This window comes from Pleurodeles waltl, chromosome 6 (genome assembly GCF_031143425.1).
Source record: "Pleurodeles waltl isolate 20211129_DDA chromosome 6, aPleWal1.hap1.20221129, whole genome shotgun sequence".
Lineage (NCBI taxonomy): Eukaryota > Metazoa > Chordata > Amphibia > Caudata > Salamandridae > Pleurodeles > Pleurodeles waltl.
This window is the reverse complement of record NC_090445.1, coordinates 496522393-496594481: the sequence shown is the minus strand read 5'-3', so window position 1 is coordinate 496594481 and position 72089 is coordinate 496522393. Positions and strand designations below refer to the sequence as shown.

General features: G+C 45.5%; 1 long non-coding RNA gene across 1 annotated transcript; it reads left to right on the top strand.

Moving 5' to 3' along the window:
• Positions 1-13156: 13156 nt before the first annotated feature.
• LOC138301982 (uncharacterized) lies at positions 13157-48504 on the top strand. The gene is made up of 3 exons (XR_011205202.1): positions 13157-13293; positions 46354-46412; positions 47854-48504. It is a non-coding gene; the product is annotated as an uncharacterized lncRNA (long non-coding RNA).
• The last annotated feature ends 23585 nt before the right edge of the window (positions 48505-72089 follow it).

Here is a 72089-nt window from a genome sequence, read left to right as displayed (position 1 = left end):
AGCGCAAACTGGCCCAAATAGCCAAAAAAAGTCCTGGCACCTGAGAGGGAAAAGGCCTGGCAGCGAAGGGGTTAAACAAGCCTCAGAAACATAATTTGATCAACTAACTAAACATTAGCAATTTTTGTGAACCAACTCTTATGGACATAACACTCCTTCACTAAATCACCACGCACCCGAAATAACGCTAAGAAAATTATTTCAAAGGTTGTCACATTTCAGAATACCAGTAGGATGCTGGGATTTCTAGGTGAATGGCATCTTTCACGTCTGCCTAATTAATGCTAGAACAAAGGGCAGTTTTGCTTGTGTTTTAAAAAGCTGATGTTATCGCCGGTGAACAATCACTTTCTCCTTTTCTACTATTGCCTTTTGGGCTGTTTCTGTACTCCCTAGCCTCAGCAAGCATAAAGGTGATTTAGAGGTGCTTTGACCCTCCTGTCACTCCTGACATCTGTTTCCTGGTTGCGACCTCTGGGCTATCGTCTTTCACCTACCTTATCTATTTCCCTTTCCACTTTTTTGTCTGTCACTATTTTTCTTTGGGTCTGGCCTAGCCACACCTGGTCCCGATGCAGTGCGTGTAATATTCTATTTATTACCAGTGATGAGTGTGGGAGCGACCATGACTCAGGAGAGGCAGCTGCCATGTTGAGTCAGCAGTTGTGGGTTGTATTAAGGTCTCACTTACAGACTGTTTTAAGCTTTCACCTACTGTGGGTCATACTAAAACTTGATTGGGTTCCTACCAGCCCAATCCTCACCACTGTTTGGCTTTATTATCAACCTCACTTGCTTCTTAATGGATACCTTTCCGTCTACTTCTTGTATTTGTCCCTCCTGTGGAGCACAGCATCTTCACATCCTTCTGACTGGCCAAATTGTATCCTTCCATGGTTTAGACGCAGGGAGCCACTTTTTCCTTTTGCTTTTAGTAATCCATGTGTGTGCTTGTGTGTTACTTTCTCCATCTTCACTGTGTGCTGCTTTCCCTTTCCCACCACCGCTATCCATCCCCCAGCTGATCAACTGCTTCCCCATTGCTTAGGGGTGCTCTTTTTCAAAAGTGCACTTTGGCACAAATTGTGTTAGGTCTGGCTTGTCACTGCAGCTGTCTGGTCGACCTATTGTTAACAATTCTTTAATATACACAGAGTTGGCAAAGTTGGCTCTTCCCCCAAAGAACTATCTTTTGCTCACTTCATTCTTTTGGCTGTTACGAATATTATTTCACCTTCTAGATCACACATCCAGTTCTTTCAGGTGCAGTCATTTTACACGTAAAGCAATCCTTTTCTGTTATTTTTTCACTGCAGCTGGTATTTCCTAATGCTTAGAGCCAACACATCACAATCTCATCTGCTGCTATTTGGTTCACTTAAACAGCTACCTTTCTCTTAAATGCACACTCTAGATTTACAGCAGGATTTGAGATAAAGTTGAGATTTTTAATGTGCACAACAACTTCTCAGCCAGGCACATATTCAATCCGATGGGAACATGTTGTTTCCCTTTGCATGACCTCATCACAGTGAACTTGCAAACAATTCCTTCTAGTTTTCCCAATGTTCACTCGGTTCCATGTGTTTTACTATTTAATTGGCTCTGCAGAGATATGCAGCTGGCTCTGAAGGTTAGACTTGGCATGTATTGTTTCTCTTTCAAAATACATTCTCACAGCTTTTGGTAAAACCTGGTGACAGTGATTTCCCTTTCAAGTTCATTTTATTATCCTAGGGATATGCAGCCTGAAAGCAAGGCTGCTGAACCATGTTTTATTACAGAACCAGTTAAGATGTGCTGCAATAAAACACTGACCTTCTGTAACGAGCAAGGGTCAACAAGCATACCAAATGTATTGATTCTAAACTCATGATGGACTTAGGTCCTTTAAAAGAGTTCCTGAGTGCACAATCATTTTCATGGAATAATAAATGCCATCCTGGTCTTTGCTTCAGTTTCTGTTTGAGTTGTTCGTAAGTCAGAAAATGTCAACACAGTTTGTGTATGTTCCACTTTTGAATAACCACACTCAGGTGATAGTTTGTGTGATGTAAATTAGCTCTAAGTGTAAATCACTGTTTTCTCCCTTTAATGTGACAGCCCAGGTGGAAAGAAATATTTCCATTCACAATGGCAGTTCTCTAGAGGCCTCTCCTGCCACATCGAAACATTTGACTCTTACAAAAACAGAAGCACAAGCTGTGGATACTCCACTGCGTTCCTTTAAATGTTCTATACAAAATCGTCAAAGAATATAATTTTCATATTCTCTTAGAAAATAATCCCGGCCTTGCTGCCCTCTGTAGTCAGAATGTTTTTTTACAGAAGCCGCATGCTAGTGTTGTTTTGGCGTTTTTTCCCACCGATGTTCTTGTCCTCTACTTCCACCTTGACCCCTCTATGACCACCTTGCCGTCTGTCCTTTTGTTGCCTTTACTTCACCACAGTCACGAGGGAGGAGTGAAAATCATTCCTGAAAGAGGTCTGCCATTTACTATGCTAACCATAACCTAGTCGCCTTGTCCTGGCTCACAGAGTGGGCTTTGGCTCTTCCCCAGAAAAGTATCTCTCTCTCTCAATGCATGTTTTTGGCTGTTTGGTGTGTCATTCCACTTCCTCCCCATCACAAATTCAGTTTATTTTGATACGTTCATTGTATACGTAAAGAAGTCGTTTTTTCTTATGTTTTTTTCATTGCCTTACATTTTGTGTAATGTTTCAAATTTACAGCAAGATTTGAGATACAGTGGAGAGTCACTGTGCACAAACAACCTTTCAGCAAACATGTACATCTTCAGTATGTGCTGAACATTTTATACCAGATTTAGAAAAGTGTTACCTGCCGCAGCTCAGCAGGCAAAAATGCTTGCACTGCATTGCTTAACAGGAGAGAGCATGAGAGCGCCATATCTACAGAGGTATGGCAATATCTTCCCCTATCCTAAGCAAAGGTTCACAATTTTGATGCCAAGCACCACGCACACAGCTTTGTGCCATATTGCGGTGTGTGCATAAGTATAGCATAGGATTTGTATTGGAAGACTTCCCTTTCAGCACAAAATACAATGTCTAGGCAACTTTTCCTACGTTGTATATGTGCTGTATAGTGCAGCACACGTGCAAAGTCTGAAAAGAAAGGAGAAATTAAAAATGTCTTCTTTTAATGCCTGCTTTCATGGGGTGTTAGTTTTGATGGAAAAACGTGTTTACTATTGTTAGTAGATAAGGTTTTGCATAAAAAAATCATAGGTGGTTGTTTGAGAACACCCATCTACCACCCATGGGACGCCCCCTTGATGCTAAGGAACCCATATCCTGGTCCTTCTAGTCTTCCAGGGTAAACCTGGCTTCCTGCTCCATCAGAAGACACAAAATTACCCTCTGTTGTACACCATGTCAATTAACTGGGTTTCTTTCATGAAGTAAATTACACAGGGCGGATCTAGCCGTGCTGGCAAGATGGCCGCTTATTAGAACAACTCCTGCTGGCGTACTATGATCCTACATTACTCTGCACTGTAAACAAATGAAAATGAGTAAAAAGAACCAGACATCGGTGTGGTATCTCCAACAGATGCCCTGCCGGCAGCGATGACTTGCGGGGAGCAGCCACGCTGTGTCGATCGTGCAGCGATATGATCCTGGGCCTGGCGGAGAGGTGCCCCACGGTGAGGCCACGCTTGGAAGTGGCCCGAATGGTGGGCCTGGTGCTGACTGGGTCCCATGGCTAAACATGCTGAGGCCAGCGGGAGAGGCGAGGCCCGAGCAGACAGTAATGGGCTGAGCGGCTGACTGGACTGCTGTGAAAGGAGCTAGGGTGACCGATAGAGGTTGGTGAGCGCCCCTGGGGTCAGAGCGGGACCACCCTGTCCGGTGAGAGCCACAAGTGCCCTGACTGGAGAAGAGGCTGCTGTGGTGAAAGGCAACTGTAATGTGGAGCGGTAGGAGCGCAGGTGATTGCGGCCCTGCAGATCAAGATTACACACTGCCTTGGAGATGACCAGATGCCTGAGGAAGGCCTGCGGCGGTAGGTAGAAGGTGCGAGACCTGGAAGGGAGTCCCCGGTGAGTTCAGCGGTGCCTGGTGGTCCCGCCGCAGGACAAGAACCTACGCGCGTTGTGGTGGGGGGGTTCCAGTCTTGCAGGGTCACCACAGAGAGGACTGGAGAGGTGAAAGAGAAGATGGCTGGGCTGTTCTTCCTGATGCAGATCGTAGTAATCGCTCATAGTACGACCACAACACATCTGCTGTACTTGGAGGAGGGATGGCAGTGCTACAAGCCCGCGCTGGGGGAAATGGGTAAGCCAGATAAATCGCAACAGAAACTTGAGTTTGATCAAAAGAGGACACCAAAGGCCCAGAATGAGGGCGCTGTGCCACCAGAGGACAGATGTGATGTGGATATGGACCCAGAGTCAGATCTCAAACAAATACTGAAGACAATGCAGCAAAGTCTCACCAAAATTTATAGTAAAATTGATGCACTAACGTTCCGCATGGATAGGATGTTGGATCGTTTAAATAAGCATGCAGACTACCTGGGTCAAGCTGAACGCCGGCTGCCGGAGGCAAAGGCTGAACAGGTCACACTGGCAGTGGAAGAGATATGGGTAAACAAACTGTGAGAGGCCCTCCAAGCCAAAACAGAAGATTTGGAAGCAAGGTCCAGGTTGAACAATTTGCACATAGCGGGGGTGGCAGAGAGCACCAACATCAACAATATGGAGAGATTTGTAGAGCAGCTCCTCATCCACCTCATGGAGCACAAAACTTTCTCTGAGATGTTCGTGGTGGAAAAGGCGCATCGCTCCTTGGCTGTGTACGTTCAATGTATGTTCAATTGTACACTCTGCCCAGTGAGTGATCATTCTAAGGGCCAGGTGCATGGCACATCGGCTGCAGCAAGGACAAAAATGGACATAGCTGATCAGACTGGCCTTGGAGATGTGTGGAGAAGTCTGTTCCCAGGAGACACTGGGTATACGCACTATTCCACAGTTCACGACGTACATATGCGAACTGGCTATTGGCTTGTGGCGAAGGAACTCATGCCTTGGGTTCGGGACTGTAGCATTCTCCCTCGTACTTATTCGGACCATTCACCGATCATAGTGGAACTAGCCAATCCAGCGCTGCATGGGGTACCATTCACGTGGCAATTTCTTCCATGCTCTCTGTTGGTCTCAGCATTCAGGGAAGAATTAGCACAGGACATTAAGGAGTTTTTTCACATTCATATGGGGTCTGTTAATAAATCTGCCACAGTTTGGGAAAACTTTAAGGTTTATATCAGGGGCATCACACTGGCCAAGCACGCAGGGGGTTCTCCGTTCAATCCATAGCCGGTTAGCTGGACTTGAGGGGCAGCGCGCATAAGCAGAGAAACAGCATAGCAATACTGGCGATCAGACATTATTAGCCACAATTAATGCCAAGTTAGATGAATACCATCACCTGGCCCATAGTGAAGTCAATCCCTTAGGTAAAGATACAGCGGCCTTAGTGTACTGGGAGGGTAAGCGACGGGGGCTAGTCTAGCTGCACTGTTATGACCCAGATGGGAAGAAGACATGATACTGGAGGTACTAAACAAACAGGGAGATACGGTACAAGATACTGTGGCGGTTTTGGAGAGCTTCAGGCAATATTGCAATGATCTATACAAAGCACAGACAATACGAGATGAAGGCTCTATGGAAGACTACTTGGCGCACAAAGCCATGAAGTGGCTTACTAATGAGCATAGAGAAAGACTGATGGCCCCGCTGCAGCCTGGCAAAATCTGTGTAGCGCTACAAGAGATGCCATCCGCAAAGGCTCCTGGTACAGATGGACTAACGGTAGCCTTTTATAGAGCATACCAAGACCTTTTGATTCCGCAGTTGGTCACCTTGTTTGAGGAAGTGGCAGAGAATGGGTAGATTCCCCCTTCTCTGAGGGAGGCGCTCCTGATAACATTATTAAAGTGGGGTAAGGCTGCCTGTAAATGTTTGTCTTACCGGCCATTGCCTCTACTTAATGTGGACACCAAGTTGTATGGTAAGGTGTTAGCGAACCATCTGCCACCGCTGCTCCCTTTCCTGGTGGGGCCCGAGCAGTTAGGGTTTTTACCTGGCTGTAGTTTATCATATAATCTCCTGACTTTTTTTGGTGCAGTGCAGTGCAGTGCTTGGAGCCATCTACACAGGTGGTTGTGCTATTTATGTATGCCAAAAAAAAAACGTTTGATTCAGTGGATTGGAGGTTCATGAGGGCGGTATTAAAATGTATAGGGGTAAGTGAGGTCTTTTTGCAACTAGTCAATGTACTATATAACCCTTCGGCACGCATAAGAATTAATGGTATGATCTCGGAGCCAGTTGACTAATGTCAGGGCACGAGGCAGGGGTGCCTCTTGTCACCCTTCTTGTACGTCATAATGGCGGAACCACTTGCATACCACGCATTTCGGGGCCTCCAATTCCCTGGATATAGACTCGTAGTCTCACCAGTATTGTGAGAAGTAACCCAATAAGGTAGTTTTTCAGGCTCTGTATAAACTGGAGCAAGACAGTTAACAGCAGCTACAACTCCAACAGATACTGAGTGATCCATCACAATGGGCAACGGATCTCATGTATTGTATTGTATTGTAATCGTATTTATATAGCGCTTACTACCCCTGACGAGGCGTCGAAGCGCTTTTCGATGAGTAGCACGCTACTCCGGTACCCAACAAGAATTAGTGATGATTAGTATAATTTAATAAGGAGTACAGTTTTAGTATTATTATGATTTAATTTGAGTTGCAGATATAAGAGTTTGTTAGTTAGATTGAGTGGAGTAATGGAGGGGTGGAGGAGGAAAGAAATCCAGAAGTGTTAATTGGGAGTTTATCCTTCATTTACTCAATCCAAAGGCTTGAGATGAATAATAGGGGAGCGGAGGGGAAAGAGGATGTGGAAGGGTTAGGGAGAGCATAGAAGTAGGGTGAGATGAATGCAGGAGAATTTAGTAGGGTTGTGTGGGAGGTCACAGAGGTAGAGTGAGGTTTGGTGAGTTAGATGTGGAGGTGGAGGGGAAGAGCTTAGGCAGAGATATTTAGGAGATGAAAGTGGTCGGAGGGATTTGGGATGAGTCCGAGTGAGAATGGAGGATAGTTTGATAGAGACATGACATAAGAGTGATGGGTAGATAAGTTTGATAAAAAGAGAGCAGAAATTCATAGATATCAGGAGCCATGCAATGATCCACAAACATGCCAGGCACAGAAACAACACATACACATACATACACATATATATATATATATTTATACACACACACACATGAATAAACACACATATGCACATACAATACATAATTAGAATCATGGGTAAAAAATACTTAGTCAGACAGGTTTAAAAGAGTGTGTGTGTATTTTATTGTTATTGGTTTAGTTTCTGTAAAAAGAGCATTGTGGCCTACCCAACCGGAGTATTTTCTACGAGTATGTCAGTAAGCGTTACCTAGCATGTTTTATACGCCCCGTTTATATTGTACAGTAAGAGTACGTGATGGGCCACGGGGTAAAAACGTCTCCAGCAACCTTGTGTGCCTTTGGCAATGTGATTGTTACTAGTGCGTCTTTGTGGATATGTCCTCGTGCTTCTGAGCATCAACAACGCACCACCGGAATCGGCGGTAAACGCAGTGGGGTCGTTTGGAAAGCTGTCCATCATCGTGGTAAAAAGGCGGGGAATTCCTTTACCTACTTCGAGGGTGGGCGGGGCGTGGCTCAGCTGTTATTCTTGGGGTTCAGGTCCCTCTTGATTCTGAGGTGGTACTTAGAGAAAACTACGGGAGGAAAATTCAGAAGCTCACAGAAGCTGTGGATCGCTGGATTAAGCTACCGTTGTCCTTGGCAGGTCGGGTAGCAATCATGAATTTGGTGATACTTCCTTCCTTCTTGTTTTTGTTTCTGACCATTCTGATCTTACTGCCCAAATCTATTTGGGAGACACTACGGGCACATATGGTCCGCTTGGCAGGAGGGGGAAGCAATGACAGGGATGTGGGCAATGTACCTAGGAGGCTTGTGGCCAAAGGCTTACTATTAGCAAGGCGCAAAATCGCAATGAGGTGGGAACATGGACCAGTCCTCACAATTAAAGAAAGGCACGCAGACATGGCGTACTGTAGCACGCATCTGACACTTACAGAGAGCTTCAGCCTATGGTCTACCGACCTAAGGACATATGGGGATTATATTGGTCCTATTTGCAGGGCCTTGGGGGAGGGACAGTGGGGGGATGGGTAGACACAGGGATGTAAGTGATAATGATTTTGATTCAATGCCCTGGGTGTATGCCACATAAGTGTCTGTGTCCATGGGAGGTTTAAGGGTCTGCTAGTTGTGATCACACTGTCAAGGTTACAAATAATCGTAAATTGATTGTCAACTGTAAGATATTATTGCTAAATTAGCTGGTATATTGAGTGACAGGGTTGCCGCAATACTGTTTAACAAGCCCAGCTTGATGGAAAGAGTGACTCCATTGTACCCAAGAGCATGGGAGATGATTGTATAGATGTGCTTCGACCAGTACTTAATTGTTAAGAATTATTCGTTGCTGTCATAAGTAAACTTAAAACTTTAAATAAAGTCACACAAAAAAGTAAAGTACACATAAAATACACTGTAGAGGTAACACAATTCCAGCTTTTCTATTGCAAAAAATAAGATATATACATATACACCCTGAAAGTGGGATCTACACAGTTGTCCAGGCACTAGTCCTTTCCAGGTTGGAGTGCAGTACATCTGCACATCAATGGGGCCTTCCAAAAAACAGATTTGCACTCATTCACCATGCTGTGTCATTGTTAGTATTTGGCACACGTTATCGGTTTTGATCAACTCACAACAGTTCACGTTTGTCACATTAGTGACTTTCATTACAAGCAAGATCTGTGTTTATAACCACTTTCCCTACGAACAAAATGTGCATCACACCACACCACGATATCTGTCAGTGAAGTTAACAGTCTCGGGCACGACCTGTTCTCTGAGCAGAAATGACCTTCTCCTCCTGGAGACTCCAAAAACAACATACTCTAAATCTTCCCTACTGACACCCCAGTACCGCTAACTCTCTTTTTCCGGAGGTGGGATTGCCCCAGTAGCTCCCTATCAAGAAGAAATTGAGAACATTGGTTCTCATGGATTATTTTACCTGCTGAATTGTTATCTAGTTTGACCATTTATTCTAATCCCGGATTCATTTTCTTCCTATTTATGAACTTTTTACCTGGTAAACGTACACATCTACCAGGCTGTTGACAAATTATCATAGTAGGAGTGAGCATGAGACCAATTTAGGTTGTGCCTAAACTGCATCAGTTTTCTTATAGCTACCAATGGAGCTAGGGGCAAAGAGGAGTAACATTAATTAAGAAGAGGAGTTTAGGACGTGGGCAAAAAGTGACAAGATGCTTATTGAATAAAAGCGAATGATTCAGGTACCTTACCATAAATAAATTGTCATAATATCATCATCATAAATGTGAGAATTTCGGTAGGTCATCTTTGTTACTTTAAAACACACGCAATAGTTAAGGTTCAAAATTATTTATCATTGCATAATCTTTATACACGTTTGGGAATCTCTGCACACTTCCTGGCCTCAAAGTTTTAACTCCTTTACTCAGGCAGTCAAGTGATATTGTGAGAAATGCTTGTGAAGCAAAGCTTTTACTGTGATTAATTCCAAGTGGCTTCTATTTGATTCTGTCACAGCATATGGGGCTTTTGACACTAGACTGGATATATTCAGTTGAACTTTGAGTAGTATTAAAAATATCAGCGAATACACAGGCCCCTCTGTTTCAAGACAGACACTGAATGGATTACACACGTTGGTACATCATATGTTAATACCAAGCTCCAAGAAACACAGCAGTTTATTAGACTTCCAAAATCCCATTTACCATCACTGTATGGTCCGATTCAAACCAACTGTAGCTGGTAAACTGAAAGTCCCAGAAGGGTAGTTTTAAATATCTTTTAACCCTTGGGGCCTTATTTATACTTTTTGGTGCAAAACTGCACTAAGGCAGTTTTGCCCCAAAAAGTTTTGCACCGGCTTGCACCATTTTTTAGCACCAGCAGGGCACCATATTTATGGAATGGTGCAAGCCGGTGCAAAGGGTAGGCTAGTTTAAAAAGAAATCACGTTAGGCAATTATTGAGTCAAAATAAATGATTCTGACCAGATTAGCATCATTTTTTGACGCTAAGGGGCATATTTATACTCTGTTTGCACTGAATTAACGTAATTTTTTTTTTACTCTAATTCAGTGCAAAACTAACTCCATATTTATACTTTGGTGCTAGACCCGTCTAGCACCAAATTTATGGAGTTAAAGTCAGTTTTTGGAAGTGGAAACCTACCTTGCCTTAATGAGATGCAAGGTAGGCGTTCCCGTGCAAAAAAATGACTCTATGGCCTTAACACCATATTTATACTCCCATGTAAAAATGGTGCAAGGGAGGGAGGAGGGGTCAAAAAATGGGGCAAAGCTTGCTTTGCCCCATTTTTTAAGACCAGGGTCAGGGCAGGCGTTAGGGGACCTGTGGCCCTATTTCCATGGTGGAACACCATGGAATAAGCCCAGGGGTGCCCTCCCTAGGCCCTAGGGGCACCCCCACCCACACTAGAGGGACTGCGAGGATGGGGGACCCCATCCCAGGTAAGTACAGGTAAGTGCATTTTATTTTTGAAAGTGCCATAGGGGGCCATGAAATGGGCCCCCATACATGGCACAGGGTGCAAAGGCCATGCCCAGGGGACCCCTGTCCTCTGTGCTGGCCACTGGGGTGGTAGGCTTGACTCCTGCCTTTTCTAAGGCAGGAGTCATGTGGCATGGTAGGTTTAGCACCATAAAATGACGCTAATCTGGTTAGAGTCATTTTTTTAAACTCTAGCCTACCCTTTGCACCGGCTTGCACCATTCCATAAATATGGTGCCCGGCTGGTGCACAGAAATGGTGCAAGCCGGTGCTAATCTTTTTGGTGCAAAACTGAGTTAGTGCAGTTTTGCAGCAAAAAGTATAAATAAGGGCCAATATTTTGTAAGTTTGCGCCACTTTTGCATCATAAAATGACGTTAATGCGGTGCAAAAAAAGTTTAAATCAGGGCCTTGGTGCTAGATGGGTCTAGCACCAAAGTATAAATATGGAGTTAGTTTTGCACCGAATTAGAGTAAAAAAAAAATGACACTAATTCGGTGCAAACAGAGTATAAATATGCTGCAGAGTATAAATATGCCCCTAAATATGGCGTTAAGGCCATAGAGTCATTTTTTGCATGGGAACGCCTACCTTGCATCTCATTAAGGCAAAGTAGGTCTCCACTTTCAAAAAATGACTTTAACTCCATAAATTTGGTGCTAGAGGGGTCTAGCACCAAAGTATAAATATGGAGTTAGTTTTGCACCGAATTAGAGTAAAAAAAAATGACACTAATTCGGTGCAAACAGAGTATAAATATGCCCCTTAGTGTCATTTCATGTCACAGTGATGGTGTGAAGACCTCCGACGTGCATTCAGTTTGCTAATATTTGACACAATGCAGTGCAGCAACCAAAGATGATGTGCTACCTTGCTCAAAGGGAGGAAGAAAAAATATGTAATATCTGCAAAGATACGATGCATTTTTTTTTCTCCCCTCCAGTGCAGGTCCACTTTTGGCTGCCATGTGCCAATGCACACACCTTTGCGCCATAGTGTAAAAGTGTGTGCATTCTCCAAAGCATAGGTTTTCCACTAGAAAAGGACCCTTTGACTACAAAACATATCATTTAATGCTTCTCTCAATTTTTATCTGTACTGTTCACTGCATCACATGTGCAAAGTTGGAAAAATAAGGAGAAAACAAATATTTTCTCATTGTTACAACTGCCTTGAGAAGGTGTAAAATTTGGGCACATATCCCTGTCTATGAATGTTAGCAGATGTGTGGTTGCATGGGACACCGATGTACCACCCGATGTACCACCAGTGGAATGACCTTTGATGCAAAGTAGCACATAGTGCAACTTTATGTCAATTTGGAGAACTTTCCAACCCATATACTGGTGTGCGTTGTATAGCAAATCCCACCCAAACACTTGCGCCGGCTTTGCGTCACTTTTGTGACGAACATCCGGTAAAAAGCATTGGTAAATCGGAGCCATGGCTTTCAATTTCAGTCTCCCAGTAGCGTGGGCTGCAGGTCTCACATTAGATCGATCCTCACAGCAGCACCCTGGAGCAGTGAGACATAAAACGCATCCCCCGCCCCACCTCCTCGTGTATTCTTAGCACACAGCAGTGTGTAATCATGGGTGATGGAGCGTGGGATGCAGCGCAACACAGCTTCACGATATTTCATTAAGAAAGCAGTGAGTCACGAGCATAACATGTCAAATGCTTCTGTTTTGTGGTTTGAGTCATCAAAGCCTCATGATTTCACCCGATAAACAGATGCCCTTGCAGCCTTCACAACCTGTCTGTTTTTTATGGGTCAGCTCCAATGGTTGATGCTGTATTTGCTCTGAGGTAAGGAAGCGATCGACGTCGTCCTCTAACCAGAGCAATAATCAAATATATGAATATTTTACTTATATACGGGTAACCAAAAGCATATACAACACGAGAAGAGCGGGTAAGCTGCGTTTGTTTTAAGATGGGGAAGTAGAACAACAAAGCGTGGAAGGGTGGAAGCTGGCATGATCCTTCTGCACAAAATGTCCGCAGATATGATCGTACCGAATGAAGGAAAACACAATAAACACGAAACCCTGGTTGTTGAATGTGAAGTCGTTTATTGAAGTCACCCCATCTACTAAAAAGAGTGAGGTTTCTCTCGAATCACCTGAGAACCGTTAAATGCTAACTGGCATGACACCTGAATCAGTGCCCACCATGCCCCATTTAGGTTCTACACAGGGAGCAGCGAGCCCCACTATCGTCCATTTTTATTTTTGAGTAACAGACTCCAGGTCAAATGAGACTCAGGGGCAGCACCTCTGTTACGACGGAGGAATGTTGGCCCCCACCAGCAGCTGCAAAACCTCTAAAAGCAGTGAGGAGGAGTATGCACTTCCCCTCAGAGCGCAAGTGTGTTTGGCTGACCATCTCGGGCCGGCCAAAAACACATGCACAATAGGCTCCCTCCAGCCCGGCGCTGGAGAGAACCTGCTCTGAGAAGCAGCAGGGCAGGATGGGAGCCTGTGCATGCAGTCGGCTGCAGCAGAGGAGACTGAGGAGCAGTGTGGCCTGCGTGCAGGTAAGTTTATTTTTAATTTGTAAAATTTTATTAATATACCCCGCCCCTCCCCCTGCGCGCCACCCTGCTCCCTATAACACCCGCAAGCTGCGACTGATGAGTCTAGCGTATCAAAATAACCGAAATAGAACATCTTCACCACACCTCGGTTGCTGTAATTATAAATTGTAATGTAAACCCACATTGCAGAACACAGCCACCTTTTCTCATCTACTCTTCCAAAACACCAGATACTTAGCCAGGAACAGAAAATAAAAAAAAAATCCTAGTTAAATAAGCATGAAAGCACACATTGAAAAAGGAGCAGCAATTGGCAGCTGCCAGGTCCTGGTTCTCAGAACAAAATAATAAATGGCTGTGACAGTGAGCTTCAGTGAATCAAGGGAGGAGTTGGTGGGTTGTCGGTGAAGGAAGTTAATGCTGTGAATAGCTGGACGAATAAAAGAGATGCAGGGATGGAACATGGGATTACTAATGATCCAGTTCTGTGCCCTAATTCTGAAGTCTGGGGTCCTATGAAGTTTTCTTCTCTGTTCCAAAGGGTGAGATGACAATGCATCAAAGTTTCTAAACTGATTTCAGTGCAACTCAATAGTCACACTTCAATCTCAGAAACCAAATTATAGTTCAAAGGTCTTTATTTAGACTCAAACTCAAATTACAAATGTGAGTTGTTGGGTCTGTTCTATCGAGTCTCATGTTTATTGTGGAACCTTGGGGGGGCACAAGACCCGACAGAATACGAGCGGGTAGGAGGACGGTTGGGAGAGTCGGTGGAGGTGGATGCGGAGTTGTATTGTCCTGTTATTGGAAATAAAAATAAACTTACCTTGTTAACCACCTACCTTGAATCTAGACACTTGACGGCTTTTATTACGCCTGAAAGGTTGTTCCAATTTAAACGCATGCCATTTGGTTTGGCATCGGCTTCTGCTGTATTCCAAAGAGTTGTGCATAGTTTATTCAAGGATATGGAAGGAGTCATTGCTTTCCAGGACGATATTTTGATTTTTGGGAAGGATTAAGTGCAGCATGATGAAAGGATGAAACAAGTGTTGTCTGTGCTAAGTGACAGAGGAATCACTCTCAGAGCGAAGAAATGTAAATTCAGTATACATGCACTGATTACTTAGGTTATAAGATATCAGAACGAGGGGTGGAACCGAAAGAGAGTTTGATTAAAGCCATTGAGGATTTTCAGTCACCATGTAACAAGGATCAAATTAGATCTTTTATGGGTCTGATTGAGTTTTACGCCAGATTTACTCCCAATTGTGCTAACAAAACTCATAACATTAGGAGTCTTTTGAATTTTTTAAAAAATGTAAATGGTGCCCGGAATGTGAGCAGGAGTTTTTAGTTATAAAAAAAGAAGTTGCACAAGCCATTCCATTGAAGGCATTTGATACTAAGGATGAGATTATAATTATGACTGATGCCAGCCAACTAGGGTTGGGAGCTGTATTGCTGCAACAGAGGCGTGATAAGGATGAAGTGATTGCTTTTGCATCACAGAGTCTGAGAGGTGCTGAAGCTACTTATTCAACTATAGAAAGAGAAGCTCTTGCATGTTGGTGGGAATTATGCACTTCAAATCTGATCTTTGGGGTGAACATTTTACGGTCATTGCAATTGTTTTCTACCACTGGCACTCAATGTGTTACTCCAAGGATTGCCAAATGGCAATATAGGTTGCAGATGTATGATTACCATGTGGAATATGTGCCTGGTGCTAGAAATTTGCTTGCTGATTGTCTTTCTCATCTTCCTAGTAGAATTGTGCATGATGAAAAGGTACAGATGAGGATGATGTTTTGGTATGTTCCTTAGAATGTCATCTGGATGGTGCAGTGACGGAAGTTGAGTGGAAGGAAGCTTGTGCAAAGGATGAACAAATAAAAGAGGTTTTGGAGGGCATTCTACAAGGGTAGTCTACATGCAAATCTGATCGATGTCAGGCTTACAAGCAAGTCTTTGAAGAATTGTCTGTAGTGAACAACATTTTAATGCGTGCTGGTGTTCTGGTTGTGCCGCAAGGCATGAGGAACAAGATATTAACATTGGGGCATGAAGGTCACATTGTAATGCGGGCCATGAAGAGAAGGATTCTGGAGAATTTTTGGTGGCCTGGTTTGGAAAAGGGAGCGGAACACTTTGTGAGAGATTGCTTGGTGTGTGCGATAATTGACAAGTCTCACGTCACTCTACTTTCTCATGTTGAAGCAATTGAGGTGCCCAATAAAGCATGGAGTAAGATTGCTGTGGACTTGATTGGTCCTGTTAGCTTGTCGGCAGGTGTGGAAGAATATGGTATAGTATTAATTGACCTTTACAGCCGTTGGCCTGAGCTTAAGTTGGTTAAGGTGCCTAATTCACAAAGGGTCATTGAGTTTTTAAAATCTGTTTTTGACAGGGAAGGTATTCCTGATGAGATACTCACAGACAATGGGTGTCAGTTCACGTCTGCTCAGTTTTCTAGTTTCTTGGCGCACATGGGTATTAAGCATGTTAAAACTTCACCATATCATCCTAGGAGTAATGGACTTGTTGAACAGTTTATTAGGGTGATTAAGGAGAATGTACAACTGGCTAAGGCCAGTGGTTTGAATTGCAAGGTGGAGTTGAGGAAGTTGTTGTGTGCAGTGCTTACCACTCCCAATGCAGATACAGGTGTGTCCCCTTTTGTGTTATTGAAAGGTAGGGTTCCTGCAACCAAGTTGACAAGACAATGGATGGGTGAATTTGCAGTTAATGAAGGCTTGATTGAGAAGGTGACTGAAAAAAGGATGTCTGCTCAAAATAAATATAAGGGGGGACCGAGAAAAACAATTTGTGTTAAGGTGGGGGATTATGTGAAGATTAAAAGTGCTCATATTGTCCAGAAAGGAGAATCTAAGTTCTTGAGCCCTAAAAGGGTTGTCAAAATTTGCAAAAATGCAGTCAAGTTAAATGATGGTAATTGGTGGAATAAGGAGAAGTTGTCCTTGGCTCGTGAGGTGGAACTGTTGGATAAAGGAATGAATGGATCTACCATGGTGAAGCACGAAACAAAGAACATAATATGAAGGGCTTCGCCTAGGAACAAGATTCTTCCCAGCAAATACTGTGATTATGTACTTTTTGCATGAATGTAGGATAATTATTTTCCTGCTCGTGTTCCGGTGTTTATGATTTTATCTGTTAATAATTAAATCTTAAATGAGACTCTGTAAAACGTTATTATTTTGAACAGTTTCCGCCTTGACTCTTCCAGACATTTCTTAATATTTACACTAACTATCCCCTGATTCCACGTCTGCTCTTTTTCTTTTCTGATCTCTCTGGATCTTTCTTCTTTGTAATATTGTATATCCAACCAACAAGACTATTCCCACTATTGAAATAATCCACAATGGTCTCAACACAAAACATACAATTCCACTTCCTCAATTCCCAAACCACCTGCCTATAGTAGAATTGGCTCCCATGCACCAGCCCCTTCCAGCTCCTTCAAATCTTTTGTGAACCCTGAAATGTTCCGGAATTACCTTTACAAATCCCTACTTTCATCCGGAGTAAAGGTACAACATCGTTAAACCTTCAACATCCGGCAGACTCTGCCCTCTTTTGCAAACAAGTTTAGAGCAAGTCGAATTGGTAAAACCATTGATCTTATCACCACCAACTCACTATTTACCAACAACAACGAGTTTGCTATGTTAGAGCCCGCTTATTCGGGGGGGTGTGGCCAAGTATTGAACGGAGTAGGCAGCAGAACGCGGGAGCTCCGGGACCCGCAGCCGCCTTGCGATCACCATAGACAATCCTGTTAACAGGAACAAATTAGGGGGGACCTGCGCTGATTCCCGAGCCATTTGGGAATCCAGCAGATGATGAAGCCGGCCGTTGTAGCCCCCTGGACCAGCTTTCGGTGGAGCTGAGCGCGTTCACCGAAAATGGCCACCGTCACTGTGTGAGGAGGACAGGGAGACCCAAACGGAGTATGGCTGCCGGGGAGGTGAGCGTGGCCTGGAGCCTCACCGCTGGCGGAGAGCTGAGTTGGTAGAGCACCAGGTGACCAGTGAGGTGAGCACTGGGGTGGACGCCGGGGCCAGAGCTAAAGGAATATCAGTCGAGCTCTGGGATTCTGCCTCAGAGGAAGCGAGGAGGAGGAGGGGCCCCAGGGACGCGGTGAAAAGAGTGCTCATGGAAGCGTGGGAAGACCCTGGCTTCTGAGGCCTTGCCGGTGAGGAAGGGGAGTGTCGGTGGGGCCCTGGGAGGTCGGGGCCGGACCTTATCTGGTGAGCCACAACGTGAACGGCCGGGGGATCATCCCTTAGCTACGGGGGCTGTATTGGAGGACTGCAGAGTTTGGCACTCAGCCACCACTGCTGTGCCGCACCGGGCGGGGGGCGTACAGACCCCAGTGGAAGGTGAGAGCAGCCAGAACAGCCTGGGCGGCCCTAACAATCAGGAGAGGCAACAAGAGCCATGGGATGCACATTGATGGTAGTATCATAAAAGCTCACTGACAGAACTAGCCGATGGTCGTACCTCTGACACAGTGAAGGGTGCGGAGAAATAAAGTAAGCTCCACATTTTCTAACTGCGGTGACGCTAACCAATGTAGCTGACAGCAGCCCCTCATGAAAGGAAGGGAGAGAACTGGCGCAGAGTAGAAGACACTGGACAACCCCTGCAGCACCGTGGGAAGGAACACACCCACATAACAACGTAGGAGTGGGGCTAAAAATCTAACAGAAGGAAACACAGCTAATGAAGCATATCCACAACTTGTGCGACACAGAGCTCTGAGAACGCCACGGGGGCACCAGACCATCGGAGCAGACAGCCCACTGCGGGATAGTGCGGATTGCCGCAGCCCAACCCCAGAATACGAACCAGGTCCCAAAAACCTACCCCAGCAAGACGGACACATCTGAGGGGGAAGGTACCAAATGAGGAAAGCCCTTAAAAAAAGAGACTGTGACATGGGTGGTCCACTACGGCCCAGACCGCTTACAGATGTTGCAGACCCAGCCGTATTCCCAACGGCGGAGAAGCCGCCTACTACATCGACAGTTCAGGATGTCCTCCAGGGTATCACGGCTTTCCGAATGACGCTAGAAGTCAAGATAGATACACTGAGTATTGACCTGGGCCTCCTCTGAGACGACCACAAGCGACTAGCAGAGAGAGTCACTACGACGGAATGGAATTTGGCAGAAGCGGTCCCTGCCTTGGCCCTAACTGACAGCTGTTTTAACACCATGGAAAACCACCTCAAAGCACTAGAAAATAGAGCAGAAGATGTTGAAAACAGAGCGAGCAGTAATAACATCAGAATGATAGGCCTTCCCGAAAAAATTGAAGGATCTGACATGGTGCGGTATTTGGAAGACTGGCTCCAAACGGTGGTAGCCCCAGAGGGGCTTTTGCCCTTTTTCGCACTAGAAAGAGCCCATAGAGTACCTACTAAAACACCACTTTCAGGGGCTCCTCCAAGATCGGTGATGGCAAGACTTCTTCATTTCAATGACAGAGACCACATACTGTGCCAAGCTCGGCTACAGGATGAGATGAAAATTGCCATCAGTAAAATGTCCATATTCCCAGACTTCTCCCGAGAAGTCCAACGACAAACGGCGGCATATACTTCTGCGAAGCGAACGCTCAGAGAACTAAAGATCCCGTACTCTATGGTGTTCCCGGCTCAGCTCCGAGTGTTCACCCAGACAGGGGTGGAATTCTTCACTACTCCAGAAGAGGCACAGAACTGGCTAGAGTCGAGGCCCGACTTTGGCCCAAGTACCAAGTCACAATACAGTAACAGACAACGCCGACCCCAATCGAGGAGGAGATGACCCTCCTCCCGGATTGACCCACCTACCCCTGAAGAAGCACAGGAAGAAAGACAGAGGGTGGTGGCTGCAGTCAAATATGGGCGAGATATCAAGCGATACCTTGCCTTCAAACCAACAGGGGAGAGCTGAGCAGACGGACTCTGATAGCGAGACAGCGAACTCAACCCAGTCGAGCGTGGTCCTGCCCATGGTCACCCCAGCCACAGCTGACGAACTTATATAAAACATGACCGGACTATCAAGCTGGAACCCATGTAGAAACAATGTCTACCAATCTAAAATTGAGCCCTAGATGAACGAAAAGAAGAGAGGCGCACACCCCCTTCTCACTATTGACACTGATACCTCTTTCATATACTTTAGACTCCTCGAAACTATTATCCACAGAGACGAAGGGAAAGAGATGGGCCGGGGGAATCCCGGAGCACCCGGCCACAGAGTAATAACGCCACCACCCCAACACACATTGTGACTCACACAGTGGTGATCATGAACATTCTTGAAGTTTTGTTGTTTTACAATTTGGGCGAGGACATTATGGCCCTCATTATAACCCTGGCAGTCGGTGATAAAGCGGCGGTAATACTGCCAACAAGCTGGTGGGGAACAAAATTGAATTATGACCACAGCGTAAACCGCCAACACAGACAGCCACATCAACACACCAACTGCCACGGCGGTAGCAACAAGCACCATGGCGGTAACTGCCAACAGCCAGACAGAAGACAATGTACCGCCCACTCTATTATGACAGGCCTATCTGCCACCTTTTCCGGGGCGGTACCAACGACATCAAAAGCACAGCGGAAACAGAACACAAAAGTCAAAGGACTCACCTCTGGAGACTCAGGGAACAACCACGACGCCATGGAGCCCGAACTCCAGATCTTCCCCATGCTGGTCTACGTCCTCCTACACCAGGAATACCAACGTCGGCGAGGACGACCACGGTGAGTACTGCTGCCTAGCACACCGGGGAGGGGGGAGGAAAAAGAGAGTGACACACATATGCAACATGCAACACCCCCACCCCCAACACCATACACACAAACAAATGCAGTAACATTACATATTCACCCTTTGCCCCTCAGGGATAATGCAAGGACAAAAGGAATTGATGAAGGTGAGTGTAATAAGATAAAAATCCAGAAAAACATCCTCAAAATTCAAAACAGTATATTCAGATATACAAATGGAGGGACACTGCCAAGTCCATAATATCCGTGGGCCACAGGGCCACATCACATAGGCCAAGGCCCCACTTGACTCCTGCATCAACACGGAGAGAACACTGCTGGGGCTCAGGTTGAAAATACACAGGCACCTCAGGGGGACGGGGAATGGGGGGGGCACATCAGCTGGAAGATGGTACAACGCCACTTGTTCTGGAGGGGGCAACATGCCCTGTGCAATGTCCTGGGGAGTGCAAAGCCACAGTCTCTCTAGTGGGTTGTTTGCCCGCTGCTTGGTCCTGGGGAGTGCAAGGCCACAGTCTCTCAAGTGGGTGGTTTGCCCGCTGCTTGGTCCTGGGGAATGCAAGGCCACAGTCTCTCAAGTGGATGGTTTGCCCACTGGTTCTGGAGGGGGCCTTGTGCCCTGTGTGCTTCATCCTGGCAAGGATGCGGTGAGTGGATGCCTTCTTCCACTGGTTCTGGAGGGGGCCTTGTGCCCAGTGTGCTTCATCCTGGCAAGGATGCGGTGAGTGGATGCCTTCTTCCACTGGTTCTGGAGGGGGCCTTGTGCCCTGTGTGCTTCATCCTGAAAAGGATGCGGTAAGTGGATGCCTTCTTCCACTGGTTCTGGAGGGGACATTGTACCCAGTGTGCTTCATCCAGGCAAGGATGCGGTGAGTGGATGCCTTCTTCCACTGGTTCTGGAGGGGACATTGTGCCTTGTGTGCTTCATCCTGGCAAGGATGCGCTGAGTGGATGCCTTCTTCCACTGGTCCTGGAGTGGGCCTTGTGCCCAGTGTGCTTCATCCTGGCAAGGATGCACTGAGTGGATGCCTTCTTCCACTGGTTCTGGAGGGGGCATTCTGCCCTGTGATGCAGATCTTTGGGACTGCAAGGTCACAGTCTCTCACCTGTGTGTCACACCCACAGGATTTGCAGGGGCCAGGACGCACTACAGTCCATGGAGGCAGGACTACACACTGCTCGCCGGCGGTGACGGCTGCTCAGTGGTGGCAGTGGCGGGGCTGGTGTTGGTGCTGGCAGTGGTGGGGGGAGGCTCCATCCTTTCCCCTGCAGCCTCGGATGGCTGCCCACTGGGGCTGCTGGCGGTGCTAGCAGTGGTGGGGGGGAGGCTCCTGCCCGTCCCCTGCAGCCTCGAACGGCTGCCCACTGGGGCTGCTGGCGGTGCTAGCAGTGGTGGGGGAGGCTCCTGCCCGTCCCCTGCAGCCTCGGACGGCTGCCCACTGGGGCTGCTGCTGCTGGCAGTGGTGCTGGTGTTGGTGCAGGTGGCGGTGCTGATGGCGGTGCTGGTGTTGGTGCTGCCAGTGGTGGGGGAGGCTCCAGCCCTTCCCCTGAAGCCTCCGATGGAAGAAGCACCATGGTTGGTTTTGTGGGCTCAGATTCTGTCACAGCACCAGGCCTCCTGTCCTTCCTCCCTGCAGGGGCATGACCTTTGCCCTTGCCATGTGGTGGTGTCTCCTTGCCCCTACCGTCTGGTGGTGCCTCCTTGCCGTGTGGTGGTGCCTCCTTGCCCTTGCCTTTGCCATGTGGTTGTGCCACCTTACCCTTCCCCTTGGCAGCAGGTGCAGGCACACTGCCAGTGCTGATGGGTGTCTCCTTGGAGCCTTTCACAGCCGCAGTAGCTTCCGAAACTACAGTGGCCGTGGACTGGGTGGCTGAGGTGCTGGCCTGGGTTCTGCCAACCCTAACCCAATGTGAAGGACGGTGGGGAGGGGTAGGGAAGAGGTCAACTGCAGAGAGGAAAAACTTCTTAGGGACACTGGGGCAGGAAGAGGGTGAAGGTTTGGGAGTGGAGGAAGATAGTGTGTAGTAGGGGGTGTCTGTCTGCTGTGTTTGGGTGCAGGTGCATGGGCTGGATGCTGTTGTGAGGTAGATGGCTGTTGTGTGTCTGAGTGCTTACATTTGTATACTTTGGGAGGAGGGGGCACACACACAGTGGGAGAGGACACAGGGGATATGTGCATGGATGTGGGGGTGGTGACTGCCAGTGAGGGGCATGTACTAATAGGTGTTGTGGTGATGGAAGCAGTGGGTGTGTGTAAGGAAATGCCTTCCTTGGCATGGTTACCCCCTGACTTTTTGCCTTTTGTTGATGCCAGTTATGATTGAAAGTGTGTTGGGACCCTGCTAACCAGACCCCAGCACCAGTGTTCTTTTTCTAAACTGTACCTTTGTTCCCACAATTGGCACAGCCCTGGCACACAGATAAGTCCCTTGTAAATGGTACCCCTGGTACCAAGGGCCCTGTTGCCAGGGGAGGTCTCTAAGGGCTTCAGCATGTCTTATGCCACCCTGGGGACCCCTCACTCAGCGCATGCACACTGCCTGACAGCTTGTGTGTGCTGGTGGGGAGAAAATGACTAAGTCGACATGCCACTCCCCTCAGAGTGCCATGCCCACCTCTCACTTCTTATGGCATAGGTAAGTCACCCCTCTAGCATGCCTTACAGCCCTAAGGCAGGGTGCCCTATACCACAGGTGAGGGCATATGTGCATGAGCACTATGCCCTTAAAGTGTCTAAGCAAAACCTTAGACATTGTAAGTGCAGGGTAGCCATAAAGAGTATATGTTCTGGGAGTTTGTCAACCACAAACTCCACAGTTCCATAATGGCTACACTGAAATCAACTTCTCAGCACAATAAATGCACACTGATGCCGGTGTGGAATTTATTGTAAAATACACCCAGAGGGCATCTTAGAGATGCTCCCTGAATACCAGTCTGATTCCTAGTGCTAGGCTGACCAGTTTCTGCCAGCCTGCCACAACCAGACGAGATTCTGGCCACATGGGGTGACTGCCTATGTCACTCTGTGGCCAGGAACAAAGTCTGTACTGGGTGGAGGTGCTTCTCTTCTCCCCCTGCAGTAACTGTAACACCTGGCGGTGGCCTCAAAGGCTCATCCCTTTTGTTAGAGCACCCAAGGGCATCCCAGCTAGTGCCTACAGGCACATCCCCCACCCCTGAACCACCCCACCATGTGCAAGTAGTATATTGGGAAATGTACTCACCCCCTTGTGGCTGCTGTGATGGCCTCAAGTGCCCATCCAGCTCCGGATAGGCCACCACCAGTATGCGGAACATCATGGGGTCACGGTTCGACAGGCACCCCTTCCTCGTTGGGAGGGCATCCTCAGCTGGGCCTCCACCGGCTTCCTTGCCCAGAGTGTCTGGTCCTCCCACCGCTTGCGATAGTGGGTGCTCTGCCTGCCGTAGACCCCCAGGGGTCGCACGTCCTTGGCGATGGCACGCCATATACCCTTTTTATGATGGGCGCTGACCTGCAGAGAAATAAACATGGATAAAGGTATCAGTCATCCCGTCCGACCTGTTACACTCATGGACTACCATAGCCCTCCCATACCCTTACGCACAGACATTGCCCACCATGCATGCAGCACGCTTCCCAGGACCCCTCAACTACCCCCCCTTACACGAGGCCCTCACATACAGCAATCCATGCATTCATGCCCCATGCATCGTGCTCACAGTGTACTCACCTGTTGGTCTGGAGAACCATACAGCATTCAGTACTGGGTAGGACCCCATCCACTAGTCTCTCCAACTCCGCAGCGGTGAAGGCCGGGGCCCTTTCTCCAGTGACACAAGCCATGGTCGGTTCCAGACACAGGTCACAGCAGCACTTGCAATGTCGGACCTTCAGGTCAGGTAGCAAGTGAGTGAACGGATAGAAAATGGCGGTGACATCCGTGGTGGTACGTGCCGTCACCACCGGCGTACATCACCATTGGCTATTGTAACCCGTAGGGCCCAATGTTAACCAATGAGGAGCTGCACAGTGGTACTCGACCGCCTCCCGCAACGGCGCACAGCGTCAGCAGCATTGCATTTCCACCTGTCCATCCACAAAGGACAGGCGGCTGCCATTTCAGGGAGGGCAGGCCATGGCACCTAACTGCATGACAGCACACATAGGCACATTTTGGGGCTAACCATCAACATACTGTTTCTGTAACAACATACAATGCACTGTACATTTAGGAAATGTTGAAAACTGACCAGATGCTCATCGTTTTGCCCCCTAGTGAACAACCACTGCAGAGGAATAGGAGATGGAGGCATTTCCCCTCATGTACAGGCCCCTGGTGGACTTGGCAACAATGGAGGACAGGCACATTATCCTCACCTACAGACTTGATAGGGCCACAATCCAAGAGCACCCAAAATGGCCACTGAGATTTGCCAAAATCTTGCTGGACTTCGGCCAGTCTTGCGGCATGCTACAGAAAGTGACACAAGTATCATGTGTAAGTTACATCTTGAAAACACACCCATATGTACAAACATACAACTGCTGGAGCAGAGAAAAAATGCCGGGGGCTGAGATACTTAGCTGCAAATAGTGACAGTGCTCAGGGGCTGAGAAGTACCACTGTGGGAGCAGAGATAAAATAATCCTTTTGCCAAGTCCAAACCTTCCTTTTTAATACATTTAAGTACCCCTAGGGCGGCCCTGGACAGCCCAGAGGGCAGAATGCAATACGTTTGTGTTGCACATGCACTTTTAAGTTTTACATACCCTGGAAGTGAAAAACTCTTACATTTGTTTTTCACTACAGCAAGGCTTGCCTTTTCCATAGGATAATATTGGACCTACCATGTTACATTTAATACAATTTTTTCCATACAATTCTGTCAGTATAACGTAGAACTTCTCTATTTTTTGCACACACATATAAGGCATAAACTGTCACATATAGATGACTTCTGTGATATTTGAGAGCACTAAAACTTCAACTACATCACCTCACATGCCAACTTTGCAGCTCCTCAGAACTAATGCATTGCCTGGGCGACACATCCTCAAAGCGGGATCCTGCAACGCTCCACAACCATGATTATAAGTACAAGTACCTTGCAGCCTGCCCACACTCCATTGTGGATAGCCTGAGCTTGTGACTTTGTCCCGGTCCAATGGGACAAGATATTCACAGTTGGCACTTTGTGCTTTTTGGTGCAATATTTACTGAAATCTGAATTAAGAAATGTGGCACTGCACCTAGTGTAGTACCACTTTTCTTGTGCCCCTTTCTACCCCTCTAATGCCACCATGTGTGCAACTTATTTAAGATACGGCGCACCATGGCGGTAGGTAGGGAAACTTGCGTCAACATTTTTATCGCTAGTTCGGAGCTTTGCAGGATGAGCATAAAAAGAATGTGATGCTAATCCTGCAAAGCCCATTGAGGCCCATTGTAAACAATGGTGTGCCTCCTTTTAATGCCTGCTCTGGGCAGGCATTAAACGTGCCGAAAAAAATGATGCAAAGAAATCTCTTAGACTTCTTTGCACCATTTATCCCCCCCCCCATGGAGGAAAACCCCCCTTTGCGTACATTAAGCTTGGCACAGGCATAATGTAGCACAAAGGGTTACAAAGTGGCGCAATGCATGCATTGCACCACCTTGTAATTTTGGCACAGCAATTTTGGCCTCGTTGGGCCACATGAACATCAAATAAAATGACACTATTGTAGTGCAAGGAGGCCCTAGCGGCTCTTGAATCTGCCCCTTAGTGTCTTTGAAATTCTTATGAAAAATACTCTTTTATGGTAAAGTTGGAAGAAATACAAAAAAAACGTATTTTGCGTATAATTTTCTTACCTGAGCGGATCGTTTCAGTGATGTTTTAGCACAAAACTACAAATATGAATGTGAGCAGCAGTGTTTTGAATGTGAGCAAATGGAAATTTTACTTGAAATTACATTTCTGAATTGAATTTTCACCCGAACGACGGTTCAGGTATTTTTTTGAGTATGGGATGCATTTTGCACAATTACTTGCAAAATAGGTTGACATCTTAGGCGCCTGTCCAATAATTTCCAAAGAGATATCAATTCTGAACTAACGGCCCTTCCTGGGAATCTCTCAAACCTCTTCAGAAAGATCAAGTAGTTGAGGCTGCTAAGCTTGAGGAAGGATTATGATAAAGTTATTTGTATCCCTGCTCAAAAGTACTTACAATATATAGACTTGTCACATTTTAGATTTAGGCACATCTTTACTGATTTGTCCTTGGCAGCATTCAGACTTGTGTTTTAGTTATTAATGAAAATAAATTGTTGCAGGAATCTAGCATCACGAGAATCGGCGTCTCTGCTCAGACGAGGGGATTTCATTTTGGTAAATCAATGTCCTTAAATCATTTTTTCCCACTGAATGTAACATTGTTGTTTTTTTTCCAGCCAGGTACTTCCAAGCTGCAATGAAAGTTCCGGATGTAAAAAGAAAATGATAGACGGTGTCAGAAAACATGTCTTATATAGAACAAGCATTCCAACCCAGTGTCGATTGTGGACAGCTAGAGTTCAGGCAGCAGCAGGGGTGTTTCTGGCGGCAGATCTGGCGGCAGCACTGCCAGCAGAAACCCTGTGATTCACCCCTAAATGAAGAGTGGAAATCTGAAGATTGGTGGTCAGGACATCTGCCATTTTTTGCCAGCTGACTCAGTAGCACCGGCATCTAAATGATCACGTCACTCACCTCGTATTTGTGGTTCTTCTAGGGAAAAGTAAGTTAGTTATTTTGCCTTAACTAAAAGTATCCTCAGTAGTCGGACAATAACTGCATATTTAAAATGTTGTGAAACTCGGATCTAAATGTAGATGGCTGGAGCGGATGTTCATACTAAGGTACTGATTCCAGAAACTGGATAAATTTCCATTGCCTGATTCACTGTGCTGATTTACTGTGCCTTTTACAGTATTTAAGCATGGCTGATTACTTTGAAACAGAAAAGGAAGCACAGCATATGAATGGGGATAAGAAAGCATTCAGGATTACATGGCTACAGCTCATGTTTTTCACTAACATTTCAATTTTGGGTTTGAAAAAATACAAGAAAAATCTGTGAACAAATAAGAAAGGGTACTTCTTTTAGGATCAGGAATTGGATCAGGTCCCATACTCTCCTGGGAAGGGTACACTATTAGCTACTGAGAGAGCCATATTTTGGCTTGACACCTGGTTAGTGAAAATCAAAGGGCTAAGTAAGCAAGCACCTGGCCTCACGAAGACCCCCAGATCATAGAAGCCAGAGTTAACATCTGGGGCCCAGACCATCAGCAGTACCACGCACGTTGTTGGAGATAATGGGCAGAAGTGCACTGTTGAGAAGTATGAGACAACTTCTGTTGCACTTCCCACTGTTTCTTTCCTACTAAGCAACTGAAACTGACAACCACTACTCTGCCCTAAAAGTGAATGGATGAAATGTGCTTGTTGGACAGACATACTAAGGCCCTCATTCTGACCCTGGCGGTCAAAGACCGCCAGGGCGGAGGACCGCGGGAGCACCGCCGACAGGCCGGCGGTGCTCCAATGGGGATTCCGACCGCGGCGGTAAAGCCGCGGTCGGACCGGCACCACTGGCGGGCTCCCGCCAGTGTACCGCCGCCCCATTGAATCCTCCACGGCGGCGCAGCTTGCTGCACCGCCGCGGGGATTCCGACCCCCCCTACCGCCATCCAGATCCCGGCGGTCCGACCGCCGGGATCCGGATGGCGGTAGGGGGGGTCGCGGGGCCCCTGGGGGCCCTGCAGTGCCCATGCCACTGGCATGGGCATTGCAGGGGCCCCCGTAAGAGGGCCCCTACATGTATTTCACTGTCTGCTGCACAGACAGTGAAATACGCGACGGGTGCAACTGCACCCGTCGCACAGCTTCCACTCCGCCGGCTCGATTCCGAGCCGGCTTCATCGTGGAAGCCTCTTTCCCGCTGGGCTGGCGGGCGGTCTGAAGGCGACCGCCCGCCAGCCCAGCGGGAAAGTCAGAATTACCGCCGCGGTCTTTCGACCGCGGAACGGTAACCTGACGGCGGGACTTTGGCGGGCGGCCTCCGCCGCCCGCCAAGGTCAGAATGAGGGCCTAATTATCTTATGACACAGATATGCCTGTTGGACCGGTAAAGCCAAATGAGGTACCAACCATCATCAAGTGCTTTGACTTGAGCTGCCCACCAGGTGATGTTTGATGCCCTTAATCCTGCATTCCCAAATTCAGAATTTGACTCCCTCCACAAATACTGAGGCACCACAAGCTCTTTGTGAGTCCGGCTGTACTCCTGGTAGAGCCCTTAATGAGCACAGATAGGCACAGTTTGTACCATCCACTCTGTGTTCCCCAATGCGGCTGATGCCCTATTCCCAAATGCGAATAGTCCCTGTTCAGGACAGGGTTGTCCCCTACGTGCTGTCACCTTTACATTCCGGCCCTACAGGAGTTCAGAAAAAATTACTATTTCCAGTCAGGGAGTGGGCAAGCTGTGACTCTTTACCACGGGGTGTGATCAACCAGGACAGGCCAGCCTTGGCAAAGTGACATTTTGACACCCCTCACATAGCAATGAAGCCTTAGTTGATGGTTCTGGGTCATTTTGGGACTCCTGGATAGAGGTGCTCTGTGAAGCACTTCCATAGCACTAGCCTTGTGGCCTATTATGCTAAGTGAGTAACCCAACCCCCGGGTCAGATGGGTTGTGGGAAAAGCACATTCTCATCCTCAGAAATCAATAAAATGCTTTATTGTAGATGAAAAGACAAACATCTCATATCAGTAATGCAATAAGTACAAGCCACTTATCTAAAAGCTTCTAAAAAGTAAGCCCAGAGCTTCCCTGGAGAATAGCAGGAGATCCGGCCTTCCTGAAGCTGTCAGAACATATATTTATCTGCAGATGAACCTGCAAAGAACTAGACCATGGAAGAAAGTAACTCAGTAAACAGGTTTTTCTAGGGTTTCTACCCGATAGATAATCAAGTGCACACAGTATCTGAAGGTGCTGGTGAATAAGGTGAAGCAAGGGTATCCAGCGTTGTACCAGAGCAGCCAGATCCATGCCCAATTTTCAGGCTGTCAGAATAAAACACATATACATGTGTTGGACCTTAAGGAATAGCACTTCAGCAGTTCTTAGCTTTGGGCATATAGCATGAATGACCGGTGACAATGCTGACACTTGTTGACAGTTGATGAGAGTTTGCACCCAATACCCCATACAGGGAGTTGCTTTTTATTTTTAACTAAGAACAACATTCACGGAAATGAACCCAAATCATAAATAAAATAATGAATGAATATATATAAAACATAGTTTCCATCTTAAAACAAAGATGTGATTATAATTGCTTCCCAGAGAACTGTACAAACCAAGCACGATGCAACCCTGTTTTGCGAGTATTAGTGTTATGCATTCAGTTCACTCCACTGCTCAGACCACAGACACAGAATGCAATCACCACTGCTGATAACTACCAAATAAATGCTTAGGGGCTTATTTACAAGGAGTTTGCGCTGCCGCTGCATCATTTTGAACCTGCAAAGAACTAGACCATGGAAGAAGCATATTAATATGGAATAAGCCAATACTTAATGGATTAAGGAGGACTAGATGCCTCTCAACATAGTTTTAGAAAGGCACATAGCACAGAATCAGCCCTCATTACCTCATCGGATTAGATCCGGAGAATGGTGGATGAAGGACAAGGGGCTATATTAGTCCTACTGGACCTATCCGCGTCATTTGACACTATTTCTCCACAGATTATGATATCCCGCTTACATCAAGCAGGGATTAGAGATGAGGTTCTTGAGTTGTTGGAATCTTTTCTGAAAGATAGATGGACCACGGTGAGCTGTGGCGACTTTAAGTCCCCTGCATACCACTTATCTTGTGGTGTCCCCCAAGGATCATCACTTAGCCCCACTTTATTCAATTTGTATGCTGCTCCTCTAGCCAAATTGATTCGTTCTTTTGGCTTTAGACCAACCTCCTATGCTGACGATACCCAATTGATCATCCCAGTCAATAAAAATTGGGCGGAAGTGTCAGATCGCTTTAACAAATGTATACGTGAAGTCAATGGATGGATGAACTCAAATTGGCTCAAATTAAATGGTGATAAAACTGAAATATTATACTCTGGATCAGGAAAGGAATTGTGGAACTCTCGCTGGTGACCGATAGACTGTGGCACTCTCCCAGCTCCTATTACTGCTACAAAAAATTTAGGTGTCACTTTTGACAATTGCCTCTCCTTTAGATCGCATGTCAATCACATTGTTAAAACTAGTTTTTGGACACTGAAGATGCTAAAGAAAGTGTTCCCTTTCCTTCAAAGGGAATGGAGAATTACAGTGACTTTAGCTTTGGTCGTATCCAAATTGGACTATTGCAATGCTTTGATGCTTAAGTTGGATAAAACATCTCTAAATAAACTTCAGTTGATTCAAAATACTGCTGCTCGGGCTATTTTGAACCTCCCATGTTCAGCATCGGCCAGTAGCATTTTAAAACAACTGCACTGGCTTCCAGTGTCCCAGCGTATTATTTTTAAGACTTTATGTCTGACTTACAAAACAGTACACGGAAATGGTTCTAAACATTTGACTTCCAGGCTATGTTGGTATAAACCCAATCGACAACTCCGCTCGGTAGGAATTCAGGTCCCCCGCACCTATTAAGCGAAATGGGGAGACAAAGCTTTTACAGTGGCTGCATCTAAATGTTGGAACTCTCTTCCCCTGGTTATCAGGAAGGAACAACATTTCTTAGCCTTTAGGAGGATGGTCAAAACATGGCTTTTTCTGCGCTAGTGTTCTCCTTTGAATTTCTCTTTACTCTATGGGCTCTTCTCCTTACCTTCGTAACGCTTCGATGCCTTGGCCGGAATGCGGTTTATAAATACAAAATACAAATACAAATTTTGTTTGATGCAGCAGCGGCGCAAAAACAACTCCATATTTACAAAGTGACACCAGAGGGCTCTAGCGTCACTTTTTCCTCCCTCGCATCAGTTTTCAGTAGCATTGGATCTGGCTGCATCAGGTACTGACAATAATATGCAAGGTAGGCATTCCTTCTTAAAAAATGATGCTGCGTCGACACTGCTGTGTTTACAAGCTTTTTGAAAAATGACCCATTCTTAGGAAAAGTCATGCAAAGCCTGACTATCGTCAAAATTTTAACAGCTGGTCAGGCCAGGTGTTAAAATAACTCTTTGGTACAGGGACATAAGGAGAACATATACAAATCACCCTGGCAACCTGGAGGACAACATTGATTAACTCCTACTACAGCTTGGGGCACCAATAAGACCACTCCTACCATCACCACCACATCTACCAACAATTCCACAATCACCATCACACACACCACAGTGGCTCCACAAAAGGGAGTGCATCTACCACCAGCAGACATCCCTGATTGCCCTCAGGGATGAAGAGGTCATCACCTTCTACTGATTGCGCAGGGAGTCCATCATCCAACTACTCCACCTCATAGAACCCAGACTGCAGGCTACGGCCGACAGGTTCGCTAACATACTACCACTGACCAACCTTCTGTCTGTGCTACATATGCTTGCATCAGGCTTCTTCCAGACCACTACAGCACATATGAGAGGAGTGTCACAGCCATCTATTTTAGAATTTCTCCCACCTGTCCTGGATGCCATCATCCGCCTCACATCCCGCCACATCCTCTTCCCTAACACCAAGCAACTGCAGCAGGAAATATAGCAGGGATTCTATTCCATTGCTGGATTTCTGCATGTTGTGGGTGCCATGGACTGCACACATGTGCAACTCATTCCTCCTCCTGCAAAGGGACACTGGAAACACACCCACTCAATGAATGTACAGGCCATCGTCGACCATCGTGGGTTGATCCTGAATGTGGTGGCCAGATTCCCGGGCAGTGTACACGATGCCTACATCTTTTTGCAGTCCATCATAAACCAGGGATTCCAGGATGGACAATATGGAAATGGCCTGCTCTTAGGTAAGCAAACAGCAAGTACCATAACTGATGCAACAACAAATAGATATGGGCGACACAATACACAGATAACTGTCTGTCTGCATGGATAGGAACTGCAGGACGAGGCCTCTCACACATATATGCACCATGCTCCAGACCACATATGTAATACAAAACACCCTGACTCACAGGTGAACACTTCTCAACCCAGTTTTGCAGATGATGCATGATGTAAAAGCACACAGCCATGCATGGCATCTAGGAAATCTGCCCAACATCACTGCGTGCAAGGGAGGTGTACCAAGTGCACTGGGGGTTGGTCACATGCAATGCACATGGTCCATCAGACGTATCATGACTCACAAATCAGGGACTATGGGCCTCATGTAGAAGTCCCTACTGGCACAATGAGCCACTGAAGGCACATTTCACTCACGCTCTGGTTGCACAGTGTGCCACTCCATATTAACAAGGCCATGCAAAGCCACCTTGCATGGCTTTTCTTGGCCTCGTAAATGTGGACACCTTCAAAGCATAACATTAACTAAAACGGGCGATCCATGGGTGTTGCTTGGAGTTTCCAGATGCAACACCCATGGGAGCTGAAGGTCTTGCTGCATTCACAGATTTACAGGGCTGGGAATGTAGTAGAAACTTAAGACACCTCAGGGGTGGCATACGAGTGATGCAGGGATAAATATATTTACTATGCGTGCTGCATTTTGCAGCACACATAGAAAGAGGGAAACACCTCATATGATTGTTTTTGGCAAGGAAGGTGTCCCTTCCTGCACAAAAACAATCATCCCTACAATGCAGGCACCCATCCACCATGGTGCAAGGGTGCCTACATTGGCACTAGGCAGCAATTTGTGTGCCACTGCAGGGGGAGAGGACAGAAAGGCCCCATATCTTGTAGATCTTGCATTCATGCCCTTTCCTGGTGGTGCATGGCAGTACAGCAAGGCAGTTGTGCTGTACTGTGCCATGGGCCCCGTAAATGGGGCCCTAGGTGCCAGTTGACAAAACATGGCCCATGGGCAGGTGACATGTAACTGTGCAAATTTAAGATGGTATGTAAAATAATTCCCATCTCACATGTGTGGAGTGTCTTGCTCTACACAAACATCACTTACCATGCGTCTGAGGCAGCAGCCCTGGCATGAAGGTGCATCTACATACACAAATTCTATCCTGAAAGCAAAGAAGGACATCTACAACCCCTGACGCAAGTGTCAATGTGTATTTGCTAGCTAACTTGTGTGTAAGTCTAGTTGTATGGTCACCAAATCTGCAGGAGGCCTTAAGTATTGTGTATTAGTTCCCCTTCTTTGAGATGTAGCACAGTACAGGAAGTTGTGTAACTGAAATGCAGATGACCACTAACTAATTGGCAGGATACACGTGTTGTATGCATAATTTGGGCACAATGTGGCCACTGTGACATGCAACCACTGATTGGGAAATGGCAGTTGTCACATTATGTCACTCAGTTGGGATGTGTGAGTGCATACCGTGTGGATGGCATCATGCCAACTATTATGGATAATGTAGGACAATCAAAGGCATGGATAAATGTAATGTATGGCAACACCAACATCTGGGGATGAGCATGGACCTATACATGTGTCTGTGCCAACAAAAAATAATTCACATCCGCATTATGTCTCACCACACATGTATTGTGAACACAAAACATTGAGTGGACTTGAGCAATGGGAATTAGCCACTATCTAAATGTGCTGCCGAAAGTGAATGAACAGTGAGTGAACAGGCCTCTGCACACTGCGGTACACTGGCATGACCAACATATCATGTGGTCATACTTGGGAGAAGTGCATGATAAAACCAATACACATGACACACATGGGCAGGATGTATACAAATACAGTAATCTTAAACAATTACATTGTTGCTCCATGGTTTTACATTTCAGCTGACCAAGGATATGGCATCCAACAGTGAGTCATGACACAATTTTAAAACCCACAAACTGAGGCAGAAAAGGCTTACAACCAGGCACACAGTGGTACCAGAAACGTCGTTGAGCGGTCATTTGGTCTACACAAGGGCGGGTTCACTGACTGGACGTTTTGGGTGACAGACTTCAGTATTCCCCCCCTTGGTCTGCAACATTATATTGGCATGTGCAATACTGCACAATATGTTTGTCAGAACAACTGTCCCCTGGGTCGAAGAACACAAGGCACCTATGGAAGAGGAGGAGGATGAGCCACCACATCAACCTGATCTCCAGAAGTAAAAAGACGTGCACACATCATGCAGAACTTCTTCACCTAAGCACATGTAACTGAAGGCATGACTGACAAACATGTAAATAAATGAGTCAATCTAACATATGCCTTGGAATGTCTGTCACAGTCCTACTAAAAAAATAACACACTCACATCCAGGAAACCTTATGTAGGTCACAACAGTTGTCAATCAAGTATGAACACTGTCATCATCCTCAAAGTACCAGAGGCAATGAACTGAATACTGAAAACAGTGGTGTGTAATGTATTCATTGCCTGTCTAACAAACATGTTGAACTGAAAATACACATACCTGAGAATGAATTGGCAGTCCAAAAAGAAAATGGATAGTTACGAATCACCATTTGATGCACTAGGGCCTAACTGAATGGCAACGTATGTAAATAGTAGACATACACTGCGACAGTGGCTCAGTGTGAGATATGTGACAACTCAATGAGTGAAAGAGTCATGGCACTGGTGACAACATAGACATTTCACACTTATGACAAATAGTAAGTGTATCACAGACTACAGTACACCTGTATGTGAAGCAAAGTGTCCGACAAATATGTGATCAATTTGCATGGATACCAACCAATGGCATAGCACGTCACATGCTGTTGCCAATACGTCGGAGTACATCAGGACACAGAAATACTTTTTAATGTATATGGGACCATTAGCTGTAATGACCATTCCCCCAATCCATCACTACTCACTGTACACCTTGACAAAGGACATAGACTGCAGCTATTGGTGACTACTCCTCACAAGCACACCCATATGTAAAATCAGCAGATTCATAATCATGTTCTAAACACAACCTGCTACATTGTGGAGGGAACTTCCAGAGTTTGGGAGTCAGGGAATGTTTGGGGACAAATTAGCCTACTTGCCACCAAGAGCAACTAAACCAATATTAGTGTGATGCAAAGTGCAGAATACATGTGCAGGGCATAATCTCCTATGGCCCAATGGCAATGAGGAGCATGAAGAACGGGATAATGAGGATGGTGAAGATGGGGAGCAAGTACAAGATGTAACATAAATAGCAGTAACATTGCAGAGGTTCCATATACTACTCACATGTGTGGTGCATGTGTGAATGACTCACACATTGTCAGAAGAGTGTGATTACAAGAAAAACAGTATCTATGTGAGATAGCACATATCATCACAACCAGTCTGTAGCCAAATGACCTGCTCATTCACAGTGTGAGAAAGTCATCCTGTTTGCATATACTGTATAACCAAATTTGACTTATTGAAAATGTTGGTCACTGACCCTGGCTGTAACCCAGGTCTGCTAACCAGGCCTAGGCCCACTACTCTGAATAAAAGGCATATGCAGAAGTGGTACAAGTAAACTAAATTACTACTACAAGAACAGCTGCCAACGACAGACTCCTGTAAGTTCCTAGCAAATCATAGGGCAAGGGGGAATCAAACTACCTATAAGCCCTACTAGATAATAGGACAAGAAGGTTTTGACTGTCTGCTGTATGTAGTATGTGATGCCATGTGCAGAGCCAATCTCCGTAGGCAAACTGGCAATGTGTCCCCTGATGACAGGCCCCTGGATAGGGGGAACATGAGCAAATTGCACCATTCACATATCCTTTCACACATGCGTACGTGCTATCACAACACTTGCCTGCACTGGAGACTGTATTCCGCCACCCCCCCATAACTGCCTGACAGCCTACTGTCTGCACTGTGGGACACAGCACATATTGGCAGACGTCTGTGTAATCCTGGATGTGGGTGTGCAGCCCATATCCCATGGCAAGTCGATGCCATCCCTGGGGGTAAACTAAGCAGGTGCAACACATAGTTGGCGCATGGGACAACCCTTGCCCTATGCATGGTGTGAGCCCTGTAATTTTTTATTTTTTTTTAATTTTTTTATTGTTGAAAGGCATTCTGTTTATCATTAAGGAAAACAGGCTGCATTTCATTAAAAAAAACTTTATTCAAAGGCAATTACAGACATTGTGCTGCTGACCTCAGCAGGCCACCATCCCTGTGATGGCTGACATTCTTAATAGGTGGCAAACTGCAGCACACCTCATTAATATTCATGAGGTAGGTCGATTTGTGACCCATTAGGAACTGCAAGTATGAAACAAAATGTTTCATACATAAGGAATAGTGATTTCCAAATACCAATTCGAATAAGATCACTATTCCTACTCTTTGTACATCTGGCACTATATGCATTAACAAGGCACCAGACCTATCAATTAATATATTTAACTGTTTTAAAAAAAATATTCACTTCTAAAATAAATGTTGAATAGCACACCCCAATCATCCCAACAGCATGGTGGAAATTTGCTGACTTGTTTGAGCTTGAAATCCCTAATATTCCTATTTCCATTATCAATAACTCAGCTTGGTCAACTCATTAACAACATATCCCTCCTTCTTTGCCCCTTATTTACTCCTCCTTAAAAAACCTGTTAGACGTGGAAGTGGACACATTGCTAAGGAAACCAAACCTCTAATCTCATAAGGGACCATTCTACAGCTCTGTTAATGAAGAATATCCTTCCATTTCTCACCTCTGAGGTTAAGAGCATAGCTAACTATGATCTTCTAAACAGTACAGATTTTGATGCTTTGAATAATGCAATCATATATCGCTCCTCAAGAAAGCAATTACATATCCCCACAAGAAACATTATTATTTGCATGTAAGATAGTGCCATATTAGGTATTTCCAAAAGGTTCCAGAATCTGTCCACTCCTGGGCTGCGGCTAGATCACTGCTTCAGCTCAAGAGTTCATTTGTTCAGAAGTTTGAAGCGTAAAGTAATGGTTTACTACACATTTAGGGAAATATTGACAGCTTTTACGAATCACTCATAGGCAGAAGTAACATCACAATCATATCAACATGAGACTATATGCAGGGTAAATAATACAACATTGATTTGTACTCAATTGTATTACAAGATAAAGGCTCATATTATGCAGACTCATCTCTCACTATTCATTTCACAACACTCCAAAGAACCATACATCCCACATGGCAGTTTCTGCACATGAAGTGACAATCAGCAGAATAAATTAAGTCTCCATTATACAAGGGCCATCAACCATAAACTCAGCCCCTTTTCTTACTGCTAAAGATATGTTTGTGTGTTTGGGTTGCAATAAGTGTTTATTCATAGCTAATCTGAAGAGTCTGTGAGGTTTGGTTTGTTGAGAGTAAAGAGCTCTGCTGCTGTGTGGGGCACAGAGCCCAATTCACTTGGTAGCTGTTTCATTTGGAGACCAGATCTGGGGGCTCTGTCTACAGATGCATTTCTCCAGAATTGAGGTGCGGGGGACTCCTTATGTTTTTCCTCCTTTTGTAATGATTTAAAGATGTCTGGCCCAGATTCACAGACAGTTAGTAAGGGTGGTGGCGATTACACAGTTGTGGACAAGTCAACCTTGACTCCTGATTCTCCTAGAGTTGTCAGTTCATTGTGCAATTATGTTCCTGTTATTCCAGCAGATTTTCTATAGAAACACCCACAGCCTTTTTAGTCAGGACAGGCTAGCTTTGGTCACATGAAATATCTCAGGTTTCTCAGATCTCTAAAGACCTTTAGCTTCACAATACATTAATATATTAACGTTTCCTTGAACATTGGACAACATGCAGAGCATGGAGTATCTGGTGTGTGGAACAGGGCGAAGATCTAGTGTCAGCAAATGTAGTGATAGTTATGAATCCCCTAGCCTCATTGGCAGCAGGACAGAAATAGTACAGACCAATTGTTGGGTATAGATAAGCCATATCAGCAGGTCATGAAAAGGTGGATTGAAAGCCACTGGGGGGACATCCTTTGGTATGTAGACTGATGAACAGAGTGAGATACATGAAACCTCCTACACCCATGCATTCAACTGTATGGGATCTGAATCTATTGTGAAATTAATTTGAAACATATGGTGATAATGATATAGTTTTCCATAAGTTACTCTCTGCTAAGATGTCCACAATGTTATGCTTAGTGTCTTTTAGAAGGGTGTCTGATGTCAGGAGTTTGGATGTTTCTGAGACAAGGCTTTCTCCAGATGGTGTGCATATTAATATCACAAGACATAGAAAAAATGCATCCACTTATGTGCATTTCCCACATTTCCCATTACGTTGAAAGGTGTGTGTGATGAAATGTTTTAATCATTATGTAGAGGCAGCTAAGGGGATGAGGACATCAGCACCTCAGTTGCTGTTAGTCCTGCATAAACCATTTACTCATGTGATGTCAACTACTTTAAGTAGATGAGTTAAGGGGGTTATGACATTATTAAGGTTTTGGTGAACATTTAGGTACAGGACCAATGGCATCTAAAACTTTTTAAGCTGGAGCCAGTTTAGAGGATATTCTGAAATCTGCTGAAACCTTCTCTGCAAGCCTTTGCAACAGGCAGCTATGACAGAGGTTGGTTTGTTGTGAACATGCATAGAATGCATAGTATGAGCCTTTGTCTTGTAATAAAATTGAAAAGCCTCCTAGCCTGTTATGAAGGAGAGTTATGATTTTATTAAAGAGGAGGCGGTGTGAGCCCTGTAATGCATAAACTTTCGCCCATGTACAATAACAAAACATACATTGAATACATGGAAAGAGAGGAGAGTGTAAAAACTCAACTATTCACAGGCAACATAACAATCCATATGACTATAAAAATGATTTCCACATTAGATCATACATATATACACATATTTCAGTCATTGCATCCAAAAAATCGCCACATTGTCCCAATGAGTGTTTTTGTAACCCATTGCGTCTGCCAAAACTGATGTATTCCATGCAACACGTCGGAACTTACTCATGGTGCTTGGCTCAAAATGTGCCACATCAGCACAGGTAGTGATGTAATGGATCAGCCAGTCTTTGTGTCTGTGCTTGGGAGAGGTTGTGTGGTGCTGTTGGTGGAATGAGGAGTGCTGTCCATTGAGTCCTCTGTGCTGTCTGCTGTCCCTGTTGTGTTCCTGATGTCTGTATTTGTATTTTGGGTCATATGTTACTATGTATTGTCAGGTGTTTGTCTTTGGTGTAGATTAATCTGTTGGTGTAGTTGGGGGTAGTTTGGGTTTTTCTTTTTTCAGCCAGTTAATTGTGAGTTTGGGTTGGGACATGTCGGGGAAGGGAAGGACCCGTGGCATGAGTGTGGGGGACTTGGGGGGCTTTATATGGCTGGTCACCCACTACCTTCCACATATAGTGGCCAGGGGCAGTAGTGTGGTCCATGGCTACGGGATAGAGGCACAGAAGCTGCAGTAGGGGAAGGTCCACTTTCACATGCAGTGGATCTTCGAGGTGGAGAAGTCAACCCACCAGCTGAAACATCGATGGGCAGACCTCATAAGCAGAGAATGTGACCTCCTGGGAATCGAGGTTGCACAAACTATGGTTAAGTACTTATTCTTTGTGGCTGATCCTTGTATTGCACTTGTAATCAGATGTCGGCTGGTCATAGCGCCTCCTTTACTAAGTTAGGGCACAGGGCAGGGCTGTAATTGGTGTTGCTGTGCCAACATGGATCCCCGACAAGTGCAGCAATGTGCCGTAACTATGACATATGCCACATTTCTGTCCTTGTCCCCTGTGCTTGCATAAAATTTGCTGACGAGTACCAGTGCAGGCACCCTTGTATCATGGTGCATGGGTTTATGGTTGACATGGATGAGTGTCCATGTGCAGGAAGTGACACCTTTCTGTCCATAGACAATCATCAATGGTGTTTTCCTTCATCTATGTGTGCTTTAGAAAGCACCACACATAGGAAGAGGAAAAACGTGGAGTAGTCATGTTTTTCTTTCCTTTTGGGCTACTGTGATGCTGCCCCTGAGGTGTGATGAATTACGAGTCTTGGTATAATGATGTTAGAAATGGGGTCTTTGGTTGTCAGTCAGGTTACCCGATGTCCAAGCAAGGACCCTCACTCTAGTCAGGGCAAAGGAGAAAAAAACCCAATTAACCCCGCTAACCCCCTTGGTAGCTTGGCACGAGCAGAAAGGCTTAACCCAGAGACAATGTGTAAAGTATTTGTACCAACCCACACAGTAAAAACACTACAAAATGACTCAACACCAACTTAGAACCGTAGCCAATATTTATCTGAGCAAAACAAGACCAAAAGGACAACAATCCAACATACACAGGCAAAGTTATGAATTTTTTAATATTAAACTTCAATATAGCGCTTAGAAACACAAATGCTGCAATTTGGTGATATCACGGCGTCGTGACTGAGTTTTTCCCAACAGTCCAACACCAATGGCGCCGGTCACAGAGTCACACGGACCCCAGGTACAGTACCTTGTGAAAATGAGGAAACAAGCTGCTGCACAGTTTCGGATATTGTGGCTTTGGTTCCAATGCTACGAAATGTAGGAGCGGAGGCGTCATGAAGAGGCGTCGGGTCCTTGCTGCAGAGTAGTGGAGGTAAGGCAGCGTCAGTGTGAAGCGTTGGATCCGCGTACTTCCAGCAGAGTCGAAATCCAGCGGTCACGCCGTGGTGCGGCAACTACGACGGAGTCATGGACTTCAGCGAGGCTGCAGCGGCTTTGGGCCTGTGTGGTCGTCACACTCCAGAGAGGACCACGGCTTCGGTTGCAGGCAGCATTACGGGATTCGCCAGCAGCGTCAGTCCGGAGTCATCCAAAGTAGGTTTACTTGGTTCATCTTGGTTTTTCCACCAGCTTCTCCATTTAAGGGCCAAGGGACTGGATTAGGCACCACTTGGAAGGGCAAGAGTCTCAGCAGAGAGTCCAGGTGCTGGCAGAGGAAGTCTTTGATGGCCCTGAGTCTTCAGAACAGGGGGCAAGCTCAGTTCAAGCCCTTGGAGATTAAAGCAGGAATATACCACAAAATCCAGTCTTTCTCCCCTTTCACAGGCAGAAGCAGGAACTGCATGATAGCGCAACAGCACAGTCGTCACAGGCAGGGGCAGCACTTCTCCTCAGCTCTCAGCTCTTCTCTTTGGCAGAGGTTCCTCTTGGTTCCAGAAACAGATCTTGAAGAAATCTAAAGTCTGGGGTTTTGGGTACAATACTTATACCCCTTTCTGCCTTTGAAAGAAAGTCTCTGTTGTTTACAAGATCCTGCCTTGCCCAGGCTAGGCCCCAGAAACACACCAGGGGGTTGGAGACCACATTGTGAGAGGGCAGGCACAGCCTATTCAGGTGTAAGTGACCACTCCTCCCTCCACTCTAGCCCAAATGGCTCATCAGGATATGCAGGCTACACCCTAGCTCCCTTTGTGTCATTGTCTAGAAGCAATTCACAAACTGCCCAACTGTCAGTATGACCCAGACCGAGAATCCACAGACAGGCAGAGTCACAGAATGGTTAAAACAAGAAAATGCCTACTTTCTAAAAGTGTCATTTTTAAACTACCAATCTAAAAACCAACTTCACTAAAAGATGTATTTTTAAATTTTGAGTTCGGAGACCCCAAACTCCACATTTCAATCTGCTCTCAAAGGGAAACCGCACTTTAAGAAAAAGTAAAGGCAGCCCCCATGTTAACTTATGTGAGAGATAGGCCTTGCAACAGTGAAAACTGAATTTGGCAGTATTTTACTGTTAGGACATGTACAACACATCAGTATATGTCCCACCTTAACACACACTGCACCATGCCCATCAGGCTACCTAGGGCCTACCTTAGGGGTGCCTTACATGTATAAAAAGGGAAGGTTTGGGCCCGGTAAGTGATTAGACTTGCCAGGTCGAATTGGCAGTTTAAAAACTGCACACAAAGACACTGCAGTGGCAGGTCTTAGCAATGTTTACAGGGCTACTCATGTGGATGGCACAATCAGTGCTGGAGTCCCACTAGTAGCATTTCATTTACAGGACCTAGGCACCTCTAGTGCACTCTACTAGGGACTTACTGGTAAATCAAATATGCCAATTTGGAAAAGCCAATCACACATACAATTTCACATAGGGAGCACGTGCACTTTAGCACTGGTCAGCAGAGATAAAGTGCCCAGAGTAACAAAAACAGCAAAAACAGAGTCCAGCACATAGCAGCAACCTAGGAAGTAAAGGCAAAACGTTAGGGGAAACAAAGCCAAAGATGCCAGGTCTAACAGCCTGCCACACTGTGCCACATAAACTTAACAGAAATGTTGCTCTAGTGGTGCAGGGTGACATTTGGGCTTGTAAATGTGGGCCACAATGTCAGGGGTTCACATATGTCAGGGCACAAATGCCATCACACCCCAAAACAGTAATTTCATAGACAAAGCATGACACAAAGGAATCCAAATTCTGGGTTATCATGCACCCACACAGAGCAGGGTCCCTAGCATACCTGCCTGACACTTCCCTGTTAGCACCATGGTATACATGTCACCAAATATGCTGTGGGCAGCCTGAGGAAATGTGCACGATTTCTATATTTGGTCTGCTGCCAGGACATATGCCAACATGTGCCAACCTGAGAGATGGCCTTTAGCATTGGATGTATGTGAAATGAGGGAACGAGGATGTCTAACTACTATTGTATGTTTCATGTGATGACAAGTGTTAGAAATGGGGTTTTTGGTTGGCAGTCAGGTTACCCTCTGTCCAAGCAAGAACCCTCACTCTAGTCAAGGTAAGTCACACACAATCCAAAATTAGCCTGTGCCCACCCTCTGGTAGCTTGGCACGAGCAGTCAGGCTTAACTTAGAAGGCAATGTGTGAAGCATTTGTGCAATAAATCATACAATACCATAATATAGCACCACAAAAATACACCACACAGTGTTTAGAAAAATATATAATATTTATCTGGGCATATGCAGGTGAAAACGATCAAAGATGCAATATGAATTGGTAAAGATATCACTGAAAAGTGATATAAAGGGTCTTAAGTCTTTAAAAAGCAAACAAAGTCTCTTTCAAGCACAAAGTACCTGGTTTGGAGTGGAAAATCTCCGCAAAGGGCCGCAGAAGAAGAGATACGTGGAAAAATGGTGTGTGCGTCGATTTCTCCCCAGCACACACGGACTTGCGTCATTATTTTTCACGCTGGGAAGTTGTGCGTCATTTTCCGGCGCGTGGACAGTCTCTTTCTGTGGGTCGCGGGGATTACCAGATGTCCCGGGGTCTGTGCGTGGATTCTCCTGCTTGTTTTCCGTCTGCGCGTCGTTCCGCGGGCTGTGTGTCGAAGTTTCGCTCTCATGGCAGGCATCACGTCGATTTCCTCTCTGGAAGTTGGGCGGCGTTGTCCTTGTGAGGCCGTGCGTCGACGTTCCGGTCGCCCCGAAGGCGTCGCCTGGATCAGCGTCGGTGTGCGGCATTTTTCTCGCCGCGGAATAAGCTGTGCGTCGAAATTTTCGGCGCACAAAGAGTCCAAATGAAAAAGAGAAGTCTTTTTGGTCCTGAGACTTCAGGGAACAGGAGGCAAGCTCTATCCAAGCCCTTGGAGAGCACTTTTACAGCCAGACAAGAGTTCAGCAAGGCAGCAGGCCAACAGCAAGGCAGTAGTCCTTTGGAGAAAGCAGACAGGTGAGTCCTTTGAGCAGCCAGGCAGTTTTTCTTGGCAGGATGTAGTTTCTGGTTCAGGTTTCTTCTCCAGCAAGTGTCTGATGAGGTAGGGCAGAGGCCCTGTTTTATACTAAATTGTGCCTTGGAAGTGGGGGTGACTTCAAAGAGTGTCTAAGAAATGCACCAGGTCCCCTTTCAGTTCAATCATGTCTGCCAGGGTAGGGGGTGTGGCAGTCCTTTGTGTGAGGGCAGGCCCTCCACCCTCCCAGTCCAGAAAGACCCATTCAAAATGCAGATGTATGCAAGTGAGGCTTAGTACCCTTTGTTTGGGGTGTGTCTGAGTGAATGCACAAGGAGCTGTCAACTAAACCTAGCCAGACATGGATTGAAAGGCACAGAAAGATTTAAGTGCAAAGAAATGCTCACGTCCTAAAAGTGGCATTTCTAGAATAGTAATATTAAATCCGACTTCACCAGTCAGCAGGATTTTGTATTACCATTCTGGCCATACTAAATATTACCTTCCTGCTCCTTTTCAGATCAGCAGCTGCCACTTCAACAATGTATGAGGGCAGCCCCAATGTTAGCCTATGAAGGGAGCAGTCCTCACAGTAGTGTAAAAACGAATTTAGGAGTTTTACACTGTCGTGTGGGCTCTCATTATTCTAAATGAGACTACTGGATTTCTAGGCAGCAGGATCGATAACGGTGTGGGGGACTGAGTCTGACCCACGTGTAAAGAACTCTGTCACCCTAAATCCGTTTTTTGCTCCGGCTGACTAGCGGTGCCTTATTTCTCCCATGTGGAAGGAATAATTCGGCAGCCGAGCGCATGACATCTTTGGAACTTCTCAGGGAAGTCGTGGTTACTCAGATCCAAACCAACTCTCTTATTTACAATATGATCTCATATACAAATGACAAAGACAGTATAAGTTTTATATAATGTTTTAATAAAACGACTGTATTTTAGATATTAAGGCGTGAGCCGCAATAACCAGAACGATACAACACAGTAGGATTGAAATAGTCACCAGGAGAGTAAAACATAAGAACAAAGCTATCATATTGTCTAACAGTTTCTACTCTCCCTCTGCTTGTTCTATTTAGAGCACAGCATGTTAAGCTTCTAGCTTGCCTATTAGAATCACTGTGGAGACATCAGCTCTCATACCTGAGCAAAGACCTGTGATCTTGGTTCAGCATCTGCAACGAGGCAGTCAGCGTCTAGTTGTGGTTCCCTGGTCGGAATCTCCCTCTTCCGTGTATTGGGACAAGGAAGTGATTTTATAACTAACATGTCATCGTGATCACAAAATGTCCCTACGCAGGAATGCCAAGACTAAACTCCTACCACGTCTATCGGCAATGTACCAGACTGTATCCTTGACTGAAGTACAGAGTAAATATGTTATGGAGAACTCCAGTGCTGAAGTAGGCAAAACAGTGTGATATGAATAAAAAACAACACCGTAGAACTGGCTATTTGGAAAATAACAGTACGAAGCCTAATAAAAGCATGTAGAGCAAAGTGCACAGAGGCTCTAAGCTGTCAGCAAATGAATAAAATATATTCAGGGCAAAATGCACAAAGGCCTAAAGCCTGAAGCTAAAGCGCAATGAATACGTAAAACTAACCACACTACAACACTACCAGGACATATAAACTACACAGGTACATGTCCTGCCTTTTACCCACACAGCACCCTGCTCTAGGGGTTACCTAGGGCACACATTAGGGGTGACATATGAGAAAAAGGGGAGTTCTAGGCTTGGCAAGTACTTTTAAATGCCAAGTCAAAGTGGCAGTGAAACTGCACACACAGGCCTTGCAATGGCAGGCCTGAGACAAGGTTAAGGGGCTACTGAAGTGGGTGGCACAACCAGTGCTGCAGGCCCACTAGCAGCATTTAATCTACAGGCCCTAGGCACATATAGTGCACTCTACTAGGGACTTACAAGTAAATGAAATAGCCAATCATGGATAAACCAACCAATAGTACAATTTACACAGAGAACATATGCCCTTTAGCACTGGTTAGCAGTGGTAAAGTGCCCAGAGGTAAAAAGCCAACAACAGGTCAGAAGAAATAGGAGGAAGGAGGCAAAAAGTTTGGGGATGACCCTGTCAAAAAGCCAGGTCCAATAACAAGAGTGAGGCAGGAGTATTGCTAGTCAATGTTGAGTGTGTTCTGTAAGTCATATAGGTGCACAATGCCACTACACTCAAATAGCCTTGACACAACTTGGGATAGTAAGTCATTTGAAACTCTCACACTATATACCTGAGACATGTATGTATGGTACCGTCACATATCTATACATATCATCCTAGCCTACCAAAGTATGATATTGATACATGCTCAATGGCCCATTTGAATTGCCACAACCATAAAGCTATGATGGTCATTTGCAAGACATGTGCAATGTGCAATATTTGACCACAGTGCTCAGTGTTCAACATTCACAGTGCTATGTCTCATGTTGTGTCTTGCAGGTGGACCCAAATTGTACATGACAGAAGAGGTGGAACGCTTCAGTAACCTGATGCTACAAGTGAGTGTCATCCTTTATGTGTAATGGCTAGTCCAAGGATTGTATGTGATGTTAAATGCTGTGTGCAAAGTCATGTACAATGTGTATGTATACAAGTGAAACTCCATAGGCTATACATGTGCATGGACAGTAAGGTGGAGGTTGGGTCCAGGATGTGCCTTTGCCTCTGACAAATCCGATTGCTATAACAGAGGGTCCACAAATATGCTGCTTTGAACAAAGAACAATGACCACAATGCCAGGATCTGTGAAAATATGATAGTTGAATCATAACTGAACATGGCAGGGCACTGTATACCAGAGTAAAGCTTGTCATATGGACAGATAGGCTGTTGTTACTCAATGGTGCAATCTATGTCTGATGTGCCTTGCTAGCCCACACATGGTGTATGAGTTAAACCACAGTGATGACAGTAAGAATATGTGCCAGAAGTACAGGGTCCTACACATCTATGCAGTGTGACAATTTGTGATTCGCAGAATATATTCATGCTGTGTGTGCCACAGGAACACCACAGTAAATCATATACTACCTGAACTGAGGACTGTGTTAATGGGGCCATAAGATTGGCAGGACAGTGGTAAATGTACCACACTTGGATTTGGAGTTGATTTCCGCACTCCTGTAGTGTGATGCCCCATACTCTCTGTTGTGTATGACAACATTGCTATCCCATCATCTTCAGAGATCTGGAAATGTGTGTTTGAATGTAATGTAATGTTTCAAGATCCCTTTGCAGATGAGATGTAGGGCATGCATGCACCCATCTATTAAATGGCTGTGCTGAGTGCTAGAGTGCACTTATATGTACAGGCAATGTGCTGTGTAGTGAGACACATACAGTTACTTGGGGAGTATGCTAGGAATCAAGGCGCAACCCACCAGGTATGTACATGAGTGGATTTGAGCGTAGTTTCATGTATCTCTGTGTGATGTGAGTGAGATATCCACACTCCGTTCTCACATATGATATCTGGCACATGTATTTTCCATGTAGGAATGTGTCCAGCTGTGTGTCCTTGCCATATCAAGCGCATAATGTTGTGAGGCATGCCATCTAACTTACAGGGCTTGCTCAGATGACTTTGCTAAATGCCAATGGATCCAAGGGCAATGGATTATGCAGTACTGATGAGCAATGCAACATGATGGCAAAACAGTATTTTTCATAGCCATTGTCAATAATGACATGGTCATTCAAAGATGTTCCAAGACGGGGCATTGCTATTGTGCAATATTCACTTGGTCTTGATATCTGCCCCATAATCAATGTGGAGATGATGGATATTGGACAGATGTCTGTTTACATTGCCCTCCAAGCTGTTATTGTGATTTGTGATGTGCATCATGTGATGTCTGCAGATAGTATTTATATGGAATGATTGATGTTCCTTTGCCCAAGTGACCTAGGTATGACATGTATTCATCCTGTTTACTCAGGCAACGTGATCCCAGAAGAGAAACTTTGAAAATAGGGCAGAACAGTATCGCCACATCCGCCATGTGAGAAGGCGTTCAAGAGCATGGGAAAGACCTATGAGCATGAGAGAGCATCAGGGTCCTGGAGTGCCTTTTGCCAAGGGCCTACAACCATTGACACAGCCACCTCCACCTGCCATTGACAGGGCAACTCATGGGTCACAGACAGGGGTGGGCCTGCCGGGGCAGATCCATCTACCTTCACCACCACCACAACAGCTCCAACCACACCAAAGGCCCCACCACAAGTCCTATGGGTGGATTTGGAGAGCAACATCCAGACTGAAATCACTGACATGACGCTACGCATCTCAAACCTGGAGCATAAACAGGACCAGGTGCTCATCAGTCTCCGAGAACTCAAGGCTGCTGTCATAAAGAAATGAGGAGCAGGATGGTCCAAACCAAGACATACCTTCCTTCCCCTTGTATATGGCTTTTTATAGTTGAGGTTTTAGTTAGTTAGTGTTAGGAAAGTGAGTGCAGTGCTGGGTGGGTACTTTATTTGGGGCTTCCTATTATTGGGTGTCGTGTGGTGGTGATGTTTTAGGCCTGTGTACTTTACAAACAAATAAAAAAACACAAACAATATATCTTTGTTTAGGCCTAGATGTTTAGCTGGTTTATATATAGCTGTAGTTACTGTTGTCCTTGTCTACAGATGTGTTTTAAGGGGTTTGGGGGATTGATGTCTATAATGCGACATTAAATGTATAGAATACGCTAAAATAAGTTAAGTTAGTTGTAGTTCTAAAGTAGTTTATGGTAGTGTAGGTTAGGTAAGAATAGGTTAGGTAGTTGTTAGTGTAAAATTAATAGTTTTATATAAATTTTATTGTGTCATACATTATGGTCTTCATCATGATTTACTGTCTAGGATTTAGTATGTCTGCACAGGTTATGACTGGTACATGCATATGGCTTTGCAAGCAGTATTTGGAGGCGTATGACAAGGTGAATTCCTTATGGGCAAGTATGTGTCAAGGTGGCAAAGAGATCCCATCTGCTATCTACAAACTTCATTTAGCAATTTGAGTGACAATCTGGATGTGAATGGATACACATCCCATTACAGATATTCATGTTCACTTGCTTTGTGTTGATATTTCATTCAACATGCACTTGTGAAATGTTGTTTTCATTTCACTCACCCTAAATAATGGATTTGTTATTCAAACACTTTGCCTGCCCCTCCTAGACTTAAACTAGCATCATTTGGTTGTCACATCAATGTGAGATTTTTGCTACTGTCCTTGCTTAGACCAGCCACTTGTGGTGTGAGTTACATCAGCTGTCACAATGACTGCATGATACCTGTTACATTACATAGTTAGGGACCCCAAAAACTGTTTTTCATCAACGTAATATATTATTAAACTATGTTCACTCAGTCTGTGTGGCTTTGCCTCAGATTGCAATCCACAGATATCCCTTTCATAAGCAGTCAGTGTATGAACTTCACGCAATGCAACATGTTTATGTTGTTCCTGCTTCAGACACACTTACACCACCAATGTTGTAGTTAGTGATAATATTTATATGTGATAATTTACATGCAGTACTGATGTACATTCCAGGAGACAACAACCCCAACAGATGTATTTAGCCATTGGATGTCCAGACAGAGTCAATGGGGATGAGCATGTCATGGGACATGTGTAGGAGAGGAGTACTTTAGTGAGGAGGAGGACCACATTGCCATTAGGGAAGAGTGGCCACAATGACAGTCCACATATGTAAGAGGTCAACAGTGGGAGATTCCAATTGAGGATGGTGCCAGGTGTTTTGACACTGGCATGATCTTTAGCACAGAGCAAAGGAGAAAGGGCCATGTGCTGAAGAGAAAAACTAACGGACAGTTTTCCTGGTGAAAGATGTTCCTTCCACATCTTCATCCTCTGATGTATGTGATACTTCCTGTGACAGGGGTGTTGTAGGTGCTGAAGTAGAGGGAGGCACACACATCAAGGGATGAAGATGTGGATTCTGTGTCAATTGCAGCTCTCATTTGTAGAACACATGAGGCTGCATAGTAGCAAGGAGGACCTGCAGGGTCTGCAACACTGCAGCAACCTCACGATGAAGGACAATCAAGGTGGCAATGAGGGAGTCCTGCTTCCTCTCCTTGGACTCCTAGACATCTGTATTGGTCCCAGCCTGTTAGAAACCTCGCTGGTGGCACTTGGGATGGGCATTTGCTAATGCCCCAACTTCATGATACCAGCGACGTCAGCCAGGGACTGCTGGAGGCCGGGAAGTGGAAAGTTGGTGCCTCGTATGGAAGACAAGTTGTCCTCATTTGGACTGAGGCACCACAGGACTGTCTCTAGGGTTCCCACCACAGTCTCCAGCCCCACCCACACTGTATCTGCCAGCTCCTGCTGGACTCTTACTGCAGCTTTTTGGAATGTAAGTGCTGGGTCCTGAAGGTCCAGGGCTGTGGTTGAGCTGGCAGGTAGTTTTTGTTGGATGTTAGGTGGTTCATCTGGATCCACTGCAACACTGTCTAGCCTCCCTGCGACCGGAGATGGGCTCTTTATTGCACCCAGGATTTATTGTTGGTATCTAGATTAATGGTTTGCAGCTGATCATCCATATCATTGGAGAAGTCCAGGACAGGCAGCTGGCCAGGCGGTGTGGTGTCATCCTCTGCAATGACATGGAGGTGAGTTAATGTTGAGCTCTGCTAGATGTTGACAGAAGTGATCAGGTTTACAATCAACGTTTCCAAGGGAGCACTTCAAAACCCTGATTTCAAGGGACCTAGCAGCACACTGCGCATCTGGAGTGTGATTGCATTTGATGTTCCAATCACACAGTGTGAAGGCCCCTAATCTACAAGACCATACCACGCCAACTGGTGTATCTTGTCATTGCCCTGTTTTGTGTACCTCTTTCACACATTACAGTGCATAAAAGGTACGTTCCTTGGGTGTTGCTGTGAGTGTTTCCCTGTAAACATCCAAGGCATCCAAATGAATGTGACACAGTCCCAAATTTAGATATCTGGAAATGTGTCAGATTCCTGCACAACCTCAGGGGTGGCACTGAAGAGGTGCAATGTAGACATTTTACATTTTAATCCCCATTGTTCCTATTTCAGTGATTCCTGCATTCTGCAGCACACATGGAAAGTGGAAGACAACATTCATGATTGTTCAAGTTCAAGAAAGTGTCCCTTTCAGCAAATTAGCACTCATCCCTGCAACGCAAGCACCCCTACAGCATGGTGCAAGGGTGTCTGTGTTGTGCTAGAAAGCAACAAGTGCACCATCATAGAGGAAAGTACAGGTATGTGTTGCATTTTGGTATATACAACGCATCCCTGCACTTTCAAAATGGTGCAGTGCAGCATGGCAAACTGGCTTTCAGCACCACATTGCATAATTTCCTCATACATGGGGCCCTGAGTTGGACAGTGATGTGTCGTAAACCTGTTGGGCATGGGTATTGATGCACAGTTCCCCAAGACTTACTCATAAATGGATTGTTCTCACAGGCACTGTGTGCCTGCTCTGAGGGGATGGGCTTCTGTCCGACTGTGTGGTTTGGCTCACTCACATTCTCCCTATGATATTCTGGTGTGAGCTTTTTATCTGCAGAGTGTCACACATCATATGACTCTGCCCCATTCCATTGTATGCATTCAAACCACCTCAGATTACCCACTTTTGATTCTTGGTACACTGATGAGTGGCACAGAGTAATCCTACCCAACTTATACATTCATTCAGACATGCCTTCAACAGGTTGATTATGCATGTCCATACCCAGTGGTACTACATGATAACTTGTTTCAGACACCAAGGGGGTCATTCTGACCCCGGCGGTCTAAGACCGCCGGGGCCAGGGTCGGCGGGAGCACCGCCGACAGGCCGGCGGTGCCCTGCAGGGCATTCTGACCGCGGCGGTTCAGCCGCGGCCAGAAAGGGTAAACCGGCGGTCTCCCACCGGTTTACCGCTGCCCTTAGAATCCCCCTACCGCCATCCTGTGCCTGGCGGTTCGCCTGCCAGGAACAGGATGGCGGTAGGGGGTGCCGCGGGGCCCCTGGGGGCCCCTGCCGTGCCCATGCCAATGTCATGGGCACGGCAGGGGCCCCCGTAAGAGGGCCCCACAAAGTATTTCAGTGTCTGCCTAGCAGACACTGAAATACGCGACGGGTGCAACTGCACCCGTCGCACCTTCCCACTCCGCCGGCTCAATTCTGAGCCGGCATCCTAGTGGGAAGGTTGATTTGCCCTGGGCTGGCGGGCGGCCTTTTGGCGGCCGCCCGCCAGCCCAGGGCAAATGTCAGAATCACCGCAGCGGTCTTTCGACCGCGGTGCGGTGTTCTGACGGCGGTACCTTGGCGGACGGCCTCCGCCGTCCGCCAAGGTTAGAATTAGGGCCCAATTGTTGAGCCTCACCCGATAATGTAGTGGTGGTATGACTGGTGGCAAGTCCCTACATCTGAAACCCACATCAGTGGGCCCACCCACTTCAACCCAAGTTCCTCCATTGGTCCCATGATTTGTGGGGGATATGTGTTTCTTGGCTTCCCCTTGTCAAATCCCTGTTTGACATCCTTCAAATTGTACATGTGGCACCATGAGACATGCTCCCCCCAGTCCACATGGCATGTAGGTCGTAGTCCCCCAATGGGCTATTCACTGCCATTCCTCCCTAGGAGTGCCACAAGTATTGCACAGTCAGACCCAGTGGCCCATGTGTATTTTTGTAGGTACCATGCAGTACACATGACCAAAGTTATGACCCTCTGTGCGTCTGGCCTGACGATCTCGGACCACCTCCTCAATTATCCAAGGAACTTAAAAACCTTGGAATCACCATGGATTCCAAGTTAACTATGAATGCCCAAGTGGACAAATTAGCACGAACAAGCTTCATCACCTTGAAGACTCTACGAAGCATCTTCCCCCACCTCGGATTTCCACACAACGTGCAAGCTACTATCTCGCTTGTACTATCCAAACTGGATTATGCCAATGGCTTCTACCATGGTCATCTCTATCTATTATGAAAAAACTACAATGTATTCAGAACTCAGCACCAGGCTACTATTACATGTAAAGCCACAAGCCCACATCTTCCCTGCCTTGAGAGCACTACACTGGTTACCCGGTGCCAGAAGATGCACTTTCAAGCTGCTTTGTATCACCCACAAAGCTGTACATGGAACAGGACTGCTTTTTATCAGAAACAAAATAACCAAATATATCCAACAAAGAAACCTCCGCTCAGGATTGGCACCACGCCTTAGAACACCACCAAATAAGAAAAAGACCATAGGTGGCACATCCTTCTCAGTTCAAGAAGCCAAACTATGGAATTCATAACCCCCAACTATAAGAGCCACAGATAACTTTCTTGTCTTCAGAAAACTACTCAAGAGTTGGCTTTTTCCTTCATAATCACCATATTCAAACAACTATGGACTGCATATGCCTATGTTGATAAATATTATTTTCTGATTTTGTGTCTATTTCTAGTTATGTATAGTTCTTTAGAAAATATGTATCGCTACTATGTCATAACAATAAAATACACACACACTCTTTAAACCTGTTTGTCTAAGTATATTTACCCATGGTTCTAATTATGTATTGTATGTGCATATATGTGTGCATATGTGTGTGTATTCATGTGTGTATGTATGTGTGTGTGTATATGTGTATATATATATATTTATATATATATGTGTGTGTGTGTGTGTATATTGTTCTGTGCTTGGCATGTTCGTGGGTCATTGCATGGCTCCTGGGTGGGTTGTTATACTATATATCTTTTAATCCCTGCTCTTATCTTACCACACTTATCTATCCATCATCATATGTCATGTCTCTATCAATCTATCCTCCATTCCCACTCTGACTCATCCCAAATCCATTCTACTACTTTCATCTCCTAAATAACTCTGCCAAAGCTCTTCCCTCCGCTTCCACATCTAACTCACCAAACCTCACTCTACTACCATGACCTCCCAAACAACCCCACTAAATTCGCCCTCATTTATATCACCCCGCTACCATAATCTCCCTAACCCTTCCACAGACTCTTCCCTCCTCCATCCCCCTTTACTCATCCCAAGCCTTTGGGATGAGTAAATGAGGGATATACTCCCAATTAACACTTCTGGATTTCTTTCCTCCTCCACCCCTCCATTACTCCATTCAATCTAACTAACAAACTCTCATATCCGCAGCTCAAATTAACTCATAATTATACTAAAACTGTACTCATATTTCCCGATACTAATCCATCACTAATTCTTGTTGGGTTCCGGAGTAGCGTGCTACTCGCCAAAAAGCGCTTTGACGCCTCATCAGGGGTAGTATGCGCTATATAAATACTGTTACAATTACAATTAAAATTTCCATCTCCCCAGAATGCACAGACTCCCCGTTCAATTCAAATGTAATTTTGCCATGAAGTGTCAGCGCCTACCATGTAGAGCAGTAGCAGTGTCTTATCATGCTCACACATAATGATTAGTTTGTACACACATGGTCCAGTGTTGTACATTTCTCACATCACCCACCCTCCAATTGATTATTTGCGATGAGTTCCACTGGTCCCTTCCATGGCAGCTGACACTTGTGTGCACTGCCCTGCCCACCATGTCAGCTGGGTGCAATTTAGTTTCATGCAGGGCACAAAAGACATCTCTCTTGCCATGTCCCTATGTGTATACGCCTCCCATCACCCACACCTGACCCCTCTCAGATGAGTTATTTGTCGTGTGACACAGCCATTCTGTTCAGAAAATGTACATCCTAGATTAGTGTCCCTAGGCCCAAATGAGATAGAGTAGCTATATGGTGCAAGGGTGCCGGCATTGGAGCTTGGCAGCAGGTTGTGCACCATTGCTGAGGAAATTACAGGGATGCTTTGAATTTCAGTGAATACGCCACATTCCTGCACTTGTTAAATGACAGTGCAGCACAGCAAGCTGGCTGGCTGCACTGCACTGTGTCATTTCCTCATACATGAGGCACAAAGGGCCTCATTTAGGTGGCAGGTGGTGCAGGGCAACGCAGCACGTACCTTGCTGCACCAACCTGCACCACTGGGAAACGGCAGAAATGTGCTGTATCTACAAGATGCAGAGCTTTTCTTTCCTCTCTCTGCACTGGTGCACAAATTACTGCCTAGTTCTAAAGCAGGCAGCCTTACACCATGGTACAGGATGCCTGCGTTGTGAGGATGATTGTTTTTGTGCAGTAAGGGCAACCTTCCAGCACAAAAACAATCACAAAAGGTATTTTCCTCTTTTTATGTGTGCTGCATTCTGCAGCACACATAGAAAGAGGTAAGCACCATAATAAATGAAGATATTTCTCTCTCTTGCATCATTCTTCCACCACCCCTGTGGTGGTATAGGAATGTGATGCATTCCCAGCCTTGTAAATCTGTGAATGTGTCAGATTCCTTCGGGTTCCATGGGTGTTGCATGGAAACACCCCAAACAACACCCATGGAATTTCCATTTCATGCAGTGGCATGCGTGAGCGATGTCCATATTTACAAGGCCATGAAGATTTAAAGAGATTGTTGATTTAAAGTCCATTTGGTAGGAAGTATCGTGATCTAGGACCAGATGTGCAAAGCTATTTTACGTTCACAAACGGTCCATTTCACAGAATCAGACCATTTGCAAACTCAAAAAGGCATTTTTTAACGTACCAAGGCCCAACTGCAATTCAGTAATGTGTAACTAAATCGCGGTCCTGATGTACGACCATTTGTTTTGCGACTCACAATTTGTGATTTCTTTGCAAATCGCTAATTGCGAATTACAAAACAAAATGTACAACAGTGTCTGAGACACTATTAGTGATTCCTAGATGGGTAACAAAGGGCCTACCTCATTAATATTCATGTGGCCGGTCGCAATTTGTGACCAATTTGGGAATGGCCGAACTCACAGGGATGGTGGCCTGCTGGGGTTAGCAGACCACCATGTCTGTGACTGCTTTTTAAATAAATCAATTTTTTTAATGCAGCCTGTTTGCCTTAAAGGAAAATGGACTGCATTTCAAAACTACAAATGAAACGTTACAGGTTTATTTATTTTTTGAGTAGGCAGTGGTTCATGAGTCCACTGCCTGCTCTAAAAAAATGGTTGCTCCCCCATTCGCAAAGAGGAAGGGGTCTCTTGGGGGCCCCTTTCCCTTTGCGAATGGGTTAACACCAATTTGATATTGGTGTTCACTGCAATTGTTTTGTGACTGCATTCACAGTTGCAAAACAATCATACATCCCCCTGCGAGTCGCAATTAGGAAGGGACACCCTCGGGACGTCCCTTCCTAATTAAAATTTGCAAACCCCGCTTTGCGAGTCGTTAACTCCATACCGACTCGCAAAATAGGGATTTGTGCAAAGGGAAATGTTTTTTTCTCACAAACGAGCCTATTCGGTTGGCCCGTACATGTGGGCCCACAATTTGAGTTTGCGATTCGGTATTAGGAAGGGCGTCCTTTCCTAATAATGAATCACAGTGGCATGTATGAATGCTTTGCGATTGAAATGCAACCACAAAAACATTCACAGTTTACCACCAAACTCAGCTGGTTATAAACAGGCGCAAACAAGAAGGGGTCCCCAAGGGATGTGAATGTTTGTAAATAATTTTTTGAGAGCAGGACCACTGCCTACTCTTACAAAATGAATAGGAATCTTTTCATTTTTTCTTTTCAAACGCATCCCGTTTTCTCCTGCATTTAATAAAATAGCTTTATTGAAAAGCAATCACAGTCATGGTGGTCTGCTGACCCCAGCAGGCCACCATCCATGTGATTTTTGTGATTCCCAATGGGTCGCAAACCGAGATCTACCACATTAATATTCATGAGGTAGGTCTATTTGCAACTCACTGGGGCTCACAAAGTGTGTAAAACACGTATTTGTACATAGGTGTTTGTGGTTACCAAATAGGGGATCGCAAAAATGTGCTATTTGGCAAGCGCAAACCATTCCTTACGTATATCTAGCCCTTAATTTTGGCTAAAAACCTAAGTCCTCACAACCATGCGGAAATCTTTTTTCGCATGATACAAAATGTGAAATATTTTTGAAAGTTCCTCTTCGTAGGAGCACATGAATAATACCATTCTAGGGGTACAGTTGTGGCTGAAAATATTTACTCATGAGACCCCCCCAAACTGAGAAACGGAGTAAGGAAAAGTGTGAAGCCAAGAAGGACGGAGGCACAATGAACTGATTCAATGACAATCAGCCTATTGTCTTCCTGTAAATCTAAGTGTGCATGTATTATGTTTAGAAGAACTTCTCAAAAAGGCAATGACAGCAGGGGACATGTGTTGATCTGCGGTAGCATACCCGACTGATCACAAACAGGCTTTATTGTGAAGCTAATTTAGGCTGTTAAGCCACTTTGTGCAGACTTCCACCTCTACCCAGCAAGTCTAAGGGTGTAATATTGATACGAAAGCTCTTGTGTCTAATACTCTTGCTTCATTGATTGACGTGTAACCTCTGATGACATGGTTAAATCAGAACACAATAGCTTACGGAATCAACGTGCCTGCGCAGAGCATTGTGTCTAAACTGGAGGTTACAGGCTTCTGCGTTGTGTAAAATAGTTCAGTGCCGTTGCTTCAGCCTATTTGTGCACTGCAGGGCACCAGTTCTAATTGTGCTCAACCAACTAGGCAGTTTGTAACCTGCAAAGCGTAAATCTGACTCCTTTCAGATTTTAACTCGACCTATCCTTCTTCTAATGGCTGCCACTTGGTCAGGTGTTAGTACAACACATTTGCCATTATTATTATTTAAATTTCACTCAAAGACAAAAATATCCTATTTAAAGATATAGACTGGGAAAGTAAACCATTCTCCAAATGTGTCTTTTGTCAACATTTGTTTCAAAGTGGCACACAGACTGTATCATATTTGTTCACTTGATGGGCCTCTTGAGTCTGTGGAATTTTGTCTACAAAATGAACTTTTCGTTGCCTCGGATCAGCCCGACAGTCTCTCATCTACTATGTTGGGATGGGTGACGAATCACACATTTGAGGTCTCCGATCAGACAACTCCTCACATTGAATATAATGTGAATAGCAGGAAAACTACTTTGATGTAGGTGTTATTTGGCATTAAAGTGCCAAGTTTCTACCTAACCCTCCTATGAAAATCAAGGTAATCGGGATTACTATTCTGACCTAGTTGTCAGTTTCAGGCACTGTTAGTATAATACAGTGCAGCCTAGAAGTGATTGAGCAGCTGATTTAGAATTCTTCTCAAGACAACATAATGTGAAGTGTCTTAGCTACATGAGGTCGCCCCTTTCAATCTAATGATAGAATATGCGTGAAATTGATCTAATTACCATTTGTAAGCCATAGGCATGTTGACTAATCAAATGAAAAATAATGTGATGTCCAGAATTAACCTGAAGCGGTGATCTGGGAATACCCAGGCTGTGTTGTCCCACAGATAAATTCAAAGCAATCACAGGGCCTTCGAGTTTAGGGATGCTTTGAGAAGTTATGGTACCCAAGGAAAAATGCAAAAATGTGTGCCTGATGTTTCACATCAAATTTGTTACATAATTCTCTGTTCTGAATTGGAGCCTTAGTTGGCCCAAAGAAGTATTGTCACCCCATTTTGATCAACAGATCACCAAATGTGTACAAACTTATTAATTTATTTCTATTCACATAATCGCTCTAATGAGCTCCTGCAGAATTCCAACTGAGTTCTTGCAAGTACCCAGATGATCTTATGCAGAAACCTTATTGCGTAAAAGCAGGCAATCCATTGAGGTCTTGCTGTCACATTCCTTCAGAGTCAATGTATTCCTATTGCCACCTGATGGAGAATTTGTAGATACCCACATGCGCATCTACAGGCACCAAAACAAGCTCCTGCAGGTATTCCTATTAGCTGATACAAGAACCTGACTGACATTCTGTGGTGGGTCAAAAGAGCCCTTGCTCTACCCCAACATGCAGATGCTGGGATCCAGCTGAGCTCCAGCTGAGCACTCAATGAAGCTCCAAGAGGTATGGGAACAGACTCCGTCCGACACCCAGCCTGACTTCAGCAACCGCGGAAGGGAGCTCCTGTACTTCATTGCACTCATGCCGGTGCTTCATTGACTCCTGAGAGCCAGATGAGTTGAAACAAATCTGTTAGCATTAACATAACAATTGTCCCTTATTTTATAGATCTCAAAACGATGGTATCCCAAGTCAAATGCTGCTGGGTTTATGGTCTGATTTTGTTTTAACTCAGAAGATGTACAGACCCAAAAGAGTTTCTAGTGTTCAATGCATGTCGCTGGATGATTTGAGCCTCTTACCTGCAGGCCATGAGTTGATCAATGCCGATGGTGCACAACCGCCTGTGTAATCTTTCCACTCTTAACGAGTGAACAGCCGCAGGCTCTGGATTCACCCCTCTGAAATCAGTCTGCCAGAAGTCTATTAATTATCTCATGCCCGGAATGCTATGCTATGGATTATTGAGCCTGAAGAAAGAACAATGCTTTCAATGAGACATCTCTTGCCCCTGGGCCACCAAAGACATTGATATTCAGTGTAATTACAGCTCCGGAGACTGCTTCACATTAACAACTTCATCTATAAGGAGAAAAAACGATGCGTGACAGGGAGAGGTAGAGAGGAGGGGAAAGAGGGAGCACTGTCAGTGGTAAATGCTTTATTTCGATTTAAGATCGTTACCCATACAAGCTATTTTATCATATATATACAAAAACATGTCAGATTAAAAGCATACCATCATAGGGGCAAGGACTGGCACTAGAAATGCCCCCAAAACACGACAAAACCTATAAAGGCTAGGCTGTCATGAATACAAAAGGTATACAAAATATTAAAAACACGTTGCTATAAATAGATTAAAACAGAACAAGGAGCCGGGGGTGCACAATACAGAATATTAGTCGAATTAAAACATTAGACATCGCCTATCCTGTAATGCACATTCAAGCAATGTGGCAACACCAAAGGAAACGGGAGGGACTATAAATAATGAAGGGCGGGATATATCGAGAGATAAAAGTACCTCTCAACAAATGGAACAGAAACCTCCTGGCATAACAATTATAAAACCCACAGAAAAGAGGTAAAATGGGCTAGGGTTTGCAGGGATCGCTCCTCACATGGCGAGGTCGGGATTTCTTTTTGGGGCAAACTGACCCAGTGGAAATGAAAGTTGACACCTAATTCCTGGTCCAGCCTGAACCTAGTGAGGAGGGCTCTGTCCCTAGCACTCAAAACCATATCCAAATATTGTTCCATGCCCAAAGTTGTTTGTATGGACACATACTGTTTATTTGGAGGACTTCTACAATTCATAGGCCTCCCTTTCCTTAACCAAATGTTCCCTAAAGGTAACTTTTAGCCATTTTTTATCCATTGCCGTAAATTGACCCGACGAGGTGAATATATCCGGTCTGCCCAGCTTAAGATATGTATCCCTCACATATCTTAGCCACGAGCTACAAAGACCATTGTCACAACCAGAGCAGTCCAGGATGATGTCTCTATTCAGCGAGGCCTCCTGGTTTCGCCAAATGGAGCATCATATCATCGGGGGAGCCAACGTAATGATGTACTCCACAAACGGCAGCCCCAGTTCTTCATGTATGGCATAGCTAGGTGTCCCTGGAGACACGCCAAGTAGTCACCTGCAAATCTTTGCAGTTTTGAATTGCTGCCACTATTTTCCTTACCATTAAACTCCATATTGAGTGGAAAAGAGGGTGAGGGCACCGCAAGTTCTGAACTGTCATCTGAGTGGTAAACCTGCTTAAAACATGTGACCCAAGAATCTGCACTAACATTGTCACACAGGCAGTTAGAATCAGTGTTAGTCCACTGAAGATGGTTAACCATCTGCTAACATATGGCCGAATTACCTGATCTACAGGTCGATATCAAAGTGTCCCAAGCATCCTCCTTGAGTTGAGCCTTTCTTCTCCGAATGGGTAACTTATAAACCCTTCTGCAGGCCGCAACCTCAGCTGGGGCCTATGGGATGGTTTTTAAAGTCCACATTTGCATCTACTAGTTTCCCTGCAGTTCTTATCAAACCAAGAGTGAGCTTGGTGTTTAGGGGGGAGAATCAGCTTCATCAGAATGCCCTTGATGGTAGACCCTAGAAGGTCGAAAATGTGGGTGCAACTGACTAAGGAATAGGATAAATGCAGACAATCAAAGATCCTATCCAAACGATCCTCACAGAGCCTACACATGACCTAGTGCATGTCAGATGGCTTTCAAACTAGTCTCAACCCCTCACAGCGTGGCTGCAGCTGGGAACCCCCACAGTGATGTTGGGCACACCAGATTCTAGGCAAAACAATGTGACAACGAGTGGGCTGTGGTCACTAAAATAACAGAGAATGACATTACCCTTACTTACACATTTGAGGAATCTGATGCTAACAAAAATGTAGTTGATAACAGAGGATCCCGCACTGCCAACAAACATGGGAGTTAATAAGAAATAAGGGGTGATCCGCTCAAATGCCTTACACAGATCAAACCTGGCAAGAAAAAAAATGAGCTGCTGACCTCTGTTGTCACTAGCCCAAATCACATCTTCAGTGGTATTTGAGTCTGCAGAAGAGACCTCAGGTTTGAAACCCCGATACACCCCTGAGCCCAGTTTAGCATTAAAATCTCCAGCCAGAACTATGTATACGCTTCCATCTTGAGAAAGATGACTAGATTCTACATCACCAGTAAAATAAAAAAGACAATAAAATTTGGGTTAGACTTAGAAGAAAAATTATAGTTATAAAAATTAACTAATACAAATTTCAAAGACTTTGACTACTTAACGAAAAAAAGCTTGAATTAACATATTATGGGCAAGGATTGGGATGATAACACAATCAAGGGAGACATTGAACCAGACAGCCAGCCCCTCACGAGCCTTGCCCATTCCTGATGAACCAGTACGGACTGAATGACAGACAACACCATCACAGAAAAGTTCCGTAGGGGACCAAGGGCTAGATGTATGAATGCATTTAGCATTTTTTAATGGACCAAATCACAATTTCGGTCAGTGAAGAAATGCTAAATGGCCTTTCCATATGTCCAAAGGCATTAAGGGAATCGCAAAATGCGATTTCAACCCAATAGTGATCCCCAGTAGTGATCCCCAATCAGAAATAGGGATTTCCTATCTGCGATTTCCTAAACAAAGCTAAATGGGCATTTAGTAAATGGAATTGCCATTGAATCCAAGTTGATGATAACCTTGTGCAATTTTTAAAAATGCACCCCAACTTTTTTTTTTTTTTAAAGTTATATGTAGCCCGCACATGCCCCTAGGCCAGGGCATTTGTGCAAGTAACATGTGAACCAACTGTTTTTGGTGTGCATTAAGGGGGCTCTTAGGGCTATAGGCCCCCTTGGTGTGGCATTTCCGAATTTGCAATTTCCCATTAGCAAATCGCAAATTAGGAACTGCAAAACCATTCCTACCTATGAGCCATTAAGACCATTGGAAGGAATGGTTTAGCATTTCTTAAAAAGCGATTTCCTAACAGCAATTCCTACTCTGTAAGAATCGTTATTAGAAAATCGCTGTTTTTTTACATTCCATTTTGCATTTCCTAAATAACGATTTCTGAGGATTCACTATTTAGGAAATGCAAAATGAGAATTTCGTACATCTGGCCATAAGTCTCTTGCAGGATCACAAAATCACAGGAAGAAACAAAGTCAAGCCAGGATGTGTCCCGATTTTTAGCTGCAAGGCCGGCCACGTTCCAGCTCCAAATGTTGACACCCAGGGCGAGATCCAGCCCTGTAGATACAAGCATCATGTCGGCGTCCCTTCAGTGTCATTCAACTGGTGTGGAATAAAATACAATATCCCCACGGGGTACCTCAGAATCGGCAACCATTTGCAAAACAGACCATCCCCTCAGAGCCGTCCTCTCGTATGGGGGAAGGTACAGCCCAGTCAGTCATTACAGCAGTGGTCAGTCAGGGAAGAGAAGTGGTTGGGGATGGGTACTGAAAAGTGGTCATTTGATATCAAATTATCCAAGAAAGTCTAACCCTAGGACCCATCGGCCTGTAAAAAAACCACCCAGTGGCAGGACCTTTACTTTACTCTGCCTAACAAACCCTATATACGAGGCACAGAGCAACTCCTCAAACACCTGGTGATTTAGCAAAATTAACAATGACACTGTCACCTTCGAATTCTTTATTGAGGGGCACAATCCAGGGAACTCTACGTGCGAAAAGAATTTAAGATGACAAGTTTAGTTGGTGGAGGACATGATAATTCAACCAGTGAACTGCCTTCATCATCAACTGCTCTGAGCTTTCCAGGGTCTGGAACTTTAACTAAAATAAGAATATAGGGGCAAGCAGCACAGGGTAAGTTGAAAGCAACTTCATCACTTGTCCTTCGAGGGGCCGTAACAAGCAAACGAAGGGCCAGGGCCCACAAATGAGGTATCAAAGGATCAGAGGAAGGTGGGTACTCACTAGAGTTTGGAATTAGGACATCCCCGTGGGGAGGACCAGGATGCTTAGGAGAGGTGGAGATGAACGTAAGCAAATGGGGTCCCTGTATGTCAAGACAGATGCAGCTGGCTGGGGAACCACTGGTGTAATGATGGACACATTTAGGGCCAGATGTAGGTACAAACCAATTTGCGACTTGCAAATTGCGAGTCCTTCCCACTCGAAAATTGCAACTCTGCAAACTGGTATGCAGAAAGGTGTCTCAGACACCTTCTGTGACTCGCTATGGGGTCGCAAAGACCCACCTCATGAATATTTATGAGGTGGGTCACAGTTTGCGACCCCATAGCTAGTCTAGGCACTCACGGGGATGGTGGCCTGCTGGAGACAGCAGACCACCATGTCCGTGACTGCTTTTAAATAAAGCAGTTTTTTTTTTTCTCTTTGCAGCCCGTTTTCCTTAAAGGAAAACGAGCTGCAAAAAGAAAAAATACCGAAACCTTTTTGTTTCGGTTTTTTCAGAGTAGGCAGTGGTCCATAGCACCACTGCCTGCTCTGAAAAAATATTTTTGTGAGCATTCACAAAGGGGAAGGGGTCCCCTTCCCTTTTTGCGAATGAGTTACCATCCACTTCAAGTGGATGGTAACTGCGAGTTGATTTGCGACCGCTTTTGCAGTCACAAATCAACTCTACATCGCGATGCGGTCGCAAATAGGAAGGGAACACCCCTTCCTATTTGCGAGTCGGAATCACATTTTGCGAGTCGGTACCGACTCGCAAAATGTGATTCTGCATCTCGTTCAGCCTTTTGCGCCTCGCAAACTGCGTTTTTAGCAGTTTGCGAGGTGCAAAAGGCTTCCCACATCTGGCCCTAACTTTGTTAGAAACGCTCAAGAAGCTAGTCCCTCTAGCCAAGTCCACAGATAACTTATTTTTGATGGCTGTCAGGCGATGCATCATAGCTGAAAGGCAACCTGGTATCACAGATTTTAAAGTATCGAACGAGGCATTGGGCTGGATGTTGCTCCTCAAAAGGAAGATACATTGTTGGAAATAAGTTGACAGACCATAGGTCTGGGCTGTTTGCTTTCCATTTGCGCATCACCAGATGAGGCCTAGCAATGTTGGTGACTGTAGGGGCGAGTAGTAGAGAGGAAACTCCAGCTTCAATTTGACTAAGCCCTGTGTCATACATATAGATGCCTTCATTTCCACCACATAGTAAGTCCCCAGCAGAAGCCGACTCAGTTCAAGGAGAAAGGGAGAGAAGCAAGTCAGGGTTGTTGGAAACAAGTGGCAGTTTCCTCCCTGCAAGCTGTATTTCTGTATCTCTCCTACAGCCCTCGCAATAAAGTCGTCCATAGTGGTGTTTTTAGCATAGTGTCTAACTGTAGAGAAGTTAGAAGCACCCAGTTTATGTTTCCCCATCTCTGGAAAAACTCCAGTCCATCAGACAACCCCCAAATCTGATGAAGGGAATATGGTGGCAAAAGGGAGAACCACATGAGCTGGGGTAATCAAACGGACACACAGCCTTACTGGGAAAGTAAAAAATGTCACTCAAAGGGCCAAGAGGGGGCGGCGCTGCAACACATCTTCCTGGCACTGACAGGTGCAAGACGGACTTGCCCTTGGCACAGGCTTTGCCAGGGGGCAGCCCGTGCGCACCCCGTGCAGCGGGAACCAGTGTTGCGCTTTGAGGCACTGTAGGTGGGGTGTTCTTCCCAACTCGTGTTACCTCCAGGTGCAGCACTCCCTGGGACACTGAGGGCCGTATTTATACTTTTTGGCGCACAACTGCGCCAACGCAGTTGTGCGTCAAAAAATGTAACGCCGGCTAACGCCAATCCAAAGCGCCATGCGGGCGCCTTATTTATGGAATGACGTTAGCCGGCAGAGCTGCCTGGTGTGCGTAAAAAAAAATGACTTACACCAGGCAGCGCCGGCGTAGGGGAAAATGGAGCTTGGGCGCCAAAAAATGGGGCAAGTCAGGCTGAGGCAAAATTTTCGCCTCAACCTGATTAGCGCCATTTTTTTAGACTCCCAACCCCAATTCAAATGACTTCTGTCTTAGCAAAGACAGGAGTCATGCCCCCTTGCCCAATGGCAATGCCCAGGGGACTTATGTCCCCTGGGCATGGTCATTGGGCATAGTGGCATGTAGGGGGGCACAAATCAAGCCCCCCTATGCCACAAAAAAAATATTAAAAAAATACTTTCCTGAACTTACCTTAAGTTCCCTGGGATGGGTCCCTCCATCCTTGGGTGTCCTCCTGGGGTGGGCAAGGGTGGCAGGGGGTGTCCCTGGGGGCATGGGAGGGCACCTCTGGGCTCCTTCCGAGCCCACAGGTCCCTGAACGCCTGCCCTGACCAGGCGTTAAAAAATGACGCTAAAGCGGCTGGACGTCATTTTTTTTGACCCGCCCACTCCCGGGCGTCATTTTTCCCGGGAGTGTAAATACGGCGCACATGCCTCAGAGTCATTTTTTAGACGGGAACGCCTACCTTGCATATCATTAACGCAAGGAAGGTGTCCACGCTAAAAAATGACGCAAACTCCAAGATCTTTGGCGCTAGACGGGTCTAACGCCAAAGTATAAATATGGAGTTAGTTTTGCGTCGGATTTGCGTTAAAAAAAAACGACGCAAATCCGGCGCAAATGGAGTATAAATATGCCCCTGAGTCCCTGGTCTGGAACAGCAGGTGCTGACAGGCGCTGCAACCCCCAGGAAGCGGGAGCCCGTGATGCACTTCGAAGCACTGTAGGGGTGTATCCTTCTCTCCCGACTCACGATGGCACCTCCAGGCGTGGCTCTCTCTGGGACGCTGAGTCTCTGTGGCTAGAACAGGAGGTGCTGACAGGCACTACAACCCCGAAGAGGGAACAAAATAAAGAAAAGAAACGGTTAAAAGCAAATCTGATTTTGAGGTGCCAGGAAAGGCACGAAAATACTAGGTCAGATCTTAGCCAGAGCCACTTATGTTTAGGTTTCATACTAAGAGCCAAACACAAGACGAGTCATCGAAAGACCCACCATGTGAGTTATGCAAACAGTAGAATGAAGAATCAGAGTTACCAGCATTAAAATATATATATATATATATATATATATATATATATTTATATATATATACGCACATCTATCTCTTACACTTCGTCATACATCATACGACTAACCTCTGCATTCAACCGTATATCAGTGGTTATCATGCACAATATTGAAACACTTATAGGATAAAACCAAAAATAACATTATTACTGCCGCGTCCTGCCTATCACAGGGCATGGAAGGCTGAGGTTATCCATGCGGGCAAGCACTTCAACTCCCCCTATAGGGGTTGTAAATGCTATCATACAGTATAATATAAATAGAATAATTCATTGAGTGCCAGTTATTAAAAAAAAACTTTTAAAATATATCTTTTTTTGGAATTAGGCATAATTTAGGCGATTGGAGTTTTCACTCATCGTTTACAAATATTCTTCCTCTGCCAAATAGTTCTTCCCTTTCTCATTACGGCAGGTGGCACAGTATAAAAAAATAGGCATTTCAAAAATGCTGTAATCGGTGTGAAACTCAGCATCCTGATTCAAGTGTTAAAAGGAGTTTTGAGTGCGAGATGAAATCGGTACTCACATGTCCCCCAAATCTTGCAGTTGGAGAAAATGGGCCACAGTGATATCAAACGGGTTGCCACTAATGACACATGTTGGTCACATTACATCACAGGTTTATTGGACAGACAGATACTACTGTGTGGCTACTTTTTTTTTCAAAAGCTAAAATAATGCACTGTGTTCAATAAGGATGTAACATCGACCCACATAAGATCAGACTAACGCTATATACGAAATGTAGTTGATACAAATTTGTTAAATTAGTACAAATTAAACTGAATTCATCTAAATGCATTATGCTGTGCTCTTTAGCAATAATAATAATACATTTGTTTAGGCCATTAATGTCCTAATAAACACAACACAACTGTATCTTACAATGCCAATAAAAATAAATATAAAATGTAAACATGATATATTTCACCATCTTCAAGGTATTTGTAAATATTTAGCAATACCAAGTGAATTTCCTAAGGGTTTCATTTCAAATAGAAAATGGAAAGCTTCATTTACTGTACTTTCTATATTCCTAAGAAACAATGGTCACAAGTATTTTCCCAAAATTCTAATATTTGGGACATATAAATAACAAACATTGGCAAAGCCAATAGGTTTCATCTTAATTATACAAGTTCCTAGCTGTTGCGTTTGGCCGTAAATCATTGTTTAAAAAAAGTAAAAGACAAAACATTTTAAAGTAGTGGAGGAAATCCAAATGTATATCTTATGGTATCTCAAAACTCTACATTGAATTCTATGTTTTCCGTTTTTATGAATGACATGCTTTATTTTTTCAATTACATTTCTCTCAGGGAACTCTGAGAAGAATTTAAACAGAATAAGGACGTTTCAGAATGTAAAGGAAAACATTTGCCAAGGCCTTCCACAGGATTCAGCCAGGGAGCAGATTTAGGGGCCTCTGATACCTGGGAAGTGAGTGCAATAGACCTTTCCCCCAGCACCATAAAAGTCTACGGCCCTCATTATGTCATTGGTGGTAGATCCCACTTACCGCCGTGGTGACGGCCCCAACATACCGCCGTGGTGGCTAATATCCTTTCGGCATATTATAACACATACACACACACTAAACTGACAGAATACTGCCACAAACACAAATCCGCCAGCCCAAAGGATAGTGCTAAAGTGGCGGTACGAACACCCATACAGTTACGCCAACAAAACAATGCCCACCACATTATGACCCACGAATCACCACAGCGGACATTCAATGGCGGTAAACCATTGGTCGTTACACACCGGCACACTCAGAATGGCCACCCTAATATAAAACAATACAACATTGACCAAAACTAAACATACACACCTGACACTCATACACACACCACACCCACCCACCCATAGCACTATAAAACACAGACCCACATCACACACCACCAATACCAATAAGTGCCACAAGACTAACACAAAGAGTACTGAGACAACTAGACACACACACCACAAACACCCATACATCGATCACGCACCCCATATCCAACACACTACCACATCACTCAACACCCTCTGCACAACACACACCACACAACACCTATGTCCCCACAAAGGCTCCCCCGTTTCACAGATGAGGAGTGGTGGGTCATGGTCGAGGAAGTAGTCAGGGTTGAGCCACAACTGTTTGGAGCACAGGTACAGGAAATATCCATTGCCAGGAAGATGGAGCTATGGTGGAGAATCGTGGACAGGGTGAACAACGTGGGACAGCATCCAAGAACAAGGGACTACATCAGGAAGAGGTGGAACAATCTACGGTGGAAGGTACATTCCGTGGCAGCAAGGCACCAGTTCGCCATACAGAGGGCTGGCGGTGGACCCCCACCTCCTCCCCCACAGCTCACAACATGGGACTCACTGGAGTAGCCGGAGGACTGGACATTGGTGAGTCAATATTTACTACTTATCACCCCCATACCTGCATGCCATCCCACCCCCTCACCCTCACCCTCACTCCCATCACTCCACTCCTTCCCACACACTACACCTACACATATGACTAACCCCAATGCCAAGCCCTGCATGCCATACCAATGCATGGACATCCCTCCCAGCCCTGCATAAACACCCATCACCAAAGCATGCACAGGATGGAGAACTAACAATCACACAATACATCACCATACACAAACAAAGGTGGCAGGGCAACAGCAACACTAGAGGGGAAGCAAGGGTTGTACAGTATGTCACAGACATGAAGTATAATACATCACTTACATTCCCACAGATGACCCAGGCAATCTCAGCGGCAAGGAGGTGCCACGACTAACCAGTCCCTCAACAGAAGACGCCCCCAGTGATGACAGCAACTCTGGACTTCAGGATCTGGATGAACTACCAAGCCCATCAGGGACCACTGGTCAGTCAGTCACCCCAGCTCACTCACAGTCCACCACAGAGCCTCCCCATCAGTATCCGACACCACAGCACCCACCCAACGTCTCCACACCTCGGTCCCCAGGACAGCAGTGTGCCCACCTGTACACGGACCCCAGTCCACACCTTACACCGAAGACAATCAGGGACCTGGGGTCTCCATAGCAGGGGTGCTTGCAGATATGGCCAACATCATGAGGAAATGGACAGCACACCAGCGGGCCTCTACCAATAGCCAGTCTACTGACCAGCCCACCGCCTCTGCTGCAGCGAGTGGGCAGGAGAACCTGCCACAGGACCCACAGGCCACCAGCACCCCTCCTCCTTCAGAAGGTGAACCACCCCGCAAACATTACCTGGACCCAGACAGAAGCCAGAGACACTTGCCAAGACCAAGACCACTGCCAGGAAATGAAACCTACCTGAATGTTCCCCTTGTGACCCACTTTGTCCACCTTGAACTTCCTTTGCTCCCCTCCTATGACCCCTTGGACACTGGACCTGTGCTACAAACAGACTGGAACAATACCCGGGACTAACCTCTACCATCACTTCATTCCACTGCACTTTTCCTTCAATTATTTGCACTGCAATAAACACGCTTGAACTCAACCTAAGTGAAAGTGTTTTATGTGATGAAAATGTGCATATATGGAAACAGTAACATCATGTGCAAATGGTCTGAACACTATGATAGCATACATTTTAAGACCTGTATCTGTCTGTAGACATCACATCAGTACACTGTTGTCATATCACCAATGTTAGAAATGGGGTTTTTGGTTTGCAGTCAGGTTGCCCTCTGTCCAATCAAGAACCCTCACTCTAGTCAGGGTAAGTCACACACAATCCAAAATCAGCCTGTGCTCACCCTCCGGTAGCTTGGCACGCGCAGTCAGGCTTAACTTAGAAGGCAATGTGTAAAGCATTTGTGCAATAAATCATACAACACCATAGCATAACACCACAAAAATACACCACACAGTGTTTAGAAAAATATATAATATTTATCTGGGTATCTTCAGGTCAAAACGATCAAAGTTGCAATATGAATTTGTAAAGATATCACTGAAAAGTGATATAAAGTGTCTTAAGTCATTAGAAAGTAAATAGAGTCTCTTTCAAACACAAAGTACCTGGTTTCTGGTGGAAAATCTCCTCAGAGGGCCACAAAGGAAGAGATGCGTGGAAAAAGGGTGTGTGCGTCGATTTCTCTCCAGCACACACGGACTTGCGTCGTTATTTTCCACGCGGGGAAGTAGAGCGTCGTTTTCCGGCGCGCGGACAGTCTCTTTCTGTGGGTCACGGGGATTACCAGATGTCCCGGGTCTGTGCGTGGATTTTCCTGCTTGTTTTCCGGGTGCGCGTCGTTCTGCGGGGCTGTGCGTCGAAGTTTCGATCTCACGGCAGGCGTCGCGTCGATTTCTCCGGTGGACTCGGGCGGCGTTGTCCTTGCGAGGCCGTGCGTCAAAGTTTTTATCTCACGGCAGGCGTCGCGTCGATTTCTCCTGGAAAGTCGGGCGGCGTTGTCTTTGCGAGGCCGTGCGTCAAAGTTTCGATCTCACGGCAGACGTCGCGTCGATTTCTCCCGGGAAGTCGGGCGGCGTTGTCCTTGCGAGGCCGTGCGTCAAAGTTTCGTTCGTCCCGAAGACGTTGCGTTGATCAGCGTCGGTGTGCGGCGTTTTTCTTGCCGCGGAACAAGCTGTGCGTCGAAAAGTTTGGCGCACGGAGCGTCCAAGAGGAAGAGAGAAGTCTTTTTGGTCCTGAGACTTGAGGGAACAGGAGGCAAGCTCTATCCAAGCCCTTGGAGAGCACTTTTACAGCCAGACAAGAGTTCAGCAAGGCAGCAGGCCAACAGCAAGGCAGCAGTCCTTTGTAGAAAAGCAGACAGGTGAGTCCTTTGAGCAGCCAGGCAGTTCTTCTTGGCAGGATGTCGTTTCTGGTTCAGGTTTCTTCTCCAGCAAGTGTCTCTTGAGGTAGGGCAGAGGCCCTGTTTTATACTAAGTTGTGCCTTTGAAGTGGGGGTGACTTCAAAGAGTCTCTAAGAAATGCACCAAGCCCCCTTTCAGTTCAATCCTGTCTGCCAGAGTCCCAGTAGGGGGTGTGGCAGTCCTTTGTGTGAGGGCAGGCCCTCCACCCTCCCAGCCCAGGAAGACCCATTCAAAATGCAGATGTATGCAAGTGAGGCTGAGTACCCTGTGTTTGGGGTGTGTCTGAGTGAATGCACAAGGAGCTGTCAACTAAACCTAGCCAGACGTGGATTGAAGGGCACAACAAGATTTTAGTGCAAAGAAATGCTCACTTTCTAAAAGTGGCATTTCTAGAATAGTAATATTAAATCCGACTTCACCAGTCAGCAGGATTTTGTATTACCATTCTGGCCATACTAAATATGACCCTCCTGCTCCTTTCAGATCAGCAGCTGCCACTTCAACAGTGTATGAGGGCAGCCCCAATGTTAGCCTATGAAAGGAGCAGGCCTCACAGTAGTGTAAAAACGAATTTAGGAGTTTTACACTACCAGGACATATAACTACACAGGTACATGTCCTGCCTTTTACCTACACAGCACCCTGCTCTGGGGGTTACCTAGGGCACACATTAGGGATGAATTATATGTAGTAAAAGGGGAGTTCTAGGTTTGGCAAGTACTTTTAAATGCCAAGTCGAAGTGGCAGTGAAACTGCACACACAGGCCTTG